This window comes from Lutjanus erythropterus, chromosome 13, assembly GCF_056507025.1.
Source record: "Lutjanus erythropterus isolate fLutEry1 chromosome 13, fLutEry1.hap2, whole genome shotgun sequence".
NCBI classification, from domain to species: domain Eukaryota; kingdom Metazoa; phylum Chordata; class Actinopteri; order Lutjaniformes; family Lutjanidae; genus Lutjanus; species Lutjanus erythropterus.
The window spans coordinates 5,735,326-5,807,414 of record NC_139329.1 but is presented as its reverse complement, the minus strand read 5'-3'; the positions used below and the strand labels follow the sequence as shown (position 1 = coordinate 5,807,414).

The following is a 72,089-nucleotide window of genomic DNA, read 5'->3' as shown; positions in this document are numbered from 1 at the left end:
ATACTTTTTTGACAGCTTTTTACTTTTGCCTCCTACATTTTAGTGCAAATATCTGCACTTTCCATTTCTTACATTTTAAAAACAGGCTTGTTACTTTTGTATAATTGCATTTGAGGTAAATTATTGATTATATTTATTTTACATCACATCAGGAGAGACTAAGAGTAAAAGGAAATAGTTTATTGGCACACGTGTGAGATATGAAACATGAAAAGTGATGGTTGGACCCCATCATGGTGAAAACAATATGCACATATATAAATAGGGTGATGAAGCTGTAGTGAAGAGAACAGAGACACAACAAGATGAAAAGTACCTAACAATAAAAAACTGTGTCAAAGACTTAAGTGAAAAATAACAGAAAATAAAAGATGTGAAAGACATATGATGAAAAACAACGTAAAGGACGTAACAAGATGAAAATTATGAAAAAGACAAAAATGATGTAACCAGATGAAAACAACTTAAAAGACAAAATAGTCATAACAAGATGTAAAAGCTGTAACATGACCACATCGGTTCAAAAGATGAAAAAAAACGCATTAAGACTTATGTCAAAAAATGTAACAAGAGGAAAAAAGAGGTAAAAGACATTTGATGAAAAATGACATAAATGACATAAAAGACATAATAAGATGAAAATGTCAGAAAGTACAAAAAGGACACAACGAGACAAAAACAGTGTAAAAATTGAAAAGATGTAACGAGAAAAGAAAAACATATAAGACATATGATGAAAAACTTTTTTTTTTTTCTGTACAAAGTATCTATACTACTCCTACCACAGTAAAGAATGAGTACTTTTGCCACCTCTGCCTGTATGGAATTAGTCAGTAGGTTTCAAGAAAACTCTTGTATATGTGATGCACACTTGTAGCTGCAGGTTTCTGGAAGCCAAATTTAGTATTTGTGCTAAAGACATTTTTAGTTCTAACATGGAATTCAATTCATGGCTAATTTAAAAATGAATCAGAGATGTGGCAGTACAAGCTAATTTGGGACTGAACACAGCTAATGAAAAGCCTGAAACTATTAATGAGCACAAGTGGAGGAAAAAAGAAAGCAGGAAATGAAAGACTTTTGTGTTTATCAAGGCTGATGTGATGAAAAAAAACATCACTAGTGTGTTACATCACCAGTGTGTCGTACGGTCAAGGTGGAATGTAACACATTAAAACATTAATAATACATTAATACATTTAAAACACTTCTGAACCACTTTTATGTCAAATGCATTGCAGAGGTTATGTTTATACTTCACTACATTTTAATAATAAATTTGATACTTTTTACTTTACACTTCATTTATGTGAGCACCAGAAATGGGAAGTAACTAAGTACAAACACTTAATTACTGTGCTTAAGTCAATTTTTCAGGCAACTGTACTTTACTTGAGTATTTCTTTTTTTTTTTTTAAACATTTTTACTTTTACTCCCTACATATTTATACACATATCTGTACTTTCTACACCTCCTACAAAACAGGCTCATTACTTAAGTTATACAGACATAAACAATGGAAAAAGATGTAACAAGAGGGACATGGCATGAGAGAATTAACAGGAGGAAAACAACGTAACAAGATGAGATTGAGGTAAATGACAAAACAAGACGAATACAGTATAAAAGGATATAACAGGACAACAACTACAGAAAGAAGTGATAACAAGATGAAAAAAATGTAATGTGCGAGCATGCAAGCGTGTGTGCCTGTGCATGAGAGTCCCTGTCAGTCTTCTGACTGTTCATAGGCCGGTCAGCCCCATACAAACATTATACAAGATGTTAAAAGCAATAGTTCACCCAAAAATGAAATTTCACTCAATATCTCCTCACCCCTGTGCTGATGTGAGGATGGGTGAAGAAAACACTCAGCAGTAAACAGCGTTGCAGCCAAAGCCAGTACAATTGAAGTGAATGATAACCAGTTTTAAAATGTAAAAAAAAGAACACAAAAAACACAAAATGTTTCCATACTGTTCGTGAGGTGTAATCCAAGTGTCTGTAAGACACAACATTAAAATCTGACCCAAAAAGACGCCATTTACACCAAGTTTTTATCCTAAATGTCAACTGTAGTCTCTCAGACTGGAGCCGAGTGCACACTATGTCAACTATTGCTTGAGACATTTTGTGTTTTGTTTTTTTTTACATATTAAAACTGGTCACCATTCACTTCAACTGTGGATTTGGCTGCAACGCTGTTTTCTGCTGAAGCTCCAGGAGTGTTTTGTGATCTTCACCCATCCTCACATCAGCACAGGGTTGAGGAGATATTGAGTGAAATTTCATTTTTGGGTGAGGTATCGCTTTATGGTTGAGCTCATTTTAACTACTTTATAGGCCACTGTTGGCTAGTTTAATCTACAGCAATGCGTCATGGTCTATAAGACCATTAAACATTTGTAGCATCACTGTCCTGTGAGAACCATGTATCTCTAACAAGTCAGAAAACAGCCCTTTTCAGCTTTGTGGATTTAAAAGTGCAGTTTTTGCCTCCGGGATGTAGTGCAGATGCATGCAATGTACGTAGTTACTGTCTGCTATTAAAACTCTGATTTACATTCACTGATGATTGATTAAATATTGAATTTAAAATCAATTAAGTGACTAATTACCAGGCAGCAGAGCCAAAGCTCAATGTTTTGTTTTAGTATTTTCCACATTTTATATATTCTAAAATTTCTTATTCATAATGTCAATGTTAATGTCAACATTCAATTAAGATTGTGCACAAAATATTCTATTCAATAATATTTTTTTGTACCTCATTCTGTTCTAAATTGATCTTATTCTTAGATCTTATTCTTTGACCAACACATGGAGCAAACTGGGGAGGGGGGACTGTAGTGGGAGATGGTCTGAGGAGAAATGGTAGGTGGATCAGTGGATCAGTTTGTTGTTGGACCTCAGGGGACAGATAAAGTGATAAGTGCAAACAAACACATTTGGTGCTCAAAGTATTTAATGTTAAACTCCATTATCAGACCAATCACAGATCCTACGGTGAGTACATGAATTTCCCTGTGCATCATATGCTGGCTCCCTAAACCAACACTCAGTCATCGAAACTTTGAGAACCAATGATCTAAAGCTTGAGGAAGACAAACCACAGCCCAACAACGATTCCTCTCTTACTGCCTCATCACAGCAAAAAACTGACACTTCTGTCAAGAGCCCTCAGTATCACACCTCGCGTGTGGAATTCCTGAGTTGCAACCTGCAAGTACACACATTTATTTTACTTCATGAGTAAATGAGTGAGAGATGGGAGGGGGACTGAGAGACAGAGACGTTCAGAAAGATGAGAAGACAAAGGGCGAAGATAAATATAGAAAAACTAGAGCGCCTGCACTACCTGATCTGAGATATGTTGCTAGTCAGATTTTTCAGATTTATCTGGCCTCTTTTATTTATTTTGTAGGCTATATGCAGGACTGGAAGTAACTAATTACAAATACTCAAATTACTGTAATGAAGTAATTTTTGGGGGTACTTGTACTTTTATGAGTGGATTTTCAAATCTGTACTTTTACTCATACTTAAGTATGCATTTGATTATATAATGTCCTTACTTACTTTTAAAATCATAATTGAGTACTGAGTACATTTTGAATTAATAGCCAAACTTTTCATCTGCAGTTTTGTAGCCTAAAGGTGATGATTGCAAAAGGACCAATGAAAGCAATGACATATTAATAAAAAATAAAACAGTGCAGCAGCACAGTTTTGGAGTATCAGAATCAGAAATTCTTTATTGATCCTGGTGGGAAATTGTTAGCATTACAGGATGGATCTTGATTAATCATTAATCATTAATTGATTAATTGCCATTAAGAATTTAGTCAATTAAAATGTATTAATCAATATTTAATCAACAGTAAAGAATTGGCAACAGTTGTATCTCATTTGACCCAGAAGAAACTAAATATGAGAAAAAAAGAAAAAAAAATTTTTAGGATTAATTGATAGTTTTTCACTGTTTTTTCACTGGTTAGGAAAAATGCACAAAATATGCATTCATGGAAAAATGAGTGTGACCGCTGAGCAGCAGAACAGAACAGGAGTTGCAAGGAATTTAAACTGAAGATTTGGACAATATAATGCATTAAACAAGAAACTAATACTCTGAGTAGTTTTTTAGAAGAATACTTTGTACTGTTAATCTAAGTATTTTTCTAGCACCAGTACTTTTACTTGTAATTGAGTAATATTTTAGTCATGTAACAGTACTTGTACTTGAGTGCTTGAGTATTTACAGCAGTATTTACAGAAAACTTTTAACTTTACATCATCTGCTTTATATTTGTGAATCTTACGTGTCATATGTGACACATTGTGACATTGTGATTGATTGGGGAAGGATCATAGTTTGGGTTAAAGTGATCACTTGTACGTGATCTTTCACAGGTTTGGGGTTCCCCTCTAGATGCAAGAGCCAGAACAGCAGCTACCTGGTTACAATCGTTCCTGTTTTACAACTACACAGTCACTAAAATATGTTTCTGAATAATTTCGAGTGAGAAATGGACAATAGTGTAACAGAATCTTGATCCATATTTGTCCAGCACTGCCTAGTTTGACAGATTGATTAGAGTTTTGTGAGTTTGGACGAGTTTTTTCCTCAAAACTTTATTGAAAAGACAAAGTTTTGCTCTGAGATTCTGCTGCTAAAGCAACCTCCAGTGTAAATGTTGTATTTACTACCTTTAATTTCATTACTATGTATGCCTACTAGCACTTCCCTAAACATAAGGTAACCTTATAAAATACGATGCATCATCTTTGCACAACTTTAACTTGTAATAGAGTACTTTAATATTGTGGTATTGCTTCTTAAACTTCAATAAATGATGCATTCATTCCTTCCATCTCCGTGTACAATTAATCCTGTATTAAGATGCTTAAATGTAAGAGTGGACAAAGCAAACGGTCACAACACAGAGCTAAAAAAATCATAATGTTCATTTGTATGTAAGATTAATGATTAAATAGTGTGAAGGTAATTACAGTAACTATATAGACTTTTTAATGCATGTAGGGATCAATTATGTGCACGTGAGTGGGTGAGTTTGTGTGTTAATGCATGCAACGTCTCCTCCACTTCAGACAAACACAAACTGACATGTCCACTGCTAACATATACTGTATACATATTTCATCATAGCACAGAGCCTAATTTATGTATTTTTCATATACTCTGACATACTCTCTGATAATCATGATGTTCATCTGTATTAAATACATGCATCTGCAGTTATAGTGAGTGTATGTATGTAGTGTGTGTAATATGAGACACCTGATAATGATTTCTGCTATTTAATGTACATTATACACTGTGATGTGTAATTAAACCACATTATTGTCCTGCCGTGTGAACTGTGTTTGACCAAATTATAAATGTTTATGGCTATTTCTGCATGACCTGAAGTCTTTGGTAAACATTCAGTGCCCTGTGGTGCTTCATTATTATTACATTTGACAGTTACATACAATCCATCATCACATGATACATTATGGATCTGTAATGACTGTATTATGAGAGTATTACCCACACACTTCCTTCACAGGGTTCTCGCTGCCTCAAGGTTTACGACATTGTGCAAATTGTACAGATGATTATTATGTCATGATCATTATGTCTGTAATGAACCCATAAGCTGCTTTTAATGTCTAAGGACCAGTGCTTAGACGAGGAGGGAACGGACATTTACCAAAATTCAGGACATGAGGTATCGTGCTCTTTTGTTTGAGCTCCACAGAAACTTCACTTCTCGCCTTGGGGAGATTAGGTAGGCCTATATTTTAAAATTAGAAAGCAAGTTGAACAAAGAGGTGAGTACAGGTATGTCAGTGTTTTATTCCTGGACCTGCATGCTGCAAATGCTCCACCAGATGATACACGTGACACCTCCTTATTTTGGATCCTTTGCTGTAAATGCCAACTCGCTCACTCAACCTAAAAGTTTAATGTAAACAGCTTGCACATAAAACTTTTTATGTGCACAGTAAATCATATATTAAGTCGACTGGACTTAGATTGAACTAGAGGAGTCAAAGAGTCAGAGATCCCGGCCAGGCAACAGGTGGTGAAGCACCTACTGCAATGCCACAACAACTGCCAGCAGAGATTTGCAAAGTTCATTAACATGTTCTCCACATGTGTTGTCCTGAGTCAGTTAAGAAGAGTGAGAAGTCAGGCACCAATGGTCGTACAAAACAGAGCAGTCAGAAACAAAATTACTGCCTCACAGTTGTACGTCTCCACCAAACCGTCACATTGGTGGAGGCGTGGGCTATTGGTTGCACCGAGAAAAATCTTGCCGCATTGCATTTCCATTATCACTGTCAGCAGTGCCCGAGATGGACCTACTCTGGAGCGAGGCCAAAGTAAGCCTGACCCTCCTCCAAGTAGGCTGTCATCCTTGAACAAGCGAGTGTCGTGATACTTTCAGCTCTCAGTGCTTTTTTAGCTTTTGTAGCTACTAACAGAATCTTTATGTTTTGAAATATAGTTTCTCTCCTGTGTCGCTGTTTGTACTTTCAGGCATCTACATTATTATACTCTTTCATATTTGCTTTCAGCTGTGTTGGGGTCATATTAAGTTACTGCTGATGAACCCCCCCTCCTCAAAATGAAAACATTTCCCATTTGTGTTGCTTCATAATTTAAATAAGAAAACAACATGGGGCTATTGTGAAGAATTTAGGGAAACTGTTTTTATCACAGGAACGTATAAGAACGGTTTATCCACTGCTATACAGCGCTGATTGGATGTTTGTCAATGTAGGCAGTGTCTTTGTTTTATATATGTGTAGAAATATTTGTATGCTGCCAGTATACCTGAAGGTCGTCCAGACCGAAACGTCAGATATTTTATAAATCAGCAGAAAGCGAGACAGTGTGTGGGAGTCTTTCTAGTTTTCCTCAAGTTGAATCTTCTTCCATCACACCTGTCATACATTCAGGAGTGCAGAGATCATTTTTTATATGTTGAGAAAGTAAAAAATGTTAAGTATAACACTGCAATTCTCTAATAAAGTGAACAAATAATTGATTTTATTCAACAAGAAATTTGACTACACAAAAACATTAAGAACATATTTTTACAACAATTTTCCAGTTAATTTAACCATTAAAATATATGCTAAGTGCATCATATATGTTTTGACATAATTAAGCTGTATTTTCTTTATGAATTTCAGTAAAATGAGCTCTTTCTGTGGACTAAAAAATATATATCTTGGATGAACTGAGGTTTCCAGTGTCAGTATTCTCAAATCCCTGACCACAAATCCTTCACTCCCTGACATATGTAGATGGGAATATGGCTACAAAGTCACACCGCCCAAACAGGGTTTACGCCGGCTTTTCAGCCTCATGTTCCTCCGCCAGCATCTTCCTTTCTCATACCTCACCTAATACATCTTCCCAAGGCACAGGCAGCTCTACAAAATAAACAGTCCCTGGAGAGCTGCACCAGGATATAGGTCAAAGGTTAAATTGGCGCTGACTGTCTGCTGAGAATATACTGGGCTAAATCTACCCGCGTTTCTCAACCCCTGGTTTGACATAACTGTCCTAACATGTGCTTACACAATAATACACCTCATTCCAAATTCAAAGCCAGTGATACAGGTTTGCTCTCTTAAGGCCAGAATAATTCACTTTTGTTTATGGATTGTCATGTGGTGCTCTCAAAGGCTTTGCAGCTCTATCAGCAAAGATTAGCTTTGCATCCTCGTACGACATGTTTATGTATTGCAGTTACTGAACATGGGTCATGTGGGAATTCAGACGGTCCTCACCAGAAAAAACATGAGAGTGTGTGTCATTTGTTAAACACTCCAAGAAATGTTTCGACATTTTGAGATATGGGAGTGTTTTCACGGCGCGTCATCAATCCAGAGGTCGACTGTGCTGGAGGTACTGAACATCAGAGGTGGCAGAAGTGCACATATCTGCTACTCAAGTAGAAGCACAGATGCTTGTGTAAAAAAAAAGAATCTGGTGAAAGTAGAAGTACTGATTCAACTACTTTACTCAAGTAAAAGTGAAAAAATACAGCCTCTGAAATGTACTTAAAGTATAAAGGTAAAAAGTCGCCATCTGAAAGACATTTCTACCAGCTGTCTTCTTATATCATGTTATGTTGTTTTTGTCTTGATAAATTGCTTTTGTTTTGTTACATCCCATTATATTGTTTTTGTTATTTCTTATTATGATGTTTTCATCTCGTTACATAGTTTAAATTTTGTTATATCTTTTTTCGTGCTGTTATATCATTTTTGTTTCGTTACGTTGTTTTTGCTTTCTTATGTTTTGTTATGTTGTTTTTGGTATTTTCGTCTTGTTACGCTGTTTTCATCTTGTTACAAAGGTTACATCTTGTTATATCTTGTTTTTGTCTTGTTACCTTGTTTTTGTTTCATGACATTGTTTTGGTTTTCTTATGTCTTGTTATGTTGTTTTCATTATTTTAATCTTGTTACATAGTTTACATCTGTTATGATCTTGTTATGTTGTTTTCATCTTGCCATTTTTGTCTTGTTAAGTCTTTAACATTGTATTCATCTTGTTACGTCTTTTCTGGTAATTACACGGTCACATGTTCTATACCCCCTCAATCAAACGTAGAAACGCTGGCTCATTCAGTCTGTGTTCAACAACGCTGAGCTGTGCGTCCTCATTGCTGCCTCTTCATCATTGTGATGCTCCTCCTGATTCCTCTTTTCTACAGGCGTTATTTTGTTTAAAGCTGGTTAACCTTTTTCTAGCTCAAGATCTGCACCACCCTGTGTGCTGAACTGCTTCCTCGAAGTTTGATTTCCACTCAGTAATGAGATCATGCACCCGTACTGTCTTCTTTCCACTCTGGTGGCATCAATTCCAATCAAACTTCAGCACATTTGAATCTCTCCATTCAGCTATGCACAGAGGTAACTCAAACACTATCCTCCTAAGAGAAACTGCGAGCCATTTCCAAACAAATGAGATAATCATTCTCTAATCTAACGCTGACCTCTCTGTGCACTCTGTGTTTTCACTAAAATCCTCTTCTCTTCCAGTTTTCATATTTTCTCATAAGTTGATGCTCCTGGGTCGAGGAAGTTATTTAACCTCCGAGGCTCTCAAAACTCAGTTAATACCAACTGGATAATGTCAAAAATGCATCATCATCCTGCAAAAGTAATGCTTCTTTCTTACAGTTGAAACAGTTCAGTTTGATGAATGATGGCAAACATATTTCCTGCCTTCCTCCCCGACCCACAGCTCACTTTTACAACCTAGCAGTGTGGTTTCAGAACATTATGATGTTCCATAACAGCAATTATACTTGTATGACTTGAAAACAGACTTGTTCAGTAGAGAGCACATTCCCACCTGGGAACAGATAGTGAAGCACCTGCTGCAATGTCACCAAAACTGCCAGATGCAACTGGTGGAGATTTGCACAGTTTTACCAACATCAACATGACCCCCTCATATGATTTCAAATTCAAGTGAGAGGTTGTCATATAGTCTGATTCACCGGAGCCTGCCATCGGTCGCTTGTTTCAAGATAGGGTTTAATCCCAGGGAACGGAATTCCTGAGAAATCTAATGAAGACCACTTCTCATTTTGTGGGAAATACAGTGATGGCAAACATAAAAAATGCAGCAGAATTGTGTGTGTGTGTGTGTGTGTGTGTGTGTGTGTGTGTGTGTGTGCTGTGCGCAGGTAAAACACAACACAGCATATTAATTACACAAGGTGCTATGATTAAAAATCACATGCATGCTCCTAGTCTGACCTTGTGGAATTGCACCTCTATTACAGGTAGTACGGTAACACCTTTTGGCCCATTAAATTCATTCTGATGCAGGCTGACCTCTTGTGATTGCACCAATACTGTAGTTAAGAAGGTTAGTTGACTGAATTCATCTGTTGCAGGGAGCTCACACTCACAGCCTCGACTCACACCAGCAGAGCAGCCACAGAAAACTTAGTTCAATAGAATGACTTAGAAAACACCAAATTACTTGCTTTAATAAATTTGTTAGTTTATATAATGAAGATTTGTAAAATATCACTTTCATGAGGTTTTTATTCTCAGAAGACAAATCACAGACAATAAACTTGGCATTTCATAATTCTGGCATTAATTCTAATGTTGATGGACATAAGTTGTGTTCTTTTGTCTTAATAATGATCAAAATACTACACAAAAAAGGTCAGGTTAGGAACATATACATATATTTTCTTGCATTTAGTATTGCTTGCAATGACCAGGGCTTAGCTGAAGTTACGCATTTAAAAAATAAGTTTATTTCCTGGAATTCCTGGGAAAATTTGCTCCTTTTACTGGGACACAAAAATGAATAATTCTCAGGAAAAATATAAATGCCTATTTCAAGCGACACTGTGGCATCCCCTACATAAGTTCCCTGGGAAACAACAACAACCTCCGTGTTGCAACCTACATGCTGAAAACAGCAAATTAGCACCTGGGATGCTAACGGTACAAACCTAAACAAGCTAACAGCTGTTCCCTTGTCTTTTGCAGTGATATAGTCATTTTAATGCCAGAGCTCACCTTCCGACGTGCAAATGTTCCACCAAAAACAAATTCCCCCTCAACGCTATTTTGCAGCAGCACTGCCGCTGCATCCTGGGCTTAGTGCTGCCCAAGACGTTTGCAATTGGTTTAAATAAATGCAAACCAGGCAGTGTTTTTTGTTTGTTTGTTTTGTTTTTTCCCCCTATAGCAGACTGTGTATGTGTGGACACAGACCTTTCTCCACCACTGAGCGCTGTGCAGAGACGTCTGGTTATAAAACAGAGCAGTCAAAAAACAGAATCACTGCCTCACAGTTGTATGGCTGCACCATGTAATCATGTCATTTTTTCATAAATAAAGACTATGAAATCTTGAGTTATGGACAAAAATGTGTTCAGTGATAAATTGGATAAGATATTATAAATCTAACCTAAAAGGATCCACATTCTGACTTCTGACATTGAAAAATCTTTTCCTTTTGAAAACTTAAAGAGGATATCTGAGTGTGGTTTAAAAGTAAACTCTGAAAAGACAAAAACAGTGTTCAGAGTCAGATTCATCTCAGTGGGTTGTTTCAGTGGTAACAGGATGACAGATGTTGGCTCTCAGAGTCTCATCTACCACCTCAGCTGAGAAACAGTACGATAAGAGAAACACTGATGGTCGGGGGGGGACGATCAAAATATCCTCTCAGGCCTGACCTTTTGGTCTGTGGGTCGCCGCCGTCTCCACCGTGTTTCAGGGACCACACAGATTCACAGAGGCACCGCGAAGATTCAAACGGCTGGGCCAGAGTAACAGCATGCCGGCAGCGAGTCAAATTGCTTTTACCTGACGTGGAGCCATGAACTGCTCACATTTGTACATTAAAAGCAGTAGAGGAGTAAAAAGTACCTGTGGTCCTTCTCCCCAACTGTGTCTGTGGTTTCTGAAACCCGTCTGCTCTATTTATCTCTGTCTGCCTGTGGATCCCTCTGTGCCTGCCTCTCTACTCCTGTCTCCTAAGCTGAAAGCTAATGAATTAACATCTCCCCACACCGCACTGCCTAAGGAGTTCTTAAGTACTTCATCGCCACAGCAGTTTCTTATTCACTTCTACTTAAGTGGTTTATCAGGCCTTAAGTTTAACTGGTGTAACTTCACTTAAGGGTGTCATATATAAAATATAACACTTTCTCACCTAGTCTCATCTTCCCACTTTCCAGCGTTGCCATTGGACAAAAGTTGGTCCAAACTTGGCTGCATTTGTCTTTACCTGACATTCCTTTAGCTCTGTTGTTATGTCATTCAGTCCATCTTCGCTGTCAGCTTACAACTCAATCTACCTGCCGTCTACCTGTCACTTTTTCTCCCCAGCTTCTTCTTTTGGTATTTTTATTGTGGAGATCTTTTTTTTAGTTTTCTGTATGTTCAACTGAAGCAGTCTCCATTTTCTATTTTCTGTAAATCTATTTTCTAACATCAGTCCTAATGTGTTGTTGACTTTATATCTAGTGGAGAAATATTTCGTTTTTTATAGGGCTGAGTACATAATCTAAATACACTCTGAGGACTGGCAAAATGTGTCCATAATATTACCAAGTTTACAGCATTACACTGTTGTATCAAATGCTTCTTCTGATTGTTAAAGCTGGGAGAGGCGACAGTTTTTGGCATCACTGAGCAACGATTCTTTCAGCCTTTTCAAATCAGGTTGTCTGAGAGAAAACTAGACTCCTGCACCTTCTCTAGGCTCTGTTTGTTTTCAGGCTTTAGGAAATCAGGCCCATGACGCAACACCCTGATCATCTCAGAGACCGAGCATTCCTATTGGCTGCTCTACTAGTGATGCTGTGCATGCCCATTCCTTCAGTAGAAAGCCTGAATCAGTGGCGGACACTCCTGCAGGAAAAGTCAGTACTCCAGCATTGGCAACTAGTGCATAAACTAAAAGCAACTCAAAAAACGGAACGTAAAATTATCACCAGTGGGCGCCCTTCATCTGCTCTTCCTCATTTTATGTCTTGAGGTAACAAATGAACAAAGAACAAAAGAAAGAGAGAGTTTCCATTATATGGGTTGAGTATGGATATACATTTAATTAGTGGAAATTTATATTAAATATAAGTTTCTATTATATTAGTCCAGTTGCTTCTTGCAGTTGTCCAGCAGATGGTGCTGTTTGTTGAATTAGGCTAAACAGGCTACGCTCCTCCTACAGTTACATTTTGGACCTATTTTTCAAGTCCTTCCTGTAACAATTATTTTTAAATTATCAATCAATCTGTTGAGCATTTTCTTCATTAATCAATTAGTTGTGTGGTCCATCAAATGCTGGAAAATCATGAAAAATGTCAGTCAGTGTTTCCCAACGTCCAAAACAAGGTCCTCAAAAGTCTTGTTTTGTTATTGTATGAGACGAGAAAAGAAACCTGACAATATTTACTTTTAAGAAGCTGAAAGAGAATTTGGACTTTTTATTTTAAAAGAAATGACTCAAAACTATTAATTAATTATTCAAAATAGATGCATGTTGGTTGTTTGGTTTATTTGTTTGTCTGGCTGTCCTTTCCTTTGTTGTGTGTAGGTGATTGATTGATTGATTGATTGATTGATTGATTGAAATTTCCACCCAGTTAATTTTTTTCACCAGAGGTGATGAATTGGCAGTTGTGCATGGTATTGTTCTTTATTGTAAAATTGTAATCCTGCTAATAATTCTTATTTTTACAGGATGTATCTGTAATCTGATTACATCTTTTTTTATCTGTTACCATTTTTGTATCTAGATTATGTAATCTTGTTACATGTAATACATTACCCCACAAGCCTGCACACATGCATGATTGCATGATCAGCTGGCGGGGATAATTTTAAAATTTTGGCGTCACCCATCGTTTGCCAAAACTAGCTAGTCAGAAGCTATCGAGCTGCGAGCACCTTTAGCTTGCGTTTTAAGGACATGGTGGTTTTGAGAAATTTCCATAAGTCCAATAAAAAAATTAGCCACAGCAGGAGCTGTAACTTATGGACCGTCGGTTGGACCATAAAAGTTACTACCACAGGTGTTCCAGACATGCACAGCTCAACAGGGACCAAATGAAATCCTGCTGTCTCAACCACACCTGCCATGATGCCGCTGCACCTTCTGACAAGAACAGAAAAATCACTGTAATGTTCTCATAATATTCCCCCGGAAACTAATCACTTGCCTGAGGTTTTCAATAATATTCTTACAATGAGCGTCTTGTATTTAATGGTATTTTTATCTCCCGCGGTGTCAGTTTAGGAGCCATACAATATTCCTTGAGGGAACTATGCGCCTGTGGTAATCAATATTGAGTTTACTATGACCTGATTGTACTGACGGCATGTAGCAGTGGTCTCTCTGTCTTTTCCTCTCTGACTCGCTCTGACTCTCTAGGGGAGACCCCTGCTAGAGTAGTGCAGAGAAGGGGGAAGGGCACAGAAATAGCAATATCCTCAGACAAGGATCATATTTGACATACACTGTAAAAAATCATTCAGGGATTTAGTGGAATCAACTTACTTATATTTTCAGAAATTTTAAACATGAGTTCCTCTAACCTGAAGTCTTTTGACTCGAAATGATGAGCAGAATGAATTTATGTGCATAGTTCAATCAAATCATTAAATTAAGTTTCTAAAGAAACATGATCAGCAAATTAGCAAACTTCCCAGCATGCATTGGTTTAGAGTTAAAACTGCAAGGTAAAGAATTTCACTGTAACAGAACAGCAGCAGAGACAGAGACGGCATTTCCCTGTTATTTTACAGTGCATTGACTGTAATTTATTTTTTATAGTTTATTACTTTCAGTATATATATTTCATTCAGGGTTAGGGTTAGGTTATTACAGTATATGACAGTAGGATAACTGTGGGTTTTACAGTAAATTTAAAGTGTGTGCCAGCATGTTACTATTTATTTACAAAGGGTAATAGAATCTGCTACTTTTGCATCTAATTCTATAAATCCCAGCATATTTTTTTAAAAAGTAGAAAAAGCATTTCAATAAAATCTAGCTGTATTCAATTATAAGTCCTCGATCATTTGTACAGCTGTCTTTGTAAGACTAATAATATTTGACACATTAGTATCAAACTGACTCAGCATGCAGAAGAAACTGTCTTTAACAAAATTATTAACAACAGTCTGAACTCATGAGCACAACCTCAGACTTCATTAAAATACCATTAAGTATCAATACCAACAGTCTAACAGAACTGCATCAGGACTTGACTGGCTGGGATCCTCTATCACTGATGATAACTGTCTGTAAAACAAACACACAGGCGTGGAGAGAGTGCTGAAAATCTGTACTCAAGTACAAATACTGTTACATGACTAAAATGTGTACTGTACAATACAAGTACTGGTGCTCAAAAAGTACTTAAGTAAAAGCACAAAGTATTTGTCTGTTCCGCTCAATGGTCACAGTCTCCTCTCCAAACTAGGGTTGCAAATTTTGTGCATTTTCCTTAAATAAAAGTTGAAAATGCTGACAATTGATTCGTCATAAATAATTGATAAGATACAACACAGATGCCTCAGTTATTATTTAACATTTTTTGTTTTGTTTTGTCTTTTTTTGGTGCAATTACTGGCATTTCTAAACTATTGATTAAATATCCATGGATACATTTTTCATCGGTTAAATTTGAATGGCGACTAATCAATTAATTTTCATTGTCCTGTTTGCGATCAGATCACTGTATTGGCTACCACAATGCTGATAAAAGGTTTGGATATTAATTCAAATTGTACTCAGAATTCAATTATGTATTTAAAAGTAACTAAGTAGATTACATTGTGTAATGCATACATAAAGTATTTTTTTTTTTTCTCATTACATCAGTTTTGTAAAGCATATATAAGTACAGACTTGACAATCTATTCATAAAAGTATGAGTGCCCAAAAAAACGACTTAATTGCCTGTGGGTGGCGGACGCCAACAGACTCAACAAACTGATCTGCGAGGCCAGCGACGTTGTGGGAGCGGAGTTTGACTCTGACGGTGGCGTCACAGAGGACGATGCTGTCCAAGCTACGGACTGTCTTGGACAATGTCTCACGCACACTCCACGACGTGCTGGTCGGGCACAGCAGTACTTTCAGTGACAGACTCATCCCACCAAGATGCACCACTGAGCGCCACAGGAGTTGGAGTTGAGTCACTGCCTGCCAGACTCCATTAGCATTTAGCTCAACTTAACCGTTAAAAACATCTACTCCTCCTACAAGATTATTTATGATTTCTTACGACTCATTAACAGACACTTACTCATTTGGCGAACATTCAGCATTAATGTATAATTAATATGAAACTAAAACGAAAAATAATCATTCAAGCCCGAAGCAGAAATGTCAAAGTGTAGCGAGTGTTTTTACATTTTCTATAATCTCTGATGACATATTGTGGTCATTTCATGATTTGCTACAGTAAATATATGACAGATCTGTCATTTAAAATTTCAAGCCAGCCTAACATTTTTAACTACAAACAAATTTATTTATTGACAAGTTTATTTTTACAGTGCAGGATGTCATTTTCTCGCGTTTCTGCCCTTGTCCCACTGCACCGGCCGGCCTGTAAACACACACACACACACACACACACACATAAAGTTGTCCACTGTAAAAGCCCTCGCTCCCTCATCCTCTGCAGCCTTTTCACAAACACACAGAAACACATGGCACACACCGCCACACACACACACACACTTTAAAACTCACACACACAAATGATGGGGGAACCATCATGGGGATATTAATGGAGCCAGAGACACAGACGGAGTCAATTGAGCTTTTAATAGAGCAGCTCCTCTTCCTCTGTATGGATAAATAATACAGCAGTCAGCAAATCTCGATCTAATAGATGATATTGACCTTTGGGGGGTGGGGGGGGGTGGGGGTTGGGTGTGTGTGTGGGTGGGGTGGGGGGTGGGAAAGACAGTGAGCGACGGGACAAGCGGAAATGGAGCGGTAGCTGGAGTGGAAAAAATAGAGAGCACGAGAGAGTTGCGACGCAGAGGAATACACACAAGTGTCAATAGAAGCGGGGCACTCAGACAAAGCATCTTAATCAGAGTGCGACAAAGCGGTGATCAATCACGAGGATGACGACGTGGTTGCGGAGCCGGAGAGGCCCTGACCTGAGCTGCACTGCAGATAGAGAGGCGGCCGGGCAGCTCGGGCCCTCAGAGACCCTCCTTCCTTGCTTTTATCATCTCTCTTTGTCTCTTCTCCTTCTCTCTGACTGCATTGTGTCCTCCTCTCCTCCTCTATCTCTCCACATCTCCCTCTTTCCATTTTGATTACTCTCTGCCGCTTCATCTCTCTCTGCCCCCTCCCTTTCCTCTCTTCCTTTCTCCCTATATTTCTGTCTGCTACCCGCCATCTGTCATCCGTTGTCTTCCTCTGTCACCCCCGCCCCTCTCTCCCACTCATTTTCACTCCCTCAATCCAATTCAAGGAGCTTTATTGGCATCATAAGATGAATTTTACTGTCTCTCGGACTCTCTTTTCCGGAACATTTGTCTTCCTCTTACTAATTCCCCGCGTTTAATGCCGCTCCACAAAACTCTGCTGCGTCCATGTGCGGGCTGCACAAGTCACGGTCAGCGTACAGTGAGTCCAGTGCACTCCATCACATCAATATTGAAGTCAAGGCCATGTATTCTTTATTACCTCGCTCATGAACAAGCAGGGTGAGGCTCAATGCTACTCATCCCGGGCTGTTTTACAAGCACGGTGGAGGAGGCATGAGTGTTGGGATGTTAAAGAACAAGCTGCCTAATAAAAAGTAGCCTCACAGTTTGAGATGGCCTTGAAGGGGACTTTTATGTGTACAGTGACACCATGTGGAGATGCCCTGTAACAGACTGAAGCGTCGCAGTGGTACGGTGTGCTGCAGGAACTACAACTGAAAGGTTTGCTTTATCCTCTTCTGCAAATTGATACCTGTAAACAACAACACAGTCAACAACACAAGCTCCAGACAGAGGGAAATGATGAAGTGATGGGAAATAAAAATGATAATAAAAGGATTATGATAAAGATTGACTAATACTGAAAGGCAACTAGGGTTGATCATAACTGTCTGCAACAGTTACGATCAAAAGAGCCATTGTTGGGGAAAAGAAAATCTGTTTGACGCTGCCACTATTAAATATTCCTCTTTCTCTGAAGACTTTTCTCAGGACTGAAGAAGACTAGCCACTGTCAAAATTTAGATGAAAAGGCAATGAGCCATAGGTGAATATTTTTGGTGTATAGGCTGCACATTTTTACATTTAAAGCATGTAAGAATTGATTTAAACTGTTAAAAAAAAAATAGATGAGACAACTCAACATTTCAAGGCAACGTACTGCAACAGATTTTTGAGTTTTGAGCCCAACTTAAACTGACCTTTGATATAAACTTTTTTCTTCTTTAGAATAAATTACTAACATTTTAGATAAACTTAAATCATTAAACTTGAATCTTTGAGTTTTAGAAACTTTTTTTTTAATTTTTTACTTTTACCCCCTTCATTTTAAGACAAATGTCTGTATTTTCTACTCCTTAAAAAACATGCTTGTTACTTCCAGTGAATTATTGATCATTTTTATTTTGCCTTTCCAACTTCAAGACCGAACACATAGAAAAGGCTTTTAATTCTGTGTCCATCTATGCGTATCACACACAACAGAGACAATGAGACGATAACAGTGTAAAAGACGCGACAAGAAGAAAACGACTTACAATGAAAAACACCATGAAAGACATAACAAGATGAAAACTACGTAACAAGACAAAATACAAAGTAATACAATGTCACAAAATCAAAAAGATGTAAAAGACATAACAAGACAGAAGAAATGTAACAAGACATAACGACGAAAACAATGTAACAAGACAAAAAAGATTTAACAATACATAACAAAACAAAACTGATGTAATGAGAAAAACAACATGAAAGACGTAACAAGCATAAAAGACTTAAGGAGACAAGAATGTCATGACAAGATGATAAGGAAGTAAACAAGATGTAAACTACATAAGACAAAAACAAGGTAACAGGATGTAACAAAACAAAAACAAGGTAACACAACAAAAACAACATAACAAACGTAACAAGACAAAAAGACCTAAGAAGACAAAAACTGTGTAACAATACAAAAAAACAACATAACAGAAAAGACAGGATGAGATGTAAACTACATAACAAGATGAAAACAACGTAACAAGATGTAAATGATGTAAACGACATAACAAGACGTAATCAGATCAAAATGACGTAATAAGACAAAAACAACATAATATAATACAATGACGAAAAGATGTAACAAGACAAAACAAAACGAAAACGATGTAACAAGACAAAAACAACATAAATGATGTGACAACCGTAAAAGACTTACCAAGACAAGAATAAGATAAGATGAAAATGATGTCAACAAGACGTAAACTATATAACAAGACAAAAACAATGCAACAACTCAAAAACATTAAAGACCAAACAAGACAGAAACTGTGTAACAAGACGAAAAAGACGTGATGAGATGTAAACTACATAACAAGAACAAAACAACGTAACAAGACGTAAATGACGTAAACAACATAGCAAGACATAACAAAACGAAAGCAATGTAAGGAGACAAAAACAACATGATGACAGAAGATGATGAAAAGATGTAACAAGACAAAAACTGTGTAACAGATGCAACGAGTTGAAACAGACGAGAGAAGGAGACCCGAGGAAAGAGAAGGTGACACTCAGTTTCACAAAAACAGGCGGTAAAAATGTCCTTCGGTGGGCAACTTTTTACTCTTATACTGTGAGTACATTCCTTTTTGGTTTTTGACATAAGTACCTGTACTTCTACTTGAGTAACTAATGTGTGTACTCTGATAATATCAGGGGGAAGGAGGTGCACACTGACTGTTCCATTCTATACTGAGGGGTGTTCAGATCCTCAGGTTGAAAACATGAAAATAAAATACCAGATTTGGGGCCTCAGACCATCTTTTACTTTTATGAGCTTATGTAGTTTTGAAAAATAGATTTTCACCACTTGAGTGATTGTTCAAAATGAAAACACACTGTACACACAATTTCATACATAGAGAAAGATGTTTAAACATATGTTTGAGTGTTTTTAGACTGAGCTCGTAGTGAAATGGCTTTACTGCGTGTAGGAATTACAGACACTGATCCGTCTGCACGTCTGCTGTGAATTAAGTGTCTCAGTTGATCCCAAAAAAAAGGTCCATAAACCACCAGGGGTCCTTCAAAGCACCAAAGTGGGACCCCACCACATAAATGAAAAACTAAATTAACTATAAACTATACTTTTCATGCTATTATAGATCCATATCAATCATATTTGGCTCAGATGTGTGTGGAGAGATGTAGAACTGTGCTTAACATCACAAATTCTCTCAGATGTTCTTACTTGAGGCGTGATCATATCAAATGAGGGTCAGGCAGGAGTCATCCTACATGGAAGTGCTCGAACCTGAACTTGTGAGTTAGCTGGAGAAGAGCCTCCCAGACTTTCTGTACTTTTCCAGGAGAGAAGTCAGCACTTTGACAGAGGGACTTGTCTCTGTATCCAGGAAGTGACGCTGACGACTTAATGGGGTCGAAACAAGCCGAGGGAGGTCGTCCCGTCTCTACAAAAGAAGTTGGGTGGAAGAGGAGCTCCATCATGCTGGCCAGAGACAGACAGGAGAACACAGGAAGTTCAGAGATTAGGCCTTCAAAATAAGAGCATAAAGAGTAGGTAGGCGGTTGTGCAACTAATGTATTGTGCATCTTATCAGCTGCGAAATAGTCTTAGCATTAATTAAATTAAATTTATTTTGTATATTTATAATTTTTAAATAATAATAATAATATATATGCAATCAGCTGCTACAATTTTCCAGAATTTATATTCTCAAAGGTTGGAGGTTTAAGTCAAATCAAATACTTTAACTAAATTCAACTCAGAATCATTCATCCCTCTCATTGTAAATTCTGAACCAGATCTGGATACATTTTAAGTACAAAATCCACTATTTCATGTTCAGAACACGCAATATAGAGATAAATAAAATATGTCAACGTTATTTCCCTCATTAATAAAAAAATATTAATTTAATAAACAAAAGAAAGAAAATTTTAATGGCACAGCATTTTTCATCATCATCAGCATCAACCTCTAAAGAAATTTTAGGTTTTTGTTACTTATTGCAAATAATTAATTGGACATTTGATTTTACAGGGTAACATTCATGGCTGAAGGTCCTGAGGCACAAATCAGCTATCTCATTCTGTAAAATGTTCACACAGTTATTTACAAATATACAACATACACAAATGTGACACTAAGTTATTGAAGATCTGTTCAAAACTGCATAACCAAGCATCTCTAGGAATCATGCCATTTATTGTGCTTCAATGTTGCATGTTCCCCAAGAAATTTTTAATGAATTATCAGAAATCATTTGATACACAGTATTGCTGGACATTTCTGGAGACATGGTGCACTTGTCCTCTCTGTGAGAACATGGACAAAGGAATGCTAGACTCCCCTCACTGATATGAATATTTTAAGTAGTTTTTTTTTCTTATGCATTTGAGAATAAAGTTGAAATGTTAAGAATGAAGTGTCAGGTGTGAGAAAAAATACTTGTAAACATGCTGCTCAGAATTCGCAAAGAGCGTTTTATTTCGACAGTACAGACCGGAACACCTGTGTTGCAGTGTGTCTCTTTCCGCCTGTCTCTGTGGCTGTGGGAAGGTGGTCCTGGTCGAAAAACACCGTCCAGAAAAGCAAGTAACGGGACAACTTTGCATGTTTTCGTACAGTCTTCTCCTTCATCTCCGAAACACACCACGGGACTCGGGAATACACTCAAAATGTTGCCGGCAGAGGAAGTGACGGGTTTGTCTTGTTTGTCATCGGGAATAAAGTTGGGAAAGTACGAGGTGAAAATGGAGAAGCCAGCTGAGTGAGAGTGGGGTGAGGAGGCTGGATTTGGCAGAGTTGGGAGTCCTGCCCTGCTGTTAGCAGCAGGCTAGTTAGCATGCTAAACACTTCGCTGCTGTCTCGGATCAGTAATGAGGTGAGACTGAAAGTCACTTTTACACCTGTAATGTGAAAGTTATTTGTGAAGGTTTTTACAGACTAGGCTGGTGTTGCCGAAAAATAACGGCCAAGTGTGCTTTTGGCTGAAGAGAAAACATTGACATGACTGGGCCTGACCATTTTTAATCTGAACTAAACATTCATATTGTCTTACACTACATTTCAGACATAAATGTACCTTTCCTCAGCCTGTAGAGTACTTTGATCCATGTTTTCAGGCCTGTTTCCAGTGAATTTTCTGTTGTTATGACTATAAAAGTATATCTGCACAATTAATTGCAAAATTATCGCACAATCTAATCGCAATTTTTTAATTAAAGGAAAAAACTGTGCGAAAACTGCATCATAGTGAAGTCCTGTAGTCCTGCAGAGATGCTCTGGGCATCAAATATTGTTCCCCAGTTGTAAGAAAACATGTTTGTTTGATACAAACCTAAGCAAATGTCACATTAGTACAATTTTAATAGTGTTTTTTCAGTGAATATGGAAATTTTAATACAAAAAATGATGATTCCCACTGATCGTATTGCATATTGCAATCTCAGTTAAGGTAATCGCAATCATGCAGCCCTATGTAGAAGTGAAGTAAACTTGACAAACATTTTGTACTGAGAACTTTTAACAAATATATCAAGCAGACTTCCAATATTTGATTCTTGGATAAAAGTGACCATCTGTGATTGTGCAGCTATTTCTTACAATGGCAAAGCTCCCCCTTGTTTTCTCTCTTGGCCATTTCAAAACATGTCTGGATCGCTGTAATCATAGTTTGGCTGAAAGTGAGCAATATGGCCTCATCACGCCTGTTCTGCACAAAAAATGGTGTGCAACTAACTTTGGTGCTAAAATGATCAATCTGTCGAGGTCACTGTTTGGCCTGAATGCTGAGGCTGCTCCTCTCATGTCACCGTTGAGCGTGTACTCAGACACAGTGCCCATATGTTTGCTGAGCCTGACCATAATCACTCATATTTCATCTCGTGTTCTCCATTTCAGAGCCTCCCTCCGCTGCTCTCCAGCCTGTGATTCTCCAGGGGAGCTGCTTTATCTGCGGCAGGACCACTGCTGACATCGCAGCCTCTACACATGGATAGAAGCGAGAGTTGATGCTTTCTTTTTCTGTGGAAGCTCTCCCTGAATCTTTCTGCGTTCCCCCAAAACCTGTTTTAGAGAACCTGCTCTCCCTCGCCTGTCCTGATCAGTCATTTTCACACCGTGAGCATCCATACTAACTCATTTTCTCTCAGACATGTCACGGCATGTGAGATAGGGTCCTGGTAGGTCCCTGCCTGCCGTGCTGCGCAGCCTTGCGAGACCAGCCAGCACAGACCTCTAAAAGAACTTAAAAGACAAGCAGCTGAACGGCACTCGCCGATGGAGTGGAGACGCACGGCGCGCTCCCCCAAAATATATTCATGAACTCTCGGATGTAAATGGATCTATCGGCTGTATTCGTGACCTGTGACTGCTGATGCCAGCTTATCGGGACCTGAGTGTTTGTAATCAGCTGTCTGAGTGTGGCTGCAGCCTGGATGTTGGATGCCCTGAGTGTGTTGAATCAGCTGTTGCGGTGATGAGGCAGGGCTCCTGGTGGCCTGTGTGGCTGACTGGGCAGTGGCCCAAGGTGATGTGATGGGGTGCAGGAACAGTAAGGTCCTCCCTGAGCCTCCAGGGGATGTTCAGTTGGACCTGGTCAAAAAGGTCAGTAGGACGATGTTGTTACTAGTCATGGTAATGATCAGTGGTGGATGAAGTACTCCACCCCAATACTTGAGTCAAAGTATAGATTCTCCTGGTCAAATATTACTAAACTACAAGTGAAAGTTGCTAAGTCAAAACTGTACTCAAGTTAAAATACAAGTACTTGCTTCAAAAGTATTCAAAAGTTCAAAAATTATTTTCAGTTATCGATCAATTTGTTGAGCATTTTCTTCATTAATTAGTTAGTTGTTTGGTCCATAAAATACCAAGTCCAAGATGACGTCCTCAAATGTCGTTTTGTCCACAGCACAAATATATTCTGTTTGCTGTCGACATTAAAGAAGCTGGAATCAGAGAATTTTAACTTTTCAATTAATCGATTATCAAAATAGCTGCTGATTATTTGGATAATTGATTAATAGTTGCTTAATCGCTGCAGCTGTAGTCATTATTGCCATGTACTATGACATAACTATTTATATTGATAGTGTTAACTTAGGGCTGCAGTTAACAGTTGTTTTCTTTATGGACCAATCTATTGAACATTTTCTGATTACCAATTAATTGTTGTTTGAGAGGCTGGAATTAAAACTTTGGCTTTTATGTTTATTAAATAACTTAATCAATTGAAAATTCATACCGTTGACAAATATGGATTTCAAATCAAAAAAGGAAAGTCCTCAGGGAAAAGAGAAAGTTTTCTTTTGTTTGGCCAAAAAAATGTCTCTTATGGACATAAAAGCTGCAGACTGTTGCTATAGGCTAATATACATCAATGATTTTACAGATGACAGTTTCTTCCTCTTTTCTTTTGTTGTTCTCTAGTTTGTGATCTGCGTCTATGATGAAATGTGTTCCTGTATGTTTCAGGTCGATCCTCCCCAGCCTCCGCAGACTGATATCTACAAGCACTTCATACGAGGTGATGGCACAAGGAGTAAGACGGGTGGGGCCGGCGGAGGGGGAGGTGACAAGGCTGACTCCACCTCCCCATGTCAGGCCCAGGCCCAAGCCGCCACTCCCACTGCTTCCGCTCAGCCCCCCAAGGACCCGTCTGAACTGTCGGACCCTCAGCGGAAGACGGTGGCAAAATATCGAGCCAAGTTCGACCCCCGGGTCACGGCCAAGTACGACATCAAAGCTCTGATAGGTCGCGGGAGTTTCAGCCGGGTGGTTCGCGTGGAGCACAAGAGCACGCGGCAGCCATACGCAATAAAGATGATCGAGACCCGCTACAGGGAGGGGAGGGAGGTGTGTGAGTCGGAGCTGTGCGTTCTGCGACGCGTCCGTCACACCAACATTATCCAGCTGATGGAAGTGTTTGAGACGGCAGAGCGTGTGTACATGGTGATGGAGCTGGCCACCGGAGGGGAACTCTTCGACCGGATCATCGCCCGCGGCTCCTTCACAGAGCGCGACGCCACGCGGGTGCTGCAGATGGTGCTGGACGGCGTCAAGTACCTCCACACTTTGGGGATCACCCATCGGGACCTGAAGCCGGAGAACCTGCTTTACTACCACCCCGGAGCCGACTCCAAGATTATCATCACTGACTTCGGCTTGGCGAGTAGCAGGAAGAAGGGCGACGAGTGTCTGATGAAGACCACCTGTGGCACGCCAGAGTACATCGCCCCTGAGATCCTGGTGAGGAAGCCCTATACGAACGCTGTGGACATGTGGGCGCTGGGGGTGATATCATACATCCTGCTGAGTGGAACCATGCCCTTCGAGGACGACAACCGCATGAGGCTGTACCGGCAGATCCTCAAGGGGAAGTACAGCTTCTCTGGAGAGGTGAGGATCTGTTTTACACACACACACACACACACACACACACACACACACACACACACAAGCAGACTTCACACATATTTGCAATACATATGTCACACCGTATAAGACTTTGTCAACACATTTTCAGCTTTTCTTGTGAGGTGACATGGTTTAACTCAGACACAGATGTTTTCACACACCTAACCCTCTGCACACGATCAGCAACCCGTGGCTCCAGAGCCACATGCAGCTCTTTAGCTTTAGCTCTCCAGTGGCTCCTTGTGGCAGAAAATTATATGGAAGTGAATAACATTTTTGACAATTCAAATTCTTAAGTTTTGAAAAAATTTTACCAACTACAGATCTTTTGTTGAGATAATTAACTTTCCTTCTTTGGACAAATTTAAATCTTTGAGTTTTAGAAACTCAATAAAGTTGTATGTAAAGAAATCATTGAGTAAATTCTTTTGAAGTGAAAGTGAATGATGCTTAAAATGTTAATATTTACAATTAAAACCATTTAATTTTCGAGCATTCAAATAATGAGAAATGGGGTTCACAGCTCACGCTAGCTATGGATGCCAAATCAAAAAAAAAAAAAAATTCCTCAGGGAAAAAAGAGAGAATTTGATTTTAATTTTTTTTTTTTTTTGCCCCCTGATCTAGGGATGGGTATTGTTAGGTTTTTATCGATACAGATACTACTTATCGATACAAATACTACGATACTATGTTCCATAATTTGATACAATAAATAAAGACATGATACGCAAAGACGTGAAAAAAATCTTTTCTTTTCGTCTTTTTACTGGGGAAGCTGGGTTCAAAGGCTGTGGTCATCTCCTGAGCAAAGGAGCAGCTTGTCTCTGAAATGAGAATAGCTTCGTCCACCTTAAACCTTAACTTACCCACCTCAAGCGAGCCTGTGTTGGTTGTCGCTACTCCGGAACTAACCCCCTCCACAGCATTCAAAACACAGGAACTTAGCCTGGATCTTCAGCAGTTGTAGCATTTATTGACCAACAACCAGCCTGAATTGTACAGACATGCTGCGCTTCACTGCTACGTTCGAGGGGATGCCAGAAAAAAAAAAAAAAAAAGACAGCGGCGTGCAGAGGAAAAGTTGAAGCGGAGTCAACTGTAGTAGAAACACCACCCGATCTCTCCCAGCTGTGTCCTCGCTTGTTTTATTCCGTGTACCCAGCTTTGACGTTTGCGTCTGGCCTCAGTTTGTGCTGCAAAATAGCAACACAGAGAAGCTTTGTTTGGTTTGTGCGGATGTGTTTGAGAGGGAGAGGGGGACAGACGGAGCGTGCAGGGTACACACTGATGGGCAAAGAGACCGCTGAATCAGAGAAATTACAGGTTATTTTCTGATTGTTTCACAGCTGTTTCATTCTAAGCACAAATAAACACCCCCCACACCGCTGCACAGCCCTGCTGATTCTGTCTGAATGTGGCCTTTAGAGCAAACTAACTTAACATAAATCCTGATAAATCAGGAACCGGAACCAATTTAGTACCAGATCTCAATCCCTACATGTACCTTTTACCTCGCCATACTCATTTATTTGTTTGCTTTTAGTTAATACACCTATCTCCTTGAAGTGTGTTTGTGTGTGTGTGCAGAATAATTTCTGCTCTATCTGTGCATGTAGTCAGAAAACTGCTGAGTCGTCCGTCTCTGTGTTTCATAGCGTGGGATGTTTATGTTACCAGTGAGCTTTACTAAAGGGCCTCTTGGCTAATGTTTGCCCCGCATACAGCCGCTCCAGCACAAATAATAGTTGAGTAGTTTTGTAATATTTAATGAGAAGCAGTTGAATCACCTCAGTTTTCCGGGGATGCGTCCACATGTGAACTTGTCAGCTGCCTGACAGGTAAGATGAGGTCAGATCTGATACATTTAATAATTGAAATCACTTCCAGGAGCACAGTATTCTAGCTGAGGACTGCAAATAGCACAGCAGAGCTGCTGGATGAGTGTGAGGTTCATCCAGCAAGTCGTCCTTGGAATTAGTGAGAGAGCTTTTCAGATGGGACCGTTACGCATTTTTAGGATGATGTGGTGGTTATTGAGCAGATATTGTTGTCTCAGTAGTCACATAAAAAGCGAGTCTTTCTTCTCAGCCCACACAAGGACAAACTAAGGGTCCAAAAATTAATAATTCCATTAAAGAGGCAGAAATAAGCTGTAATAACAACCCCAGCATATTTTAACCTTAAGAGCTGACATGGCAAAACTTGTTAGGAAACACATCCAGATAATGTGGGTCAACATTACAGTTCATTTTGAATCTTTTTGTGGCCACCTGGTTTTTTACCTCTGGTTTTGGTCTCCACCAACTCCTGAGGGAAATATCTGGCTCCTAAGCTGCTAAATGCTCCACTGTGTTCACCGCCCCGTCGCTAACTTTGTCTGTCTGTTGTTTTGTGCTGGACAGGAAGTGTACAGGGGGTCTATAAGGGCTGCTACATATGTCACAGCTCCCTGCTGTGGCCGAAAATGAGGCTATGAGAGTGGCGAGAGTGAAAAAAAAAGTAAAATTGTGGGTTGAAAACTGAAACAGAATGTGTCGTCACTGTAGGTTTGACACTACTGCTTTATACCTCTGTGCCGTCAACATGCCGTGGCTGGAGACATTATATTTTCTGGGCTGTCCGTCCATATGTACGTCTGTCTCATTATTTTGAATGCAATGTGCAAACCTGAAATGGGTCCTGTGTAGTTTATGATAAGTTATGCTTACGTTTCACCCACATGCATTATGTGTTTCCTTGAGTCCTGATGGAAATGTAATGCTTGAACATTTTTAAAATGTTTCAGATCAAATTGTTGATTGTTTACATCCATGTTTGCTTATATTTTTCTTCTTTATCTTTGTTTGCTCATTACGGAACATTTCTGCCACCAACTGTCTGTCTGCATCCACGTCTGCATAGTACTGCTTTGAAATTATTGTAAAGTAGTGGCCTCAGATGACAAAATAACGACTGTAGAGAGCTTGTAAAAATATATAGAGCTGAAACAATGAGTTGATTAATGAGTGAAGTCGCTCAAAAGAAATTTTATTAACTTTTGAGGAATGATTAATCATTTAACTCTGTTATCATGCGGGAATACCAAACTTTTGAAACCTCTCAAATGTAAAAAATAGAGTTGGCTCACTGGAAAGGCTCTGCTACACTAAATGGAACAGGACCTTAATAATATCATTGGTATCACTTGGGTTTACGCTGCTATTTCATGTCAATATGGCTGCTGTGAAAAAGGTCCATTCTCTGTGTTTATGTCTTTGGACATCGAATATCTTTGGGGTTTGGACTGAAGGGTGGATAAAAACTTGATGGCATCACCTTTAACTCTGAGATATCATGATGAGTTTTCTCATAATTTATTAACTGCACTATCATTGATTAAGTAAAAGAAAAGAGGCTGATCAATTATGAAGTTACACATTTTAAAAAAAAAAGATGTAATACTCAGTAAAAAAGTGTTTTTCTTCCACCAATCAGTATCTTAGTCCACTGTAAATTTCTTTGACCCAGTAATGGTATACCCTATAAACTTTCATGATTGAAATGTCATCTGAAGACTCACTGGCTGAAATTCAAGTGGGTTGCTAACTTCCATGTTGGCCAATTTGTATAATAAGCATAATTAGCTCATTATCAGGTAAAATAAATGTCCTAGGTTAAGTTTCTTGATAACTTTCATGATAATGAACTGAATGGTGCATAGGAAATGTCAGAAAACATTTTTAGACCCATTGTTCTGCTATTATTAGCATATCAGTCATTAACAACCTCATATTTTATGACAGATGAACCTTATTTAAGCTGTTCTTTACCGGTATGTTGTTCCTACAGTTTAAGAATGTAAGAATCAATTTACACTGTAAAAAACAATAAAGAAACTTAGAAACTTTAGAAACTCAAAAAAAAAAAGATGTATGTCAGAAATTGGTGACAGTGAGCGGTGAACCTGTTATGTCATTATTTTGGTGCCTGAAAATCAATTTAAAAATTAGTGGCTGAAAAAGATGTTAGAACTTCAACCAAGAATGAATTTACTCAATGATTGTTGAAATAGAACTTTGGCTTTCTAAAACTCAGAGATTGAAGTTCATCCAAAGAAGAAAAGTTAATTATGTCAACAAAAGATTTGTAGTTAAGAAGAAGTTAAGAATTTGAGTTGGGCTCAGAACTCAAAAATCTATTGTGGTATGTTGCCTTGAAACTTGTTTGTTTTTATAAAAGAGACCCACATCAAAATATACAATAAATGAAAACTAAAATGTTAAAAAAAAACAAAAAACTGTTATTCCACATATTTTTTCTTCTAAAGCCACAGGAAGTCACTGGAGAGCAGCTAAAGAACCGTTGCAGACCCCCGATATGGTCCAGTAGTCCCTTCCTGTTAATGATTTTTCAGTTAAGATGATGTGTCGGGGACATCCAGTGGTCATAGAACGGCGACACGTGCTGCATGCTGTACCCTTTTCTCTCGTCCACGTTTCCTGTCTGTTGCGCACAAATAATGCCAAAAAAATCTTCTAAAAAAACAAAAAACCAAAGAAATATCTACCATATTCTGAGTTGTGTTGATGGAGTACTTTACAGTGGCTCAGACATTCATAACTGAGGACCAGAACTATTCATTTCATAAAGGGACAATTATGTCTCCTTGTAATGATACAATGCACAAACTTGTCTTATGCCACTACGGCCTGTGACCTTTTAGTTTGAGAGCTTTCTGGTCCTGAGGGAGGATGAGAGGTGGAGCTGAGGTGGGGCAGACTTGAATGCACTTCCCTCGGGGGACATGTGTCTTTACAGACATGATGAGTGACGTTCGAACGCACAGCTGCGGACCAACAAGTAATCACAGCAGGGACATTGTTGTAGGTGGGGGAGAAATGTATGTGAGAGGGTTATATATGTGTCATGTATCTTTAGCCAACACTGGTGATTTACCTGCTGTGTGTGGGGAGGGGGGTAAGTTGTCTACTGGGAGACTGAAAACACAGCTGGTTGCCAAGCAGGACATCATGTACAAACTCTGTGTGTGTGTGTGTTGTCTGTGTGTGTAATTCCTGTCTAAGTAGGGGGTAGAGTTTGACTCACTACCAGTCACTCATACTAAATAGAGTCCATGTCTCGGAATGAGAGTCAACAGCAGTTGCCAAGAACATTTGCCTTAAAAAGACATTTTATTTTACAGCAGATTAGTTTGGAGACATGAAATTCTGTTCAAGCAAAATGTGCTTGATCACATCAGATTCTCTCCCACACAGCTGTCATTCAGTCTGATGTTACCAAAAGACCAAGAAGACTCATTATCACGTCGAGTTTAATAAACCAAATGCTTCACATGGTCAAATGAGCAAGAATTTAGTCAGTTTAGAGCTCAAAGTTTAGTCCTCACACTCTTCTCAGCTTTACATCACTCTGCTGCCCTCTTGTGTCCAGTGGACAAAACTTTCCTGATGCCAAACAAACCTTAAATTCTGACACGATTATTTGAAGTCCCCCTCGTCTCAGGAAACCGTCTTGTTTATTGGTCCTTCTCTTGGATGTTTGACCTTTACTGTGCAGAGTTCAACACTTGTAGCCTGTTCAGACACTGATTCTGTTTTTCAATAAAGGTGAAGGAGTATCAATAAAACCAAATTACTATTCCAAGTATTTTTTTATGTGACTTTTAACAGTAACTTCCAATCATTTTCCTTAAGGGACCCCTTTTTCTATTACCAAGTAACTCCGAACTGAGTGAGTATTTTACAGATATTTAAGATCATATTAAATGCATAACAACAACAGTACAAACCAGCAGTTAACCTGTATAGTGAACACAACAACTGCAGAAAGTTTCTGTAAAACCTGGATGAAATTTTGGATGAATTTTGACCAGATTTAACCATGAACATGAAGGATTTTTTATACAATTCTCTGTCTGTATTATTTCTTTTTAAACTTAATAGGCTTCTTTTTTGTGGTTTCTTCTTATTGTTTATTTGCTATTTGGTTTCATACTTTTCTAATGAGGCTGTTTAGCAGAAAGTGAACGCACACACACCCTGAATATGACTTATGTTCAGGTCACCGTGCCCATATCTATTAACATGTTTTTTGTTTTGTTTTTTCAATTTTATATCTTAAAAAATGCCATTTTCATAGTTTTTTTTGTCTGAAAAATTGATTATTTTTTTTACATAATCAATCAACATTCACATGCTTATGAAAAGAATGAATGAAACGAACAAAATTTCTTGTTGTTGTCGTTGTGTGTCTGACATTAGAAGATCTTTTCTTTCTTTTGATATGTTCCATGTTGACATTTACTCTGTGGATGTTCAAAAATCAGTGAATTTTGTCAAAAAGGCTGGAGCTGGCTGGCAACATTTTTAAAAAATGCTGGCGAGGAAAGAGTTAATCAAGATGGCCTTGATTACCCTGATCACCCTGACAGACCCCAGACAGTATGTCTGAAGGAGATCTGTAAAAATATTCTGGAAACATCTTATACTATATTATTTTAATCTGTTTTCTTGTCATTCTCCAACATTAAAATTTTCTCTTATGTCCACATAATGAACAGTTTATCTCCTTTGTAAGCTTTTTTTAATCATCCCCTCTCTCCTTTCACTTCATTCTTGTGTTATTTCTCCTTTATCTTCCAGAAGTATTAACAGATTAGACATTTTGAAAGACCACAGGTGGAACTCAGTAGAAGACTTTTTTCACAGCAGACATTTTGACGTGAAATAAACCCAGATGTTATCAACACTCTTGTGTTTGCTACTATTTCATATCAATATGGCTGCTGTAAAAAAGGTCTTCATTGCAGTTCAGTTCAGCAGTTGGTGTCGGTGTTAGTTACACCTGTACAACATGTCTCTGTCCCCTCACCTCAGGTAGGAGGCCACTGGTTTAAGGGCTGTCCACACCAGGAACAATAACTCTAACAGTAACTATAAATATATTGTTTTAATAATTGGTCCGATATTGATTCACAAAATCCCAAAATTGATCTTTTTAGATATCTCTTCACCTGCGGATGTGTGGTACAGCCTGCAGTTTTAACCCCTTTTAGTTGAGACTGACTCTGGTGTGATATTTGGCAAATTTTAGTGTGTTGGTGAGGTCATGTTTAATAAAAAGTGCATGATTAAGTACCCGGTGTAACTGCTCTGGGTTCAAATGCTTTAGACTGTAAGGAGTTCTGACATTCAAATCTCAGCGCACACGGTTTATTAATTACAGTCTTGTCTCACGTCTGTGTCTCCTCTCCAGCCGTGGCCCAGCGTGTCCAACCTGGCCAAAGACTTCGTGGAGCGCATTCTGACGGTGGACCCCAGCGAGCGGCTCACAGCGGGCCAGGCCCTAAAGCACCCCTGGATCGTCAGCATGGCTGCCTCCTCCTCCATGAAGAACCTGCAGCGCTGCATATCTCAGAACCTCCTGAAGCGGGCGTCGTCGCGCTGCCACAGCACCAAGTCGGCCCAGTCCACCCGCTCCAGCCGCTCCACCAAATCCAACAAAGCCCGGCGGGTGCGAGAGAAGGAGCTGCGCGAGCTAAACCGTCGGTATCAGCAGCAGTACAACGGCTGAAACGGGCGCCGTGATGACCAGCGACCTTTTAATATTTGGGGGGAAATAGCACTACAGTGAATGAACTTTTACAGTGACTGCCACCATTCAAAGTTGCTGCCAGTTTGAGAGGCCAAAATGGCTTCAAGTTCCAAATCATTGCCTTGAAAAAGAGGACAAGGACTCGACTGAATCCATGGCTGCAGCAAAAGTTGAATGAAGGTTGACTGCTGCCATTTGAGACTATAGAACAAGTCAAAAATGATCGTGAAGTGTAATCTATGAAATCCTACGGCAGCACGTCTCCTAATGAGCACAGAAAAGGACACACACGATGAAGTTTTGAACTCCGAGGATTACATCATCTCTCCATCCATTCCTTCGCTTCTTCTCTGGCAGGATGGTGCCTTCCACTCCTTTGCTTTTGTTCTTTCAATCCCTGTGTCTCTACATATTTATTTATTATTGTTGACATGATTATTAGTCTCCATTCAAATGGTCACTGGATAATGACCTTCCACGAGGATCTGTTGAACAGAATTCTGGGTACTGAAGCTTGTAAGAAGAAAGGGAGGGGGAAACAGATTCCCCTCACTCATTCCTGATTGAAAAATTGCTGTGAATTTTTATTGTACTAATTGTACAGACCTTGTCGTAACGTGGGTAATGAAAACACACAACAACCACACCCTTAGAGGTCAAAATGAAGGCCTGTTTTTTTATTAGTCAGTTCTAAGCTTATCTTATCTTGCCATTTTTACTCTGTTATAACAGCATCATCGTTCTAAAGCTGTCAGAAGATTGTGAAGCTGTTTTGTGTCAGTGTTAAATCTTAAAAGTATCTGCTATGATCCCTTTGTGTTGTAGACCAGTTCTAATAATTCAATCAGTATGTGGTCATTTAGGGACTTATGTGGTTTTACAGGTTCAGTGTTGGTTACAGTGAGAATGGCATGTTAGAAACAACACTGACAACAAAGATCTTTGTTATGGAGAGCTGCTCAGCTCTTCATAAGTTCAGCGTTCGCCTCGGTATAAGTAGGGCTGCACAATTAATCGAAATTTTAGCAAAATCGCGACCTGGCTTTCTGCAATTTTCAGATCTCTGGAGGTGCAAAAAAAAACTTAACTTAAATGAATGAATGTTGTGAGGCAGAGATGTCCTGTCCTACAGACTTAAAAAAACATCTGCATTTGGCACAGATTCCTGCAAAAAAAATCATCTTAGTCATTTTGACTTGTTTTTTGGTTAAAATAAGAATGATGTAAAAATGATCATTACCTCTAACATCAAAAATCATATTACAGTTCAGTCAAAATGATCCCAATTAGATATTTTTTCAAAGTCATTCAGCCCAAGTTATGACATAAATGTTCACACACAAACTAGTTGTTACAGTGAAATAAATTATTACTAAATATTTATTACGACCTGTTTTGAATCAAACTGAACCTAGTGGAAAAGCTAACATTAACTTGTTAATATCTGACCTGACACTTGATCAAAATGCTGTTTAATAATTATCATAGCAAGGAATTTAAAATGACATTTGGCAAAAACAACAGAATACCTTAAATTACAACATATTATACCAAAAATGATAACGTTAGCTAGGTTAGCATAATTAAATCCCTCCCACTCACTCAAAACTGCATTAATGTTACTAACTCTGCAACATGTACTCAAGGCTGCAATATCGGTATTGTATCGAAAGTGAAAAAGTTGTATCGGGACATCCCTAGATTTAATGACTTATAAAAATGGTTGCTGTCAGGCAGCCTTTTCCAACTCGTTGTTATATAAGCCAAATATCATTCTCTCCAACGCCACCTCGATCCCTCGATAAAGACGGTAATTTTACCTAATAGAACACCAGAGTCGCTGGTCTACTGTCGCTTCAATTGATAAGTATGTTCGTGTTATTGTGTGACTTTGGTGAATCTGAACTAACCCGTTAAAACACTGAAGTCACGCAATAACACAAACTGACCAAATGCAGCAGCAGACCAGCAACTCCTGTGTCCTGTGTGGGAAAATGACTTTTTTTCCAAGGGAAATCTGGTTGGTTTGGAGAGAGTGATATTTGGCTCTTACAACAATGATTTCCAGACCATGGATAAATACTTCATACAACTCCATCTGGCTTCTTTTTTTCATGCACATTACTAGTCTTAGTGAGTTTAAACATTTCAGTTTTAATGGTGCACCCTGACTTACTAAATGATTAGTTTTAAACAGGTTGTTACTAATAACTTGTGATGGATTTATGAAATGCAGGTGTAACCAAACCAAAGTCCTGCCATCTCTCCTAGTCAGCCTCTGTTCCACTCACATCTGTTACTCAGTGGGTTTTGTCATAAGAATTTTACCTGTATCTTTAACATATGGCACTGGTCTCAGCCATCAGTAGGCTGTCAAAACAGTTATAATTTTTCTTTGTTAAATGAGCAGTATGTAGCCATTGCGCAAGCAAAAACAAGTAAAGCAAATAGTGAGGTGAAGAGCCCTCACCTGCAGAGACAGGCAGGCTGCAGGAGCTCTGCAGGATACACACAAAAACGCAAATAAATTATAAATAAAGTCGCAATAACAAGTGACAACGAGTCCTCAACTGTAAGTTGATCAGCTGTTTATAACTGTCAGTTGTCTGTCAATGTTAAGTTAAGTCAGTTATCCTGAAAACAAAAGCCCACTGCTCTGAAATAACACACTCTGGACGATGAGTTAAGTGTCTGCCTGTCTCACTGCCTGCCAAACTCCGTTTACATTTTGATCAATTTAACACTTATAAGCATCTGTGCCTTCTTCAAGATTATTAATGATCTCTCTCAACTCATAAGCAGACACTTACTCATTCGGCAAAAATTCGGCATTAATTTGAACTCTGACTAATGTGAAACGGACGTACAAAACAGTTATTCAGATCCGGAATGGAAATTTCGGAGGCTGTGATGTTTATGTCAAGTGAAGCCAGTGTTTCAACTCAGCATGTTTGCTAGATCTCTGATGACACGTTGGTCATTTTATGATTTATTACAGTAAATATAATACAGATTTCTCCTTTACAATGGCTAAAGGGGTGCTAGATAGTCATGCAACCCAGAAGATGAAGAGAAAATTCCAAGAACATGACCCTGCAACTAGAACAGAGACTAACTAGAAGAGGGAGGGCGTCGTGATTTTCTTTAGTGGCTGCAGCTCTTGGGGAGGTTGTGTCTTAAAGCTTTGTAAACCACACTTGTGACCAAAATGAAGGATATGACTGAAGATGAGGAGCATGCAGATGTGAATCAGCTGACCGTTAGTATATATGATTTGTAAAAGATTCCTAACACGTACAACCATGCAGTCGTCTTCAGAAGTGTTCAGAGGTTACCGTTTGTCTGTAAGTGCACTTAAATCTGAGTAAGTTCCAAAAGCTGGACTAAAGATGAACTCTGACAGTAAAAGAACAACAGGTTGTAGCTCTTATGTTCTGCACTTTCTTAATTCTTCCTTTTTCAGTCCGATTCATGACTAGTCCAAAACAGTCCAATACATATCATGTGTGGATAGTCGGCATCCTTTCGTTATAAGGTTTTGTGACTACTGCGTTACTTGGAGCTGTTGATTTAATGGCGATTGTCTGAAATGTGACCAGACGAGGGATTTATTTTTTTTTTGTGATATTTTGGTATTGCAGTAGTAGTGAATTTTCTGAGCTCAAAATCAGTTCAAGCAAAATGAAATGAAAAATTATTTCAGCTGTTTGTTCATCATATCCATGTTCAAATGATTGATTGTAAATGATTCATCCCCAAAATACTTGTCAAAATAATGTGATGTTTGATTATTGAATATTTCCCTAAACCAGGGCTCTACAACCTGCATGCAGCTCTGCAGCTGCACTCCAGTGGCTCCCTGTGGCTTTGGCAAAAAATTAGATGGAAATGAATAATGCTTATTTTTTAACTTTTTTATTTTCAAGGCAACATACTGCAGTAGATTTTTGACTTTTGAGTTCAACTCAAATTCTTTAGATTTGAAAGAGTTTTACCAACTACAGATCTTTTGTTGAGATAATTGACTTTTCCTCTTTGAATAAATTTAAATTTAAGTGAAAAAAGGGTTACAAATGTAATATTTTCAATCAAAACCATTTAATTTTCAGGCACCCAAATAAGGACAGATCAGGTTCGCAGCTCACTGTCACCAAATTTTTGAAATTTTTTGAGTTTCTAAAACTCAAAGATTCAAATTTATCTGAAGAAGAAAAGTTAATTATCTCAACTAAAGATTATAGGTCAGCAAAACCTTTTAAAATTCATTTTAAAACTTGAAAGTTTAAGTTGGGTTTAAAACTCAAAAATCTATTGCAGTACCTTGTCTTGAAATGTTGAATTGTCTCAACTATTTTTTTTACAGTGTAAACTGATTCTTACATACTGTAAAAAATATGCAGCCTGTACACCAAGAAATATTTACTAACTGAAATGCCAGCGCCTTTTCCTTTCCTGTTTTTCTTGTGGGGGGGGTCAAAAATGACTCTTTCGATCATAAAGGTTGCAGCCCCCTGCCCTAATCAGAGGGGGATTATTTGACTTTTTTGCTTTTTTTTTTTTGTTTTATCTGGCAAAGCACTTCATCTTTACCGCCACATTGAACTTTATGAGTTTTGATAATTGCGATCTTCCTCTTAATTGGACCTGTTTATTGTGTTTTTCTGTCTTTTGTCCCTTCAGAATACTCTCTGAGTAAATCTCTTGCCACAGTGTGGTCTTTTCTTCTTTTATATGAGTGTTTTGCTGTGATCTACCCCAGACTTTTAAAGTGTGTTGCTGTTGTGAACTTTTTTTTAACACGTACTGGAAACCTAACCGAGCCATGTCAGCTGACCTCAGTTTTTCCTCTCCGTTTGTCTTTTTGCTCGTTCCAGGACAGGATTCTCTGACATGCTACTTTGTTTTTCCGTTTTCCTCGATGTCAGATTGAAAATCTTCGTCCCACTGCTGTTATCTTTCCTGACGTCTCACCTCATGATGGGACTGAAGTGTTTATAAAAGACCTGAAGTGAGGCTAACGTTGGAACTGGTGTTGGTACAATCAAATCCTCATTCTATCCACATTTTGAGATACTTCACCCAAAATATGTCTTTTTAAAATATTTCATGCGTACGCCATATAGAAAACAGCTGTGGACACCTTAAAAGAAAGATTTTGGGTGAAGTATCAGTTTAAGGTGTCATTCTTTCTGCAACATACCGTAGTTCTGGTAGTTAGTTCATTGATTGCTGGTAGAGCATAGCATCTATGTGAAGTAAACATTTGTAACCTGTTATAAAATCTCTGCTCTCAGACTCACAGTTAAGTCACAGAATAATCATCTGGACTCAGAGGAGTCTGCTGTGGTTGAATTGTCGAATGCCTGTTTGTATACCATGTTTCCATGAATAACCAAATCAGTCCGTTAGCAGTTCTGCAGAATGTCAGCACATTTGTTAAAGTGTCTTCATGTTTTTATATATCTGTGTGATTTTATATAAATGCTGTCGTCCTAAATGAAGTAGCCAACTCAACACTGTTACCTGACAACAGTTGTTCATCTTTTCTTCTTGTGTGTCTAAATGAATGATAACACTTTGATTCTTTCTACCATTAACTTTTTTTTTATTTTTTTAAACGGTGAGTTGTACGTGCCAATAAAAACACTCCAACCTGACTACTTCCTCTGGGTTTTTACACAGCAAACAGGCTGGTTAGACATCAGTCCAACAGCATGTGTGTGAGTACGAAGGAAAATTTATCACCTTTATCAATTGATTTATCGCTTTAATTGACTACATTTACTATCAATACTGATCAGACATCCATGTGAAAAAAAAATCTTCCTTTTAATGAGTTTATATATTTTGTTGAACTTGATTTAAAATTGGTATTCCTTACTCAACCTTGATGTACATTTACCATGGAATGGAAAAAAATGGAATCGATTACTTTCATTATTGATTAATCTGTCAAACATTTTCTTGATTAGTTGTTTGGTCCATAAAATTTCATTGAAAGGTAAAAAAAAATTGATCACTATTTCCGTGTTTTAGAAAATGAGATATTTCAACAAAAACTGATTGGGTCGTAAATTCCAAGCAGATCGACAAATTAAAATTCCTTTTTATAACTTTAACGGTTAAGATGTTGAAAGAACTTTTAATCTACATCAAACCATTTGTGCCAAAAATGTAAACTTGTTTGTTACAGCGCCACCTTCAGGTCAATTAGTGTCATGTGTTTTTTTTGCCTGAGTAGTGGGTGGAATTTGCAACTCACCAGCTAATTTTTGTCTTACGGTTTTTGTCTTTTGTCTTACAGTTTTTGCTGCACGAACACTTTTAGCAGAGAAAAATAAGAAGAGAAAAGAAGGGAAGGGAAGAGTAATCAGAAGAAAAATAAGAGGGGTCCAGAGCGAGCGATGCTGCTTGGACTTGAATTGTAAGAACTCATGCCTCCAATAACATGAGCCAGAGTGAACAAATCTGTGAGCACTCCTCCACATCACTGTTTCCCTCAAGATCAACTTCCCATTTTCTCCCAGTAGAAAGAGTATCATCCGGAAAAGCCTCAATCGATCCTCACTAAAGCTGAGACATTAATTTAGTGAGTTTCTTTGATTGGCGTAATGTTTTTTTGTTGGCCTTCGGTTCCTCTAGTGCTGAGTCTTCTCAATAAAGCTTGTTCAGGAATTGTGACAGCATGTTTTTCCTGAATCTGTTCAAATTAAATAAGAGTTCCATTATCATACAGACTAGCAAATGTTAGAATCCTTTTTTCGTCCCATTTTCTATAAATATTATCAATAAATATGGACAGGAATTCTGGATTTTGCCATATGGGAGAACAGGGTGAAAACTTTTTAATGTTACTCTGTATCAACTGGTTGGGTACATAGGTGGGGGGTCTGCAATGGCCAGTGGCTCCCTGTGGCTTTGGTAAAAAAAAATAAATAAAATAAAATAACAATAATAATAATAATAATAATAAAATATATTATATATATGTGTGTGTGTACATATTTATATATATATATATATATATATGGAAATGAATGACAGTTATTTTTAATATTTTAATTTTCATTTATCATTGTTGTAGGTCTACGCTGTAAAAATGAAAAAGTTGTGAAAACTCAAACTTTCAAGGCAACATATACTAGATTTTTGAGTTTCGAGCCCAACTCAAATTCTTTAGTTTTGAAAAGTTTTACCTAACTACAAAGCTTTTGTTGAGATAATTAGCTATTTTCCTTTTTGGGATAAATTGTTTTAGAAAATCGTTTAATTTTAAGGCACCAAAATAATGACAAATCAGGTTCACAGTTTAATGTCACAGATTTTTAAAATTTATTTTATCTAAAGAAGGAAAGTAAATGATCTCAGCTGAAGATTACAGCTTGGCAAAACTTTTTAAAATCTATTTAAAAGCTCAAGAGTTTAAGTTTCGCTCAAAATTCAGAAACTTATTGCTGTACCTTGCCGTGAAATGTTGAGTTGTCTCAACTATCTGTTTACAGTGTAAAACTGATTCTTACATTCTTTAACTGTAAATACACAAAAAAAATATTTTATCAACTAAAATGTGCGTCATTAGCCTACGTCCATGGATCTGTGCCTTTTCCTCTAAATGTTGAAGGTGGCTTGTCTTCTTGAGTCTCCAGAAAATGGTTATGGACGCCAAAGAGAATTTAATAGTTGCAGCCCCAGACAGATTTTTTTTTCTTTTTTTTTTGGCCAAAAATGTCTCTTTTGATCATGAAGTTTGCAGACCCCTGACATAGGCAACTGTTAGTGATTGATAGCATGTTAATTATAACAACTTTATGAGACTTCAACCAAATGTATTGAAATTTTCTACCAAGTTTAATCACAGTTAACAAAGATAAAGCTGAATGGTAACCAAAGCAAGCAAACTGATTAGAGAGACCATCTGTATTTTATTTAATTATTGTAAATAAACACTGGAGACAGTACGATATCAATTTAATAAATAATATATTTTTTTTTACTTAAAAAAAAAGTTGAGCTGTTTCACACACCAAAGCTTCTGTGCCTATTCTCATGATTTAATTAATAAATTATGGTCAGTGAATATATAAAGTTATTTGATTTGTATTTTACCTTACAATAGACCTTCTTCAGACCAGCTCATATCAGGCATTCAGGCCCTGCTACACTAAATGGAACGAGACCTTAATTAGTATCACCTGTGTTTACCCTGCTATTTCATTACAATATGGCTGCTATGGAAAAGGTCTATCTGTGAAATAAGCATGTTCTCTGTCCAGCTTGTATACAGTCCTGGTCCTGCCGGTAAACAGCGCCCTCTGCTGGCAAAACCTCCGCATGACTGGGAAGGCTCGACTAAAGTGGTAGCTGGAGGCCCTCTGGGTTGCCAGGTTTGATACAAATCTTCACACTCCATTCTAAACGGCGCCATTGAATGGCGGAAATAAAGAAACCACGACTGCGAATTATTGTGTGAGTGATGTGTTATGTCTCTAAGAAAATCTTACGAAAAAAAAAACATCTTTATACCATGTCAGTTAACTGAGATGCACCAAGGAGTTTACCGAGCTCCGCAGTTTAAGGAGGATAAGTTAACCAAACCTGGCATCCTGTCCTAACTAGACGTCAGTGGTCTGCGGCTGGAGCGTTTAGTGAGTTTGCCTTGCTGCTAGCTTTTGTTCGGTGGACATTAAACTATCTACCGATTATCAGCTCACGAACACACGGACAGAAAACGGTACAGACACATAACTGTGACCCGTGAGACGTTGTTCAGCTCGGTGAGTAAAACCAACACACAAATCACCAGCGCACACTGTAAAATACTACTAAGCTAGCTAGCTAACGCTATACATGTGATAGACTGGTGGGTCTAAAAATCTATTAGCATGTCTTCTTGTTTACTAAACCGAAGTCAGATGGATAAGTGCAGCTTTAGTGACATTTACAGGTCCTTTAATGTTGTCAAATAACGTTATTTACTGTAAATGTAATAACTGTCTCCTTCAGACATATGCCTGCTGATGCTTGTATTGTTTATGCTGATAAAGTCGTCACTTCTCTGAGGCTGCATAGCTTTGTTTTGTTCTTTAGCTTTTTAACTAATAAGAAAACGTGTTTAGCTTTTAAATTTCTGTCTTTTGAATGAAGGTTGTGTCGGACTGGAAAGCAGCAAACTGTTATTTAATCTCATGGCTCTGTCGACGCTGAAATTGTGCTTAACAATAGAGCTTTTATGTACTCTCTAATGTAAACTATAGACATTTAAACGTGTGTGTATTTTGTACTGTGTTTGGTTTGCTCAGGGAGTGAACAAGAACACTATATAGAGCAAAATAAAGTCTGTTTCATTATTGAAAAAGTAGGCTGTTTGGATGCTGCACGTCCTGCACCCCGATGATACACACTGTAGACAGTCATATGGAAGCCCATTTCTACCAGTGTGATGAAAAAAAAACACCATCTAAGTTATAAGGATGAGAAACCTTTTCAAAAATAATGACTTAGTGTCTCAAATAATGAGAAACTTTCTCAGAAAAATAGCCAAAATAATAACTTATGTCAAAATAATTAATATTTTAGTCTTTCTCAAAAATATTAGTATCTCAAAATAGTGAGTATCCCAAATTTTATCCAAATTACTTATTATCTCTAAATAAGGACTTAGTTTTTGGGAATAAGGACTTTGTATTTTAAAATAATGACCATGTATCTCAAAATAATGACTATATATGTCTTAGTATTTCAAAATAATGAGAAACTATATCATACTATCTTGAAATAATGACTTTGGTATATTAATATAATGTGTAAGTATTTCAGACTTTTTCAAAATAACTTAGTATCTCAAAATGGTGAGAAGCAATCTCAAAATAATGACTTAATATCTCACAATAATGATTTCAATACTGACTAATTATTTTAAGGTACTAACTCATTATTATGAGATACTAACTCATTACGCTGATAATGAATTACAGGATCTTTTTCCCCTTTAGTGGAAATAGGCTTCCACACATTCAGTCATATTTTTTTAATTCATGAATCAGCTGCTGTTAAAGTAAGATATTTTTTTATCTTTCTAATATTTAGTCCACTGTTTTTGGAGCAGGGACGGATCCTGACAAGAAACCCCTCAGCTACCTTTTAAAAAACTCCACTCCACTTCAGTGCCTGTAGATTCCTACCACTGCTGTGGATCTCTCCTCTTCTCTCTGATTGTGGTGGGGGTCCCCTCTTAGCTACTAATCTATATTCCCCCGGAGGTTTGGCGTCATTTTTGTGGCTCGGTGTAATGTTGACACAGGTAGTCCCAGCCTGTCTTTTACAGCCCTGCCCAAACCAGTGGGGCTATTTTTACAGCCCTGTCTCTGAACCAGTAGTTGTTAACTGTATTGTTGTCTCACATGCAGGGATCCTGCCCCAGGCTGGAACTAGTGATTGAGCCCCCTCCCGTCAGACCAGCCCAGCCAGGGGCTTTTAATTATATCGTCTCAACTTGTATCACTTGCATAGGCTCATATCTGCATCTTTTATCTGCTGCTGTATTATTAAGACAGGTGGTGGTGGGGGGGGGTTGTATGTGACCACACACATAAATTTATGATTAATATAAACATAATATTGCAACATCGCAATGAAAAAAAATGTCAATACTCTACCAGGATGTGATAATATCTACCACAATATTGCTTTTTTATTGTTTTTGTATTACAGTTGCATATACATAATTCAAGCATTCATTGCCAAAACCTATTCATGCCAGTTTCTTTTTTTGTATTGTGTATTGGCAAGAATCTGGCAGTTCACTAGGTGTGATGATACAAGGGTGCAATTCAGTAAGCAAGTTGATATATTAATATTTTTTTAACCTAATTTTAGGACAACTGTCATAGTGTAAAGAACACACCACCATAAGCATAAAATCCAAGTTAAAAATGTTGTTTTTTATACAGTTAGAACAGATCCCTAATTTTGTGCATTATGTTTAAGATTTTTATTAAAAGATAAAAATAACAAAATTATAGTATTGGCTTGGATATAGGAAATGAGACGAGTGACAAGATGACAGCACTGTGAACAAAAGACAGGAGGCGGGGCTATACAAGCACTGTTCGGGGTGTGTAAAATTGGTGTTGGAGAGAAAAGAGGGTGAGAAAGTGCAGCTGGTAATGGAGTATCAATACTGCAAAAAAAAAAAAAAGGATTGAAAGGATTTTAAACATTCATTATTGATTTATTTATATTTTTGACAACTTATGACACTATCATGACACATGCAAAGATTTGTGTAAGTGGTTCATTTTATGGGGTAAACCCCTGACCGTTAGATAGCAGTGTTGTTATTTATCTACACTGTTGTAACTGTAGATAAAACAATATTTTTGGATTCGGACTTGAATTTTATGCATGTGGTGGTGTTTGTTTCCTTTAATGCAATGGCAGCTGATAATACTGAAAGCCTTTAAAACATTCAGTATTGATATTCATCGATAGTTTGATTTTTTTGACAACACTACTAGTATTACAATCTCCAAAGAGGAGAGAAGGGCATCAACAGGAGAATCAGACAGCTTAACTTATACTCGAGTGAATCACTAGTTAAAAGCAGGTTTAGACATCATTACTACAAGTATACATTGGGACTAAACAGAATCTGAATTTATGTGTACACTACTGTGCTATCTAAATCTATTTTTGCTTCTGTCTTCACAGTAAAACACAAACTAGTTAGCTTGTTGTCACATAGTGCACACACATTTTACAGTTTACAATAATTGATAGGGTGGTTAACTTGTTTTGATGGGAGTGTTTGATTTGTCATGACAGTAGATTCATGCCTGCCGGCCTACATACACATACATGTGTCTTATTGTGCAGCTGGACACATGTTGCACACGTGCTCGGTGCGGCAGTAAAGCTCAGCAGTCAGAGAGCAGCTGGTCCACAGCACGGTAACAGTCACTGAGGGGGTTTTGCAAAGGCTAATCAATGAAATCGCTCCCCAGAATGAGGATGGTTGAGTTTCATAAATGAACAAAGCAACACATGATGAGATACTAAAGGAGCTGAAAGCCGGTCCTTGGTGTCCCTCTGGTGTGAAGCAGGGTGTAGTTACAGGCTCTGCAGGAAGGGAGGTCGTCTTACGTAACCTGGGCTGGACCCTCAGTCAGTGTGAAGCTGGTTCTCATGAGCTCTTGTGTTGAGCTTGGCAAATGTGTGTGTGTATGCCTTTGTGTCTTGTTTGTAGCTGTGTGTCTGTTGATGTGTATTTTATTACTGGGTTGTCTGAGCCTTGGGCCAGAGGGAAATGATCCTGTACTTGCCCAGAATAACCCTTTTGATGCAGCCCAGAAGGATACAGGACTGTGCGTGTGTGTGCGCGGAGTCATATATCACACAGTTTCAGGTCAGTCAAGGCGGCCTAGAGGATTCTTTTGGTTCTGGTCGGTGTTTCTGTCTGTTTGTATTGCTGTGTTTATGGACTTTTATTTTTACCTGGAAAGTTCTTTGGAACATAGGGTGGGTTTCATTGCAGCAGAGAGGTGTTTTTTTGTCCAAAAAAACATACAACATGACAATACAGTATACATATAATTTTGTATTTATATCCAGTTCTAACCACCAAATTTACCCAAACACAGAAACAATTGCACTGCTTCAAATATCAAATGGAGGAGTGTACACAAAATAGTAAAGTAAATAACCAAAATGCAGGAGGATAGTCAAAAAACAAAAAACTGATAAACAAGTAAAGGTAACGGAAATGAGTTTATACAAGCCGGCCTGTTGTATTTAGTCTGACACTGTGCTCATGTAGCCTACTTGTATTCATAAAACTACTCCGATACACCACATCCCATACCACGTCATGAAAAGTAGCCACTTCAACACAAGAAATTTGATAAAACATCTGAAGAACCAGCATGAGGCAGAGTTCAAAGAGTTTGCTAACACTTACCCTTTTGTCTTGGTTGAGCTGTCATTATCAGCAAGAGACTTGTCTTGAGTGTCATCCACTAATGATGGCAGCGACGTCCTATAGACATGCGTCTGTGCAAAGTCAACTCAGATTTGTGCGCAAGTAGGGAGCAGAAAGCAATGCTTGTCCACAGAGCACAGCCGTTGTTGCAAACGGATTTTGCGTGTTTTCAGACCCTTTTAGCAACTTTACTTCTAAAACACGAGCAGCGACAAATTTAGCACTTTATTCTGCAAATAGTGTAGGGGTCCCTCTCTCTTCCTCTCCCTCGCCTGGGCCATGCTGGCAGGCAGAAGGAGAAGGGAAACCCAGACCTGCAAAAAAAATCTCACTAGAGCGAATATTCTGGCCTAAACCATGATCTCAGAAGATTTTTGCAAATCAAGGGTTCCCTGAATGCCTTGTCTAATTAATCTGATACGATGGCATGACGGTACCCTACACCCATCTTCACTCTGTTGCGTTCACAGCAGGGTAAACGCTCTGTTGTGTTAAACTCATACCTGTCCCTCATGAGCAATGACAGGGAGGAACTAATTAACTCTTAGACAAAGGAGAGATGAAGAAGCAACTGAAATACTACTCATGTAAAGGTATAAAATAACATGTGAAAGTGCTAAAATGACAATAAAATAATTATTGTAAGTCGGGCTGATTTTGAAAAATCTAATTACAATTATTTTGACTGATATTACAATTGCAATATGATTTGCCATATTAGCTGTAATGAAAATCTTTACATTCTGATTTTGATTGATTGATTTGTTTTTAAAGTCTGTAGAATCTGATTTGTAGGACAGGATCTCTGCCTCACATTTTGCAACAAATATTTACTTTAACAAATATTCCATCTCCTGTGATTTGAAAATTACAGAAAGACATATTTCAATTGGATTTCGCTAAAATTTTCAATAACATTTTGATTCATTGTGTACCCCTTATTGTAAATGTAACAGCAAACTTAATTCTACAAGTCCAAAATAATGTGAAATTATTCCTACTGAAATATGTAATGTACACAGTACACTGCAAAGCTTAATATTAATCACACGACACAACTGCAACGCTTAGTAACACAAAATTAGTACAGTAACTTGATAGAAATAACCCAAAAATGTAATTTGTACAGTAACCATGGTTAGACTAGTAGCTGTCAACACCAACAGATGAAAATAAAACAGTTTAAAATACTCATATCAGTACTCAGTATCAGTAAGTACTTGTACTCTTACTTTAAAAAAGTGTTACCTATGCATCTCTAATTGTATGATTGGACCCCAGGTAGAAATGACTTGCTCAGAATGTCCCTGCAGCGAAAACTTAATTTTCTCCAATTTTAGAAAGAACACTAAATGCCTCAGCCCCATAAAAGAATGTGGGGGAGGTGACGTCCAATCCATTAGGACTCTCCCTTGTGTCGGAAGGTTTGAGAAAGCAATTATGTTCTTGATTTTTTTGTAAAGTTTGAGCTTGAAATCTGTTTTTGATGAGAATTGGTTGTTGTTGTCAGTTTCATTATAGGCTAACTCTGGATGCCATGTCCTCCTTGCAGGTGAGATAAAGTTTTATCTTGGTGTACGTGCCCTACCTAGTAACAGGGTTGGTTCCCTGAGGGCAGCTCAAACTCTTCATGAGTCGTTAAATGAGGAAGGAGTGGTTAAATACTCCATTCTCCATCTGTCCGCACCCAGTACCTCCCTGCCTTCCCCTTGGCACAGTGGAGGACGCACTCCTTTCTCTGAACACTGCATGATGGGATAGAAATGTGAACAAAGTACTGTAAGGTCGTTTTCCTCAATATTGGCGTTATAGGGGGCAGAAAATCATTTGTTATCTTTGACTGCAAAGGTTGTGTTTTTACCTTGATTCAGTTTGTCAGTCAGCAGTAGATCTGAAAAACACATGGACACATTTTCATTCCTTTTTGACAGATAGACCTGAGGCCAAGGAACAACTGAGTAGATTTTGTTTGATAAAGATTAAGCCTAACGGATATGTCAGGGCTAATAATAGACATCTTCATTGCATGCAGCCTACGTTGGCAGATGTGCAAAAAGAAATTGCAGTGCAGTTAAGTTCAGCAATAAATGTTTATAGGCTTTATTATGTATTTCTTAATTTCTGATAAATCATTTTGAAAGGGAGAATATGTTCCTTTTAGAAGGAGAAAATAAGGCAATCATTCCAATGAAGACGTTTAACAGATAAGCAGTACTCATTACAATACACTCAGCAGTTATTCTCTTAGAGCTTTACTTGGTCTGACCCAGTATGACCCAGTATCTAATGGATGCTAATGTTAGCAAACTTAATGCTGATGTATAAGTGACATTACTGATTTAGTTTGCTGACTTAATGACGCTATTATACTTGTGCTACTACACAATAGTCATGTTTCTATTAATGTATGTATTAATTTATGCACACTTTGAATTATCGCATGAATAAAAGCTGATGGAAATGGCTAAATTCCAGGAAAAAAACATCCTCAATTTTACAAAAAAGTTCTTACGCTTGCTAGAAGATGCTGTGTCAACTGTCTCATGAAAGAGTAACTACAACTTGCCCAACTTAAAAAAAAAAAAAAAAAGATGGACTGCAAGGGGCCGAACCATGGCAGGTGATCTATATGGACCATGGACCAACAACGATCCGTTCCACCTCTAATGTTCATCAGTTAGAATGATTTAATTTCAAGTTAATTTTACTAAATTTTTACAGAAATTTACATTGTGTTTTTATATACTGTGATTATTGTCTTTATTGATAAAAGTATGTTTTTAACTATAAAATACCCCCCCACAAACACAACTCTTTCAGCTTCATTGCTAAAAATACTGTTTGTGTATGTGTTGTAAGTTGTTTATGTAAGAAAATAGACTGTATGTATTATTCATGGTTATTATATTTTCATTATTCTTAAGTATTGATTGAGGCGACAAAACAACAGTACTGTCACGCTTAAACATGAATCATGGATTTCAGCCATTAGATGTAGATTTTATTTTACTGCCACAGCAAAGAAATTAATGGAGATTTAATTCCTTATGCTCAGAGTTTTGCGTTTGCAGGGTTGCAAAATCAATTCAGCATTAATCTGAAGTGAAGGAAATAAACGTCTGTGGGTGTGATAGAAAGTTTGACAATACTGGTTGTTTTTCTGTTTTCCCTCCAGATAAAAACAGGAAGGACTGCAGTGGAAATTGACACCAGCATCATCCTCCGTCACTGCTCCCACCCTCCTCCCGTCCATCCACTTCTCTTACTGGCTGCCTCCTCCAATTCTTAACATGGCGACTATCTTCCTACTCTGGCAGTCGCACTGACCTCCACCCTGGACTACCACCATGGAGAGAAAACGCAGAAAGAAATTAATCTAGCTGCTCAGGCCGTTTGCAGTATGGACTCATTTTTTGAGCTTTGGACCTGAAATGCTCTGTCCCAACCCCTGACCCTGAACCAGGTTTCAGCTGCTCATTTTTCACCAGAAACAGCACAGCTGCTGCCCGAGTTTTGAACGGCCTGGTCAGACTGACTCAAAAAAGCAACTCACAATGCTCCTGCTTCCTGTGTGGGCATCTATGCTTCTGGGGCTGCTGGTGGGCTTCCTGCCTTTGGTGGGGATGGAGCCAGTGGGAGGAGCCAAGTCTGCCTCAGACCACGCCCCCAACCCAGAAACCCTCTCCTCATCATCTGGCTCCAACTGCTCCCAGTTAACCCTTAAACTCGAGTTCTCCTCCAACGTGGTTGAACATGGTAAGAAGAAATTGTTAAAGGAATTTCTTAATTATTTTAAACTTATGGAAATGGTAGGAGATTTTGCTAAATTCTGCACGGAAGTCATGGAAGTGTAGTAATGTCCTGAATTTTGAAGTTTAGGGCTGCAGCTGGCAACTATTTTCAATACTGATTAATCAGCTGATTATTTTCACAAAGAATTGATTGATTATTTATTTTATACAATGTCAAAAACTTGACAAAAAGCAAATTGCAATTCCCCAGAGCCCAAAGTGACATCATCAAAATGCCTCTTTTGTCCAACCGACAGTCCAAATCCTTAAGACTCTTCATTACACTCTTTGTTTACTGTTATAAATGACAAAGAAAAGCAGCAGATTGTTAAATTTAGGAAGCTAGAACCAAATTTTGACATGTTTGCTTGAAAAATGATTTTAATGATTGATTATTAAAATAGCTGGTAGCTAATTTTCTTTCAGTCAATTAATCAACTAATTGTTGCAGCTCTTCTTAATGGACCAGATGTTTCATCCAGTGGAGCTGCTTATAGTAGATCATTGCACCGGAGGAGGATGAAATTTTGAAAAACCTTATGTAGACACAAGCAGGTGCCTCAGATTTTGTTCATTCAACATCAAGCAAGGAAAATTTCTCAGAAGCTAATGAAAGGTGGAACTTCAGATGGGTAGTATTCATCTTTTTTTGATACATTTGACTGAAATTCATTCATGAAGAAATGCTTTTATTTGTTCTTACTGTAGTTGTAGTTTAAACAAGAAATGCCACAACATTACAAGCGAGAGATCGAGATAAAATGCAACATCATAAGTGAATCAGACTGATTCTGTTGCAGGTCAATACCTCTGCATCAAATCATAACAGTGTAGTTGTTGTGCTGAGCTAAGACATCTCATCCAACTAGTTTGTACAACTTGCTATTCAGGCTCTGTCCTCATATTTTTGTACAGATTTTATAAATAAGGACTCGTTTTTCCTGTTTAGAATTAGGGCTGGATAATATGTACAAAAGCTGCTGACAGCCCTGACCTAGCTGCTCTTTGAATAAGAAGTCTCACTCTGCCACTATTTCCTGGTACCACAATCACAGTCACCCACACAGTCATTCCATTATTCTACTTCTTTGGATCAGGCAGACTACTTACCTTGCAAGACAGCTGGGTTCGCGAGATCACACGAGAATCCATCTTGCCAGGCTTCAAGGTATCAGTTTGTGTCCGGACACAAAAAAAAAGCTATTAGAAACTTAAAAGCTAATATAAAACACGTGATACCAAAATAGACAACAGCAGTGTTTCCCACACATAGACTCAACCTGGGTGAGCCACCCAGGTAAATTAATGGCCGTCCAAGTAGAGTTGGTGGCTCATTTAATATTTTCATTTTTTAACCATTGAGAGGACAATGCCATTGCTTTTGCACTAAAATGAAAAATAACAGTTAATGACACTCATGAAACATTTGTCATCCTCACACATTTTTGCAAAATGGTACATGCACTTTTTTTACATTAGACACAGAAATCTTGATTTCACTTGTTCAGTCTTTCAAAGCACTGCCTTTCAAAATATCAATATATAACCAAGTATATAATCAGACAAACTTGGCCGTAGGGTGTACAGATGCTCAGGTGCTCGATTGTAAGTTCACTAATCAGGATTAAACACGATAAAAAGTTCAGACAGTTAAATAAGAGCACAGGTGAAAAGCAACTTTTCACTAAAAGCAGAAAATTGTAACCTACTATATGCCCTACATCACTATTTTGATCTGGGCTTGTTTGGAGCATCGCCGTGTACGCTGTTCTGTGACATTTAACGTGTATTTTGATTGGTCTAAATATCCTGTGATATAGATGAAAAGCGAAGAGGCGAAGAGATGATGCTTAGGATTTTTGTTATTCATGCTTTCTTTTTGGCTCCAGAAATGTTTTTGCTTCTATTTAGAACATGTTCTGATTTTCAGTGCAATATGCAGCATTTGGAAATGTATGACTGATTTTATATTAAGGAGAGAAATAATTATTTTGACCATTGTGAGTCCTGTTTGGTCAATAAATTCATGTACTTTTCTAACAATATGTCTGAAAAAAAAATCAAACCCAGAAAATAAGAAAAGTAGAAACATTGAAAGTGTTTTAGATTGAGCTCAATCATGTGTAACTTGTTCAAACTGAATCACATCTTGTGAACCTTGTGTGTGCCTTATGGTTACAAAAGTGAATTTTTATGGTTTTGAATGAGGTGTTTCATTTTGCAAAAGGTCTGAGGTGTTCTGCTACAAGGACTGCACAGTCAATTCAAATTTGATCGAAATTGCAATATGGCTTTCTGCAATTTTTCAATCCCAGGAAGTGCAATATTTGTTAAAGGCAAAATGGTTGTCAAAAAACTTTAAAATTCATAATAGTTGTGAGGCAGAGATGTTCTATCCTACAAATCAGATTCTACAGACTTAAAAAACATCTTGATTTGGTGCAGATTCCTGCAAAAAAAATACACCATAGTCATCTTAACATGTTTTTCAATCATGATGTAAAAATTATAAATAACTATAATATCATATCAGGTCATTGTGATTGCGATATCAATCAAAAGCAATCAGATATTTTTTCAAAGTTGTTCAGCCCTATCTGCTATTTGTGTGTGTGGCTGTGTGAATTGTGTGTACTGTTTTGACAAAATGAGCCCTGTTTTCAAAATCATACTTAAGCAATCATAAAAAATTGCAATACAATAGATTTTTTTAACATGTATATTTTCCATGTGTGTTGCTCAAGCACTCATCAGCAGTCAGCATGTTCGATGTGGCCTAACAAAGAGCTTGAACCTGCTTTAATTGGACCCAGTAAAATGTTGCTCACCAGAATACACATTGTTTATTAGCTCATCTCCTGTCCTGCCTGCTCTTTAAAACATTCTCCTCTCTGTCTCTGCAGAGTACATCATAGGATTTACAGGGTATTTCTCAGCCAAAGCTCGCAGGCTGTACATCAGCAGCGCCCTGCGGAACGCCGGGGACGGGGCGCTGGAGTGGCACATCGTTCCCAGAGAAAACCCAGCGGCCGACTTCCCCAGCGACTTCGAGCTGGTCCACATCCGTCAAGCCTCACCCAGCAGCCTGCTGACCTTAGAGGACCATCCTTACATCAAGAGGGTGACGCCGCAACGCAAAGTGTTCCGCATGCTCAAATACGTTCCATGTAAGTCTGATAATGTGGTGGTAGTGTAGGAAAAAGGATCACAGTGTCTCCGAGGTTGGCACGTCCACTCAAGTAATCTAAAACTCTGCAAAGATACAGAAAGCTGTTTGTGTGCTGCAGCTTACAGAATGTCTCTTTGTTTGTTCAACCAGAGGATGCATTTCTCTCTCCGCTGTGTTTGTGGTGTAAGAAAGGATTGTATATCTTCAATGGGAAGTGCACGCCAACTCTGGGGTGTTGATGCTGGTGTGTGTTTAAGTGTGTGTGTGGTGTTGGGGGATGGGAGGAAGGACAGAGAACGTCTGTGTTTGCTCACCCTGGGACGGAGTAGGTGAGTCAGTGTGGTGGGGCTTGCCTGGAGAAGGGGGGGGGGGCACGCCTGGCACTGGATGAAAGACTTCAGTGTGCCCCCAGACTGCACATGTACATGTAGTACCAGTATGGAGGCCATATGTAGAGCATGAAACCTTTTATGTGCTGAAGAAGTTCTTGGTCAGTATCTTTCCCCATTAAAGGTCCAGTGTGTAGGATTTAGCAGCATCTAGATGTAAGCTTGAAGATTGCAAACTCCCTGTTTGAGTATCCTCCTCCAAGCATGTAGGAGAACCTACAGTGGCTGCAAAACACGCACAAAGTATGAAAAGTCCTATCCAGAGCCAGTGTTTTGGTTTGTCCAGTCTGTGCTACCAGGGTTTTCCCCCAGATGTTTTTTTTTTTTTACAGTTTTTACACCAAAATTGTAGCTAATACACCCTTTTCCTATTGCCAGTAGACCTGTTAGCCTGTTAGCCACGCTTGTGCATGCAGGACAGCAGAGAGAAAGAGGTTTTAAGAGTCTCTGTGAATTAATGAATGAATCTCTGTGGTTTGAGATTTAGTTTCTCTCCTGTGTTGCTGTTTGTGCTTTCAGATGTGTGCCTTCACTGTCTCATGTTCACTTTCAGCTGTAGAAGGGTCGTGTTAAGTTGCTGCTGATTAAAACTCAACTCTTCCTGACTGTGCAGCAATAAATGCTTTCAGATAACAAAATAACAAGGGACCTTAATTGTAAAGAATTTATAGGAAGTAAAATGTTTACACATTGTACATGTTCCTCAGTAAACCCACACCTTCAAGCAGCTGCACACATCTCTGTGCTGGGCTGCAGCACCGAGTCAAACTGCAGTGCAAGTGTGTGAAAAAGGAGCAAAAGAGGAGACAAGCGTTCTCAACCTCTGCCGAATAGGGGTGAAAATATCAAGTCCACCCAGGGGATGTGTTTACATCTCTGGTGATCAGAGGTGGAGCCAATTAATATCTGTGTGTACTGCAGAGTCATTTGACCCGGGACTGAACTCCGATTGTGCCCTTTCCCATTGAAGGAGAAAGCCATTGGTTTTTTTGTCCAGTGTAAAAAGGGCTTTTGAGACACAGGTGGCAAAGCCGGAGGAACGTGTATGTCATGAGGCAGCTGTACAGAGTACAAACCTTTAGTGCCCTGCACTCCAGTGAAGAAAAAAATCACAGTTTCAGTTTTTACAGAGCAAGTGGATGGCTGACAAAGAACCTGAGGAGGAAAAGGACAAAAGAGCACAGAGTACCTGGAGCAGGATACAAGCACAGCAATTTTAACTATTTTAACAGCTGATGATCTGTTAAGTACCGGCACTCAGAAAGTGGCTACTGAGGTTTGATATCCAGTTCTATTTACTTCTGTAACTTAAGCCAACCTTACTTTCATTGCAAACACACATTTGTTTATATCATGATTACCTTGATCTCGCAGACATTTTGAACACAAGATTCCCCTGTTGCCTCCACCCTGGAGTGCTGCGCTTAACAAGCATGCACTTGGCGTAAGATCACCAAAGCATTCACTGATAAAAGACACTAGTTTTGCCGTTTAAAAAACCGTTGAGTTAGATAGGCAGGGAAAACTGTGGCTACTGTAGAAACACGGTGTAAATCTCACCTCTATAAATCTTACACACTGGATCTGTAAATTTTTATTTATTTTTTATTTTACCATCATTTAACCAGGAAGTTCCATTGAGATTCAGAATCTCCTTTACAATAGAGACCTGGCCAAGGTAGCACCCAGCCACAGCATCTAAAAATTTTACAAATACAACATAGTAAACAAAAAATCCACAATAAAACAATAAGAACAACTATTAAAACATAGTGGGCCTCTCAGGAAAAACAAGTACATCTCCATCACCACGTTGTTTATGACGCCCTTAAATTAATCAATGAATACGAGTGTTTCTAATCTTAAGATCTTTCTGCAGATTATTCCAAGCCCATGGTGCAGAGTAGGAAAATGCAGTTCATCAATCTAGAATTTTCAGCATTTTTGTGTTCAACTTCTGCATAATAAAAAATATTCAACTTTTAACTTCACTTACTATGAGACTAAATGGGAGGAACCTTCAAAACCTTCAAGTCCTCTTCTGCCTCTCCACACTCACTCAGACACTCATGTAGAACTTTTATTCAGACTTTAAGCTCCTCACGTGGCACTTTGTCACATCACTTCAGCTTTTTCACATCTGTCATAGATTTTCTGTCACCTTAGTTCAAGTTCATGTTTTCATGCTCCAGATTGGTACATCATGTGTATTGAACAGAATGTTCAAGAGGGTGACACAAAACACACTCACACAGTTTGGCTTTACAAATTTTCTTCCAATAAAAATTCCCACACTGTGATGATTAAAACAACTGGAATTACACATCCTGTGCTGTTCTTTTATATGCACATGCAGCAGATTTTTTTGGGTTGAACAAAAGCTAGCAACTGATACCATAGATAAGAAAATGTACACTTATTATGTCAACTGTCAATTTTCATAGCATGGTTCACTATGAAACTGGTATAGAAATAGAGCCCCGACATGTCATACTCTGAAAACCACAGCCACCTTGGCTTTCAAAGTATGACGCCACCATATGAAACCAAGTGCTTAAATGTTCACAAAGTGACTGTAGCTCACTAAGTACATTAATGCATTATTTTAGCACCCTATGTCTACCAGAGAGGAAAAGTTAAACTGACAAACCAAATATTTCCAATAAATCTCAGTGTCCCTTCTCCACACTTTGCTTTTCTGTGAGAAATGATCCCACTGATTGGCCAGAGGGGAAATTTGTCTTCTTAAAGACTCTTTTTATTAGTTCAGCAACTGATGGGTACTTTGACTTATTGGTGGTGCATCCCAGCTCACAGCAACTTTAAGATATTTTTCTAGCAGGCAGAAAGTGAGAAGAGGTGCTGTCTCGCAATACATGTCAATGGAGAGCTATGGATTGTGTTTCCCCTCTGGTATGGGTGGGGCTTAAATGCGTTCTGTCTCTATACCACTGCTACCCTACTATGGACTTCATTCTGACGCAAAAACAGATGGGTAGGGTTGCTCGGTGACAGTATGACTGATTAGCCACATTGCACAGCCATGAGCTATGCGTAAAATGACCTAAAACCAGTGCTCTCTGGAGAAGCTAATGGAAATACTGCAGAGCAAATCTTGCCATGTTTAGCTCACTAAGTAACCAAATGGTTTGTTTATTAGCTGTAAGTGTGTGAATTTATTCTGAATGCATGAGAGAGCAAGAGTGCATTTTAGAAATGATTTACATTACGTGTGCTGAATTCAAATTGAAGCAAATTGAAGCCCTCAGTGGTTGGAAAGTGGCTGTTGTGTCTTAAGATGTGTAGAGAAGAATATGTGAGACAGGCAAGTCCACGTTCAGCAGATGTGTGTTGCATGAGTCAATTTGTGAGTCCATGAAGGAGTGAGGTAATTAATTAGTAGGAAAGATAAGAGAGAAGACCTCACCCCTGCTCTTCACTCCTCCTTTAAAGACATAAAAAGCCCAGCAGAGCTCTGCTCCTGTTTGATAATGACCTCGTGATAATTTGTTCCGTCCAAGTGATTCAAATTGTGATAAGATTGGCTCAGATGAGGCCGGTGTGATCAGTGTCACATCACAGCCAGAGGATGGAAGGAGGAAGGAAAGTAGGAGGGAGAAATGAGTTGAAATGAAGGATCAGAACATGATGAGTGTGATTAGGTTAACAGGGAGATTGTGTTGTCTGCAGGAGGGGCTGAGGTGGCAGACAGCACTAACAGGGCATGTAATTGTTAGCTGCAGTCATTCATGGAGGCAGAGCTCTTCATTTAGCAACAGTGTAGCCTGAATGATGGTCTGAAGTCTAAAATTTAAACTTGTAGCCACTTGAATACAGTATAGAGATGATTTTTTATATCTGTGTGATTTTTACCTGTGCTGTGACACGTTTGGTTGTGTTTTGTCTCCGCAGCATCTGAGCCTGCTGCGCCCTGCAATGCCACCCACGGGACGCAAAAATGGCAGTCGTGGCAGTCATCGCGCCCTTTCCGACGAACCAGCTTGTCGCTGGGCTCGGGTTTCTGGCACGCCACCGGACGCCACTCCAGCCGGCGCCTGCTGCGGGCCATCCCCCGCCACGTTGCCCAGATCCTGCAGGCAGATGTTCTCTGGCAGATGGGACACACCGGTAAGACCTTTGACCTTTGACTTCTCTGATGGAGGGCCAGGGTAGAGGCTGAACCAAACATGTGAAGTTAAATAGTTAAACGTTTATATGATCAAGTAAAGGTTTAGGATCACTTTTACAGAGAGAACACTTGTCACAAACTAAGAGGGAATGTTTGTTTTGGTCTTAAAAATAGCACATGCCTCTGAAAACCTGTTGTTATTGGTGACACCCCATTAACTTCAAAAGCAACTGATCCAATGTCTCTCTTTTGTGTGTCCAGGTTCTGGTGTGAAGGTGGCAGTGTTTGATACAGGCCTGAGTGAGAAGCACCCACACTTTAAGAACGTAAAGGAGAGGACCAACTGGACTAATGAAAAGACACTGGATGATGGTGAGGAGGAAGTGATGTAGGTTTGATGATGATGACAGTGATCAAGACGAGTATCAGGACTTTCCACAAGGATATGGAGCAGCCAGCCAGTAGGAAAACATAGCCAGCCAGCCAACAGTTTTTCCAGTAGTTCCCATGGAATTCCTGCAGGATTGGAGTCAACTCCACCCTGTCTACTAAGAGATGGCAAATGCATAGAAGGGCTGGGTTTGCCTAATCTTTTTATTTTACTACTGGACTAACATTTCTGATTCAAATTACTGGATTTCAATGCATGAAAGCAGACACTTGTAACTTGTATCTAATTCGATACCTTAACCTATTTCTCTTTTAAGTTGGCCCTTACCTATTAGTTTAAGTCTCCAAAACCTGAGCCCAGTTGTTAAAAATTCCCTTAAAATATATTTCCAGTTGAGGAAGTATTTACACTTCAACGAGGCACACACACTGCTCCTGTCAGAAGTCACTCACACTCACTTGTTCCCTCCATCCCAAATTGATGCTGCTCTCCAAATATGGCATAGGAATGGTTTGCTTTTCTTTGGTGACCTCTTTGTCAGTGGCACATTGGCTTCATTTGAAACACTGCAGAAAGATCATCTTTTGTCCTAGAGGAGTTTTAGAAGAATTTTATATGTGTTGTTTTTTTATACCATGGTATTGGATCGGGTATTGGGAATAGCGGAAATTCATTAGTATTGGTATCAACTACTAAATTTCTGCTTCATTACATCCTTATTACATTGTCAGGATGTGATGTATGTACTGTGTCTGGAAGCCCAAAAGTAGGCTGAAGTCACAATGGGAGTGCTGGAACGAGACTGAAAAAGTGTGTGTGTGTGAGATAAAGATGGATGGATGATGATCAGTTTCCTGTCCTGTTTTCCAGGTCTTGGCCACGGCACATTTGTAGCAGGAGTGATAGCCAGTATGAGGGAGTGTCAGGGCTTTGCCCCCGACTCAGAGCTGCACATCTTCAGAGTGTTCACCAACAACCAGGTACATACCTGCTCTTAATGTGCCACTCTACAACTGAAGTAGTATTCAGGAGGAAAACAACCACAGGCTGTAAAAAATATATTGATGAAATGACAAAGCATAAATCAAAAAATGTTTTTACTAGAGAAGATGATCATTTGGATTTGGTTGATTTAAAGGAATAGTGCATTATTTTTGACTAATACATATGTGCACATAACCTCCATAAAACCACAAATTGTCTTTTTTTTACTTTAGTTTTTGTATGGATTGAAAAAACACAATGTATAACATGTTAGTTAGAGACCTTTAGAGGCAGTGATAGGTAGCCAGCTATTTTGAAAATGTAATTCAGTTGGAGTAACTTTTTAAAGAAAAATGTCAAAATTCATTTAAGAAGATTCCAGCTTCTTAAATGTGAATATTTTCTGGTTTCTTTACTCCTCTATGAAAGCAAACTGGGTTTGCTCTGTTTCGTGGACAAAACAACCCATTTGAGGATGTCTTCTTGGTCTTTGGGAAACACTGATCAACCATTGTCTGGCATTTAACAGACCAAACAATTAATCAATTAATCAATCAAATAATTGACGGATCAAATGGCAATGAAAATAATCATTAGTTTTAGCCCTGCTGTGTACCTTTTACCTGTTTCCTCTTGTTTATACCTCTCATTAGCTTATCCTAAGCTAAGCTAACTAGTCTTGCACTGTGGCTTAATGTTGAAAGGACCAACATGAGAGCAGGTTCAATCTTCTCATCTAACTCTTGGCTAGAAAATGCATAAGCAAAAGCATAATTGTATTTCCTAAAATGTCAAACTGTTCCTTTTAAATAATGTTGTTCAGGCGGTGGTATATATTACTCGTTAATTTCAGGTTTCACTTTGCTATTCAAGTGTTCCAATTTCTTTGTTGTATGCCAAAGCTGTGCCAACACTGATGCTGCAGTCAGCCTTCCCCACAGGTCTTAAAAGAGAGTCAATTGTGTCTTGGATGCTTTGCTGTAAGTAACATTTGTTTCTCCTCGCCTCCCAGGTATCATACACCTCGTGGTTCCTGGATGCTTTCAACTACGCCATCCTGAAGAAGATTGATGTTCTCAACCTCAGCATTGGGGGGCCTGACTTCATGGACCACCCTTTTGTTGATAAGGTAGAAGACATTAGTTCTAATCCAGAAACGGGGACAGGAAATATTGTCAGAACAGGAATGCTTCAGTCACATGGTAGCATTAGCATATTTAACAATGTCGATTAGGAGTGGTAGAGGAATTTTGGATGTTCGTCTTGACTTAAAAATAGTTCCAAAACCTCCCTTCCCCTATCTGAGTTGCACCCATTTCATGATGTGTTAATGAGCCGGAAAGTAAGTAGGTAAGCTGTCAGCAAAAACGGGTCAAACTAGGTGCATGGCAACGTTTGACCCCATTTCACTGCTCACAGATGAGCAGCATAACTGCATATCATCTGCTACATTTAACACTGAGTGTAGGAATAACTAGTTAACAGGTGCCTTTTGGAAATCACGTGCTGAACATCAGAAGTATGGTTGAGCATATTAAGATGTAAGTTCAGACTGAAAGAAGCAGACAGAGTTGTGACAGTAAGAGCCATGTCTCTGGAAACCTTCTTGGAAAGGACTGAAATCCACCTGAGTCAGTTCTCCTGTATTCTGTTCTCTATATGACCTTACTGAAGCCCCACTAAAGAAAATCATAAGTAGTTATTGAATCTATTCATTAAGAAAATGTCATTTTTCCCTCAGACCAACTCAGTGAGTTTTCTTGTTTGATTGGCAGGTGTGGGAGCTCACTGCCAACAGAGTGATTATGGTCTCCGCTATTGGCAACGATGGACCTCTGTATGGGTATGTTAATCACTTTCACTTCCAAACAAAGGCATCCATACCTCTGAAGAAGGACTTCTGAGTGAACATTTATATAGTGGCGTGTAGGGATGATGTTTATTTGTAGGGCCAACCTGGAAGTTGACTAAAAGACAGTGGATTAGAGCAGAAAATAAGCTCTGTAGGGAACAAAAGTTTATAGTACTTAAGCAAGATAATAAACAAATGAACAATCATTTGATTTTTAAATCACAAATGCAATCTCTAAAACTACACCATGGTCACATGCCCTCACATCACCACCATTAACTGACTAGTGTTCAACATGATGATGTTTAATGTCCCCAGCAATTTCTGTAGTTTAATTCAGCCATTTGCTATTAAGCTTGTTTTTAAGCTGTGGTCACAGCTGTCGTGGGCATGGAGGCATTAAAAAAAGGTTTTTCCAGAATTCTGTACTATAGAGGCCCTTCAGCATACAGTCATGAATGTGCACAAAAAAGAAAACAGGATGATCGGTCCAGTGGTCTGCGAGATTAGCTCTGGACAAGATGTAGGTCAGTTTAGTTCACTCAGTAGCTTTGCTGCTGCATTCTGACTTGGTCTGGTGTGACCAGTAGCATATTCTAGCTAATGTCAGCAAACTTTACATAAATAGTTCTGTATAAACCAAATACTGAGTCGGATTGTTGACTTTATGACTCCTCTCTACTTGTACTACTTTTACAGTAGCTTAGTATTTTAGTTAATTCAGTCTCACTTTGAGTGTTGCTGCAGTATCAGTGTATTTGGTAGCCAAATCACTTCACTGTTAGTTCAAATGGATTTTCTCCTAGTTCTTGCATGTTCTCATTGTAAAAGAAATTCTCTGTTGTTTAATTGCACAAACATCCCTCCACCGTTTTGACCATGTTAATGTCCAAATGACCTCCTGGCCAACTGGGCTTAATGACCCTGCTGAACATGTGCTGAAGGAGAAGGAAGTTCTCTTTACAAGATCATTTAAAGGACAAAACAGGGAAGAGAGGCTCACATTCCTGTTGCACCCTCATGTTGTACTGCTGAGGTGGAAGTGTGAACTGCTCCTTTAAGTCGTGCAAATGAAGCAAAGTTTCTCTCTGTCAGCACCCTGAACAACCCAGCTGACCAGATGGACGTGATCGGGGTCGGAGGGATTGACTTTGAGGACAACATCGCCAGGTTTTCCTCCAGAGGCATGACCACCTGGGTGAGTGAGTCCAGGAACACACACTCTGAAGCACACACTCAGTCCCACGCAGACACACACAGACATACACATACACTGTACTGTTTATCAGTTTTAGAGCAGACACGTACTCTGTGCTTTAGAAGCTGGTCAACCATGATGTAAGCTCCTGATCCCTCATCCACATCCCATCAGCCATTCACACACACACACACACACACACACACACACACACACACACACACACACACACACACACACACACACACACACACACACCACTTTTATCAGTCATAGCCCAAAGCAGACATCTGATTAAGGCTTCACTGTCTGATCCAGTCAGTCTCTCTGCCCCCTCAAATACTGTCAACCAGCCATGAAGAGCCCAGAAGCAACAGACAGCTCTCACTGCACCACTCAGCTCTCCAACCTGAATACATCAGAAACATGCCATAATGCAGCCTGTTTAAGAGCAGTTTTCTCAGCTTTCCTTGTTCCCATTCCTACCTATTTTCTTGTCATTTTAACTTTCTGCTCCCTTCAACTTGTCTCTGCCTTTCTGTTTCTTGGCGCTGTGTGCTGGTGTCCATCTACCTATCAGCTACCATCACAAGACTACTCACACTACTACAACCTTTATCACCTCATGTTGCTCTCCTCCCGTCCTCAGCTTCATGCGTCCCTGAGCGTCTGTATGGTGAAGAAAGAACCTCATGTGTGATGCTTTGAACTTCCACAGAATAATTTGTGGATATTGACAATACTTTCAAAATCAAAACATCTTTTTTGAAATTTGAAGAAAATTACAACCAAGTTCACTGACAACAAGTTTTGCTGCTTACAAGTCTCTGTCTTTGAATTTTCAGAACTTTTGGCACACAAATGAAAGAAGAGATGATAAGGCTGCAAATTTTGTGCCAATTCCATAACCAATAGTTGAAAATGTTAACAATTGATTTAACCATTAATAATAAGATTCAAAATGTGCATCTTTTCAAGTTTTATTTGAACAGTTCTTGACAGACAATAGGTTTGTGAAACATCAATTTGTGAAGCACAAATAATTTAAACAAACAGAATAATAAAACAATAATACATACAAAATAATGACAGACTAGCAAAGTCAGACCAAACTAAATAGTGAGAAAACCTGTGAGCTCCAGAACAATGATAAACAAAATGTACATGATCAGTTAATGAATTTTTAATCAGTTAAATTCTCAACAGATTAGTCAATGAATAATTAATCATGAACATTTCACCATCAAACCAAAACACTTTGGTGTTGGTTTGGTCTAGAAAAAAACAAACACACCCTTCCAGGCACTTTCTGTGTGTGTTCAGAAAGTAAAGCTGCACACACACACTGGTATTATGCCAAAGGTGCTGAGTAACCCCTGGAAGTCCCGTATATATGACCTGCTGTCCCTGCTGGAATGAAATTGAACAGCATGATGTATTTTGTTTGTCATTTTGCTTGAGAGATTTTCGCAAGAAATGCCCTCAGTCTCTATCAGGTAGGCAGCTGCAGTTGAAGTTGACAGTTTTGGGAAGGCAGTGTGGTTCCCCCCGAGCACGGGTTGAAAACCCACAAGTCTGTGCTGGGCACAAACACACTGGAACAACTTAGAAGCAAAACTAATGTTGTTTCTGTTGACCGAACAGTTGGACATGTGATTGTGACGGGTTTTTGTAGACCTCTGTGGGTTTTGGCAGGCAGCTGCTGTCTTTTTTTCCCAGTCCTGTGTAACCAGGCGCTGAATCTTTTAATGGTACAGAGAACCGGACCGTACCAGTCTTTCACCCCTGTATGTACGGTCAACACCTCATGTCTGCAGGATACAGAGATTTTCAACAATAGTGGAGCTTTGGGAGCATCATAGAGGCTTTAAATAGCCTCTCTGACTGTATGATGTAGGCGTAATGACATGAACTGAAACATACGTTTAAGTGTGAGTAAGAGTTATTTTAAATCTTGAATTACAGCTTTAGTTCTTGTTGTCCAGAAAACAACTTTGTGTGTTTGTAAAAACATGTAGGTGGTAGGCGCAAGACAATAGCATGATCCTGTCTAAATGTTATGTTCAGCCGCTCTGTTGTCTGTATCTCATGCTCTGTATCTGTCTCCCATCTCTGTGCAGGAGCTGCCAGGCGGTTATGGCAGGGTGAAGCCTGACATCGTCACCTACGGTTCTGGTGTTCGAGGATCAGGAATGAAGGAGGGATGTCGCTCTCTGTCTGGCACCAGTGTGGCCTCTCCTGTGGTGGCTGGAGCTGTTACTCTCCTGGCCAGGTCAGCATCATAAACAGCACCGTGTTGTCATTAAATGCTGGAAATTTGATCTTTGTAGGCCATATAGCTTCTTTTTTTTTGCTGGCAGAAAAGTGCTGGCAGAGCAACCCAGTGAAAGGAAAAAATCTGCATGTGGGTTTGACAGTATGATTGACACTAGCTACTTTGTCATCACCATACTTACCATTACTTTACTATGGTGATGACTACAGACAAATAGAGAGCAAAGCTAAGTGCATTTTTAGTTTAATTGAACCCTAATTGCACCTATTTTTTTCTGTTTTGTTGTTCTGAAACGGCACGGTGGTGCAGTGGTTAGCACTGTCGCCTCACGGCAAGAAGGTTCTGTGTTTAAATCCCTCAGCTGGCTTGGGGCTGGGGAGTTTGTGGTAGGGGCAGGACCTTTCTGTGCAGAGTTTACGGGTTCTCCTTTTGTCTGCGTGGGTTCTCTCCAGGTACTCTGGCTTCATCCCACAGTCCAAAAACATGCAATATAATAGGTTAATCGATAACTCTAAATTGCCCGTAGGTGTGAATGAGAGTGTGAGTGGTTGTTTATCTCTATGTAGCAGCCCTGCGATGAACTGGCGACTTGTCCAGGGTGTACCCCACCTCTCGTCCAGCTGGGAAAGGTTCCAGCCCTCCAACAACCTGTCAGGATAAGCAGTTCCGGACAATGGATGGATGCAACTTTCTTTCCGTTTTGTTGATCTGAAAAATGATCTGATCCATGACTCAAAACCATGAACACTAACACTCAAAACTGAGACAATTAAAATGTTAAACAGTATACCTGACATGTTAGCATGTTGACATCTAACTCAAAAGCACTGCTGTGCCAAAGAACAGGCTCACAGACCTGCTAGCATGGCTTCAGACCCTCAGTCACATTAAACAGTTTGTCTAAATAAAATATGAATACAGTCAGGAAGTACTGATGAGACAGTCAAGCTCAGCTTTTGTTATTTGACAATTTGCGATGCTCAGAGCTGCAGATACATTTCAGTCTGTATGAAATACTGTATTTAGTTTCAGTGCTTAGACTGAGACATGGTAAAGTACAATATATTTGGCTTTGCCCTAGCCTTCCGCCCCAGCAGGACTGACATTTGCAGTTCTCGGGTTGGAGAGAAGTTTGATTAATAATTAGAAGATCCAGCTCTCTGGAGACATTTATGCTTCTGAAGATTAAATATCCACAATGTGAAGTAGCCAAAAAAGTTGTGTTCTCGCAGTCTAGTCATGAAAACACGTCTCTTGTGGTGTGCAGAGTGGCTGGAAACAGCTGAATAGTTTGAGATGAAGCACAGAGCTCTCTGAGGCTCTTCTGTGGTGGCTGAAGTGGCTGAGGGTGCTGTTACAGACCTGTAGGGAAGCTTGACATCAGTGGGTACTCATCAGGTTTTTTTTTAAAAGCTTGATGTGGTGTAATTATCTCTTGTGCTGTAATCCTACATGAGCAGGCAGTGAAATGTGTCCCAGAGGAGGGAGGGGTGTCGCTGATTAATGTCGGGTATTACTCTCAGTCTGTCGATATCCCGTCTTCACATGGTGAAAAGCCCTCTTGTTACATTGCTGTAACTGAGCCCATTTGTGAGCTTGTGTTCATGGCTTAAACATCATACCACTACCCTTGTTGACAACAGGCACCTCACCCTTCTCCCAGGAGAGTCACACACACACACAAACACCCAGCCCATCCCTCCTCTTTCCTCCAGTTCTGTTGTGAATTAAAAGCTGTGGAATCTGCAGACTGACAGATCCAAACTGATCTGACCTGTCCGCCTCTGTCCTGCAGCACTGTCCTGAACAGGGAGTTGGTAAACCCGGCCTCCATGAAGCAGGCTCTGATCGCTTCAGCCCGCAGGCTGCCGGGGGTCAACATGTTTGAGCAGGGCCATGGGAAACTAGACCTGATCAGAGCCTACCAAATCCTCAACAGTTACAGACCTCAAGCCAGGTACAGTAGATGTCTTGATGTACACAGATACCACAATATAAAGTACATTGGACACTAGTTCATGGATTAAGAAACCAGTGTGTGCATAAAGACAAAGTCTGTTCCCACATTTTCAGTCTGTGTGTCTATGTCCTTAATTTTCACCACTTTTCACTTTTCCTTCACATTTATTTATGTAAAGGCGTTTTTTTTAACTTGTACACATTTTTAAGATAAAGAATATTATCAAAATCTGTGTATTCATTAGTTAGTTAATTAGAGATGCTATTTAAGTAATTTCCCCTACAGTTTTCTCTTGTTTCTGTATCTCTGGTGGTTTGCCTCAGAAAGAAAGCACACAATAAGCTTGTTTCAGAAGAGTGTCTTACAAAAACAGAGTTACACAGTATCCTTTTGTCTTTGTCCCCTGCCAGTCTTTCTCCCAGCTACATTGACCTGACAGAGTGTCCATACATGTGGCCTTACTGCTCTCAGCCCATCTACTATGGAGGAATGCCCACCATCGTCAATGTGACCATTCTCAATGGCATGGGTGTCACCGGCAGGATCGTCGATAAGGTGCACACAAGACTTCATAAATCAAGAGACTTTTTTTTTGTTTTCCTTTACTTAAATGCTACATTACAAGAACACACAATTCACTTAATTTTATTTCCTCAAGTTCATTAAGAGGACGAATGAAAGACAGGTTACGTCCTTGACTAATCTAGTTTTGCCTAGTGATGAACTTGGAGTTGTTTCCCTATAAGATGTCTAAAGGTTGCTCTCTCCTGCTCAGCCCATCTGGCAGCCCTACCTCCCACAGAACGGCGACCACATCGACGTGGCAGTGTCCTATTCACCCGTGCTGTGGCCGTGGGCTGGCTATCTGGCTGTGTCCATCTCTGTGGCCAAGAAAGCGGCATCTTGGGAAGGGATCGCTCAGGGTCATGTGATGGTCACAGTGGCGTCGCCCGCAGAGAACGATGTGAGTCACTGCAGCAACACCTGAGCTCTGTCTTCCAAACAGCTTTGGCTTTTTCTGCAACAGCGGCTCTCAAACATTTTTGACTGACGTACCTCCACATCCCCATCATACGAGCTTGAGTCGCCCTTCATCGACACCCATCATGTTTAAAATGTGTTCGGTTAAATTGAGTTTGAAGTGAATGTTAAGACACTACATAGTACAAGTGGGTGTTCATAGAATTTTCTTCTTGTTTTTAGATAGTTATTTTAATAGTTTATCTATTTCTTTTACAATTTCTACTATTTCTATTGGTGCCATACTATTACTATACTATACTATATTGTCAGATCCGTTAAGCCTACAATTTCAACCATTTGTCCTTTACTTTTAGCTAACTATTTCAACCATTCATACGATTCTTTTGGCTAACAATATTAATCACTTGTCTGTTACTTTTGTCTAAAAATATCAACTGTTAGTCAGTTACTTTTGTCTAACAATATAACCATTAATCTGAACATTTTGGCTAACAGTATCTACTGCATGTCCTTTACTATTAGCTAACAGTATCAGCCTTCACCAGTTACTTCTGCCTAACCCTATCAACCATTTGTCCATTGCTTTTGACTAACAGTGTCAACCCGTTTGTCTGTTAATTGTAGCTAACTGTTTCAATAATTTGTCCATTACTTTTAGCTAACCCTATCAACCATTCCATCCTTTATTTGGCTAACTGTTTAAATTCTTTATCCATCACCTTTAACCAGTTATATTAATCATTCCTCTGTTACTTTTTCCTATCAATTTCAGTTGTTAATTACTCTTATCCTTTTATTTATCTAGTTAGACCATTTATTGGGGTTAGGAATCAGTGTTGTATTGTACCTAGTTTGTGTAATTAATTATTATTCTTCAGTTATGACCCACTCATGTTCTTGACCTTTGACCTCTTGCAGTCTGAAGTGGGCGGGGAGCTGACCTCCACAGTCAAACTGCCCATCAAGGTGAAGATTGTGCCGACTCCCCCTCGCAGTAAGAGGGTGCTGTGGGACCAGTACCACAACCTGCGTTACCCGCCCGGCTACTTTCCCCGAGACAACCTCCGCATGAAGAATGACCCACTAGACTGGTATGCATGTTTAGATGTGTTCTTGATGTCTGATTTGTTTTTCACCTTGATTCAAATCTCTGTACATATTGCATGTCCTTAATGAACTGAAAAATGAAATGTTATTGGTTGTTTTATGTTTCCAGGAATGGAGACCACATCCACACTAACTTCAGAGACATGTACCAGCACCTGAGGAGTATGGGATATTTTGTGGAGGTGCTCGGAGCGCCCATTACCTGCTTTGATGCCAGCCAGTATGGTGAGAATACAGAGACTGAAAACACAAAATAATTAAGTGACTTCCTCTTTAAATAGACTGCCACAGCTCCAGGCAGTTAATGAAGCTTTTTTGCCCCAGAGTCCTGTTTGCTGGTGGTTGAGTAAGAGATGACAAACTAATGGGTTGTTTGCTTTTGTGTCTCTGCAGGCACATTGCTAATGGTGGACAGCGAGGAGGAGTATTTCCCTGAAGAGATCACCAAGCTGAGGAGAGACATCGACAACGGCCTGTCGCTCATTATCTTCAGTGACTGGTACAACACCTCGGTCATGAGGAAAGTGAAGTTCTACGATGAAAACACCAGGTAATCAACTCTCTTTGACACTTGACTGTGACTGATTATTGATACACTGACTAATGTTAAAGGCTGTTAAAAACTAACTTCTCAGCTTACATGATATGAGATGGGCTTCTACATAAACACTGTTATTTTACTTGAGAGATGTCTGTATTCTGTTTTGCTTTTCTCTCCTGTTTGTGGTAAAAAGGTGACACCGCATGCTTCAACAATCCCAGGTTTAATAATCAATATTTAAACCAAATCAGGAAGTTGTGGGGGTGTTTGTTCATTTTGCAACAACTGTTTGTCCATTCTGATCAATCCACACCCACACAGTCCTGATGAAGCAGATCATCTGACTACTTTTGACTGTTAAAGTTAATGTTTAGATGTCAAGCTGCAGATATTTAATATATGGATAAATATTTCAATTTAGAAACAAGGTTGTCTATTGATCAAAGTCAACACAAGCAATGTGATAATGTATTCCAAAATTGTAATCTTCCGCCCCAGCCGAAACTGACTCACGTGGCCTCACTTGAAGTTATTTAACAGATTTTTTTGCAGCTCCTTCTGAAACCACAAAAGGGTTTGTGCGACTTTCTTCTCACATGCAGCAGCACTTCCCGAGACCTGTAAATAGACTTTGACGTGTAAAATTGGCAGAACTCTCCTGTATTTAACACTCAAACACTCAGCTAATGTTTGCACTTCGTCAGGACTGTGTTGGTGTGGTTCTGTCAGATTTGACTGACAACGACCAAACAACCCACCAACTCTCATCAGATTCTGATTCAGATGTTGCTAAATTGGTGGACAAACACAAGCTGAGCCTGGCCCACTCCAAACCAGTGAGAAAACGAACTGACACAATACGGACAATCTTTTATGTGAAATGAGCAAAACCAACAAGGTGAAAGGCCGCATCTACAGTCAGTGTTTTGTTTGTCCCTCTGGGCTACTTAAAAAAATGGCAGTGCTGTGAGGCAGTCATTTTATTTGTAATTCTATGTTTTGCTAATTTTCCCACCCTGACTGCATCACAGTTTTGGTTGCTGTGATTGGTTGTAGACCAGGTTTCGTCGCTGTGATAGCCTGTAGGTCTATCCAATCGGCAGAAGCATCTTGGTCTGCATCCGTCGATGATGCCCCTTGGAAATCGAAAACGAACCGAGACACCCCAGACTCATTTGCATTTACGAATTAGTCTTGAGGTGCCAGGATAGCAGATTGATTTTAAGAAGTGTAAAAGTGTCCTAACCCTCATCTATAAAAAACAAAACCAAACTAAGTTGCAGCCTCAGCAGTTCCAGACAAATTCAATTCAATGCAGAAGCATTTTTTTTTTTATTAATTGTGATTTTATAGGTTGAGCTGTAAGAACTTGAACTGCATTGTAGTGTGCCAGTGCTCTGAAGTGATTTCTTACATTTGGAAGCTCTCTGTTCGTTTCTGTAAAATGATCGATCTCTCCTCTTCCTCCATTAGACGTTCGATGATTAAACAGCTGTTACCTCAGACGCTCCTGCTTTCACCAGCAGCTCTATCGCATTATAATGATAACAAGATAAACTGTGTTGTGCAGCTAACAGCCCGCTGGATCACAGTTTCTGTCCCTCTCCGCAGTGCTGGGCTCTATTTATGCCTTCTCGCTCTGTAATAGATGTAATTTATCACCACTTTTCAGATGCAGAGCTAAAAATTACTCAGGACTCCTCACTGCTCCATTCATATCCCACTCAAGCTGTCGCACAAAATCCACAGGATTCAAATCCTTAAACACAGCTAAATATAGCCTGTATGGCTGCCAAATATTATGCTGAGTAATGCAGTTTTAATTGAATTGAGCTTTGTTCATTCACCGCTGCCCTTTGTGGACAAATCAAGCCTGATACAGAAAACTGAATTAGATCTTTTTTCACTTTATGAATTCACTACTGTTGTAAAGTGTTTTTCCCTTTATTGATCTCAAGTGATTTTTTTTTCAAGTTGTCATTTTATCCTGATAAAACCTGCTGACAACCTGCAGTTATGTTGAGCCAAGTTGTGTTGGATTTTATTTCTGCTTTATATCAAGATTGCATCGTGATATAAGACTAAATATCATGATTTTGGATATTATGTAGTAATATGGCATTAGTGTTGTCTTTTCCTGGTTTTAAAGGCTGCATTATAGTAAGGCGATTTAATTTTCAGAATTTACCAGATTATATCCGCATTACTGATGATTATTTATCAAAAAATGTAATTGTGTTAATATTCTGTGAAAGTAACAATAGTCACCCCAATGTTCTTGCAATATCAATATTGAGGCATGTGATCAAAAATAGTGTCATATTTGATTTTGTCTATATCACCCTGCAAGAATACAACAGACCTAATTTATCACTTTAGATGCTTCCACCCTTTGGAGTACACAACATGATGTCATTGATGACCTACATGATCAATAATTATGAATATTGACTGATATGAAACTTCACTATAATGGTAGGATTTTGAGGTATATCACCCAGACCTATTTTCATTTGGTCCTTTATTTTAAAAGTTAGTTCAGATTCTTTGAAGTGGGGTTGTATGATGTACTTACCCATAGTCAGTGTATTACCTACAGTAGACGGTGGTCGGCACGCCTCCAGTGTAGGAAGCTAAGCAATGTACTATGGTGGACAGAGTCAGCTGCAAAATGTACCATCTTGAGTGTATGCTATATTTAGAATATTTTCCCTGCTTTGTCTTGCCATCAGATAGCCTCTTCTGATGGAAAAGTCACCATTTGGTAAGCCAAATGTTGCTCTTTTAAAAACCAGACAAGACTTCACTGGCAAAATCAGTAATTTTACCTTTGTGAACACAGGAGTTGCGGATCCGCCCCTGCCTTGGTTGGTTGGTTTGTCTATGTAATTGTGTGACTTTGATGTTTTCAAATGTTAGTTTGGATTCACCAAAGTCACATAATAACACAAACATTCTGACAGATCAAGGCAGCATTAGACCAGCAACTCCCATGTTCTGTTGAGTAAAATTACTGATTTCACTTATGGAGTTCGGATGATTTGAAGAGAGCAATATTTAGCTCTGTAAGAGTTGTTTCCCATCAAAAGGGCTGATATAAGGGTAAAACAGTGAGAATATTGTAAACATAGCATACACTCAAACTGATGGAAATTTTTATAGGGGGTTTAACTAAGTTTGTGCTCCTCTCTGCTCCTTCAAACTGTGTTGACCATCATCTACTGTGAGTAATACACTGACTCTGGATTAGTACCTCAAACAACCTCACATCAAATAATCCGAACTATCCCTTTAACCCTCAGCTTGTGGCACATGTTAAAATGAGAAGTCAAAGTTTAGTTCTGTTGTTGCAGCAGTGGGTGAGTCTTTCTTATACATGTAGATTTATAATTCAGTTGGATGAATGAATGGCTGTGGAGATGATTTTCTTGATGAAACCTGCAGGCAATGGTGGATGCCAGACACAGGGGGCGCCAACGTACCAGCTCTGAACGACCTGATCTCAGTGTGGGGGATGGCTTTCAGCGATGGGCTGTACGAGGGAGACTTCACCCTGGCTGATCATGACA

At 39.0% G+C, this 72,089-nt stretch overlaps 2 protein-coding genes across 2 annotated transcripts in view; both read left to right on the top strand.

Annotated features, from left to right (window-relative positions):
• The first annotated feature begins 21,288 nt into the window (after positions 1-21,288).
• pskh1 (protein serine kinase H1) lies at positions 21,289-33,817 on the top strand. Its single transcript, XM_084734955.1, has 4 exons — positions 21,289-21,642; positions 22,662-23,366; positions 24,237-25,160; positions 32,436-33,817. The coding sequence occupies exons 2-4, from the start codon at positions 23,298-23,300 to the stop codon at positions 32,751-32,753; spliced, it is 1,311 nt and encodes a 436-aa protein (XP_084591081.1). The 5' UTR covers positions 21,289-21,642; positions 22,662-23,297; the 3' UTR covers positions 32,754-33,817.
• A 15,085-nt stretch (positions 33,818-48,902) lies between these two features.
• Positions 48,903-72,089, top strand: part of mbtps1 (membrane-bound transcription factor peptidase, site 1) — a 28,783-nt gene continuing 5,596 nt past the window's right edge. Inside the window, exons 1-16 of the mRNA XM_084733547.1 lie at positions 48,903-49,506; positions 52,445-52,708; positions 57,012-57,227; positions 57,490-57,600; positions 58,490-58,599; positions 59,616-59,732; positions 60,379-60,446; positions 61,551-61,653; positions 63,774-63,925; positions 65,724-65,885; positions 66,299-66,443; positions 66,664-66,852; positions 67,791-67,963; positions 68,089-68,204; positions 68,373-68,529; positions 71,965-72,089. Coding sequence (XP_084589673.1) covers positions 49,305-49,506; positions 52,445-52,708; positions 57,012-57,227; positions 57,490-57,600; positions 58,490-58,599; positions 59,616-59,732; positions 60,379-60,446; positions 61,551-61,653; positions 63,774-63,925; positions 65,724-65,885; positions 66,299-66,443; positions 66,664-66,852; positions 67,791-67,963; positions 68,089-68,204; positions 68,373-68,529; positions 71,965-72,089 — 2,410 coding nt within the window. The 5' untranslated portion in view covers positions 48,903-49,304. The remainder of the gene's footprint in view (positions 49,507-52,444; positions 52,709-57,011; positions 57,228-57,489; positions 57,601-58,489; positions 58,600-59,615; positions 59,733-60,378; positions 60,447-61,550; positions 61,654-63,773; positions 63,926-65,723; positions 65,886-66,298; positions 66,444-66,663; positions 66,853-67,790; positions 67,964-68,088; positions 68,205-68,372; positions 68,530-71,964) is intronic.

Coding starts and splice junctions, on each gene's coding strand:
- pskh1 (XM_084734955.1), top strand. CDS start 23,298: ATGGGGTGCAGGAACAGTAAGGTCCTCCCTGAGCCTCCAGGGGATGTT. Junction 23,367..24,236: donor AGTTGGACCTGGTCAAAAAG/GTCAGTAGGACG, acceptor TGTATGTTTCAG/GTCGATCCTCCCCAGCCTCC. Junction 25,161..32,435: donor AGTACAGCTTCTCTGGAGAG/GTGAGGATCTGT, acceptor TCTCCTCTCCAG/CCGTGGCCCAGCGTGTCCAA.